This window comes from Bufo gargarizans, chromosome 9, assembly GCF_014858855.1.
Source record: "Bufo gargarizans isolate SCDJY-AF-19 chromosome 9, ASM1485885v1, whole genome shotgun sequence".
NCBI classification, from domain to species: Eukaryota; Metazoa; Chordata; class Amphibia; order Anura; family Bufonidae; genus Bufo; species Bufo gargarizans.
Window position 1 is genome coordinate 196,030,401 of NC_058088.1, and position 72,089 is coordinate 196,102,489.

Sequence of the window (72,089 nt, forward strand, 5' to 3'; positions counted from 1 at the left end):
CATGGACACTAACTTTGGCTACCGCCCGTCAATGTATGCCAGGAGGCATCCGGTAACCCAGAGACAATAGTAACCTGCCAGGTGCAAGTGGGAGATACCCTGGCAGTGGCTCTGCTGGACTCAGGGAGCCTGGTGTCCCTGGTAAGAGCTGCCCTGGTGCGGCCTGCCGAGTATATTTGCCGAAAAGTAGGCATAGTGTGCATCCATGGAGACTTAAAGGACTATCCCACCACCCTGGTGTCACTATCCATGGTGGCCAGCACGTGGACTCATGAGGTGGCCGTTGCCACAAGGTTGCACTACGAACTAAAGTTGGGAGAGACTTCCTCAGTTTCCCGGCACTATGGCCGGATACGACAGTTACCAATACCCGGTAGACAGATGTGACCCTTCCAGAGTGGCCCGGCTCAGGGGGGAGACCAGAACCCTGGGAACCTGAGTCCGAAGGGCCAGCAGTAGGGGTGACTGCCACTTCAGTGTGACAGTGGGAGATGTGGAGGACTTGCCGCCGGGTCCGCAGTTGGCATACCTCAACGTCTCTGGAGATAACTTTGGTTCAGCACGGCACCAGGACCCGAAGTAATCTGGAGCCTGGGAAAATGTGGTAGTAGTTGAGGGTGAGCCGCAATAACCGGGGCCAAGTCTATGTTCCCCCGTTTTGATGTTTCAACAGGAGATGCTGTACCGGGTAAATAAACTTCGGGGTGAGCATATTGAACAGGTGGTGGTGCCCAAGGCGTATCACAAGCTCCTGTTGGAGTAAGCCCACCAACATGTTCTTGGGGGACACCTGGGCCAGCAGAAAACACAGGACCGGATTCTACAGCGGTTCTACTGGCCCAGTGTGTTCAGAGAGGTGGAAGAGTATTGCAAGTCTTGCCCAACTTGCCAGATAACCAGCCCCAGCCACATTTCCATAGTCCCGTGGTCCCTCTCCCGATTATTGAGGTTCCATTCGAGCGGATCGCTATGGATCTCATAGGCCCAGTACCGAAGTTTGCTAAAGGGCACCAACACATCTTAGTCGTCCTCGACTACGCCACTCGGTACCCGGAGGCGGTGCCACTGCGTCATACATCAGCCAAACTCATAGCTAAGGAGTTAATGGAGATGTTTTCCCAAGTAGGACAGCCTAAGGAGGTTCTGAATGACTAAGGGACCCCGTTTATGTCCAAGGTCATGGGTGAACTCTGTAAGTTGCTCCACATAAAACAGCTATAGATGGCCTGGTAGAGAGGTTTAATCCAACACAAAAAAAATATGTTAAAAAGAGTGGTGTCTAAGGATGGAAGGGACTAGGACCTTCTTGTACCCTATCTCATTTTCGCAGTGCGAGAGGTGCCCCACTCTACTGGGTTCTCGCCCTTTGGACTGTTATACGGCAGACACCCTCGTGGTCTGTTAGACATCGCCAAAGAGGCGTGGGAACAACAACCCACACCGCACAAAAGTGTTGTTGAGTATGTCACCCAGATGCAAGGACGGATGGAAACAGTTTTAACTTTGGTTAGGGAGCATATGGAAGCAGTGCAGCGAGCCCAGAGTAGGATCTATAATCGGCAGGCTCGGGTCCGGAACTTTAACCCGGGTGATCGGGTGTTGGTTCTGGTACCTACCATAGACCGTAAGTTCCTAGCTAGGTGGAAGGGGCCCTACGAGGTACTTAAAATTGGAGAGGTAGATTAAAAGGTACACCAGCCAGGGAGGCGAAAGCCGGAGCAGGCGTAACATGTGATCGTGCTCAAACCCTGGTAAGATAGGGAAACCTGTACGGAAGACAGCCCACGACCAGGGTTCTTAGGGGAAGCGGTTTTGGCCCCTCTGTCTGAAGCAAGGGAAGCGGCTGCCAGGATGAAAATTGCTGACAGCCTTTCCTCTAAACAGGCTCAGGAATCCAGGGAGTTCATTAGTCAGAACACGGATGTGTTCTCGGACCTCCCTGAACGCACGTCCATAATCCAGCATGACATTGTCACTGAGCCTCAGGCAAAAGTCTGGTTAAAACCGTACCGGTTACCCGAGTCTCGGCGACAAGCCATCGCGGAGGAAGTGCAGCTAATGCTCCAGCTAAGTGTCAAAGAGGAGTCAAAAAATGAATGGGCCAGTCCCATAGTCTTAATACCCAAGCCGGACGGGACATTGCGTTTCTGTAACGATTTCCGCAAACTTAATAAGGTGTCCAGGTTTGACGCGTATCCCATCCCCCGAGTGGATGAGCTTATTGAGAAGTTAGGCCAAGCCCGATATTTTTCTGTGTTGGACCTCACCAAAGTGTACTGGCAGGTACTCTTGACGGAGGCTGCCAAGGAAAAAATGTCTTTCATCACGCCAGAGGGGCTGTATCAGTACAAGGTATTACCCTTTGGTCTACATGGTCTTCCCGCCACGTTTCAAATGTTTATGGACAGTGTACCCCATCCACATCGTCGGTACGCTTCGACGTACCTGGACGATATCGTTATCCACAGTGCCACCTACCTAAAGTACAGGCTGTAGTTGACACCCATAGAAAGGCTGGCTTAACCGCTAACCCAAAAAAGTGCACGATAGGGTTAGAAGAGACCAAGTACCTGGGGTATGTAATTGGGCGCAGAATAATCAAACCTCAGGTGAACAAAATTGAGGCAATTAGGAATTGGCCCCGACCTGTCACTACTCGGCAAGTAAAATCGTTCCTGGGAATGGTGGGGTACTATATGAGGTTTGTTCCCAATTTTGCTACAGTCGCCGCACCACTGACAGGTCTTTTGAAGGGATGCAAGTCAGTGTCGGTCCACTGGAATGAGCAGGCGGAAAAGGCTTTCTCTGCTTTTAAGTCAGCCCTGTGTGGGTCCCTGGTATTGGTGACGCCCGACTTCAAGAGGGAGTTTGTGATACAGACTGATGGGGAGGAAAATCCCATTGTTTTCTCTCTGCTATTATCTTTTGGGGAAAAAGTTCCGTCTGATGACCGACCACTCCCCTCTAAATGGGATGAGCCAAGCCAAAGAGAGGAATGCTCAGGTCACCAGGTGGTTCTTGTATTTACAAAACTTTAAGTTTTCCGTGAAACATAGGGCAGGCAGGTCCCGTGTACACTTTCTGGCAAGTGTTCACCCCCTCAGGGTTGAACAGAGGGGGGATGTATGTAGGAAGGTGCAAGGATCCATCATTGACGGAAGGTATGTGTCACCAAGATTCCTGGCCTCGGTGAGGTAAGAGCCGGTAGTTTTAGGTGTCAGCGGCAGTTAGTGCTGACTGACATTATTTGTTATTTAGTATGGCTGTAGAGCCGATCTGGGCCAGCTCTTACTGGGAGTAGCCAAAGTACAGGGTGGGTGGCTGCTGCCCACGTTCCAGGCCGGGTTTTGATTTGGGATAAAAAAACCCAGCCAGCAGTCTCAGCTGTGTGGATTATCCTCCACTTCACAGTAAAGCTATGGAGATACTGTGGTCTTGGGATCTGCATAAGGTGTGCCGTGCTAAAGACGCATTTCTGGAAAACAGGCCCCCTAAAGCCTACAGTGGATGGCTGATGAAAAACTGCTAACCAGGTGAACATGCGCGGATCACAGCGTCCTCTCAGAGGTCGGGTGCCTGGAATGCGAGTCACAGAATTCCTTCCCCCACGCCGAACTGCTGAGAGCGCCGCCGCATGCGGCCAGCAGGTATTGGTAAGATTTGCACGAGTACAAGTCCTCTGCAAATGTCCAGTATCGGTTCATGCTGGGGCGGGCGGACGCAGATTTAGAAGCAGTCAGCGTACATGACCGATTCTATGACGTCACAAAATACTGCGGTATTTAGCAAACAGCGATATCGCCATTTTTACCACGATATACCACCGCGGTATATCGTGATACTGGTATATCGCCCAACCCTATGCCCACCTGCTGCTGATTCATATGGAAAATAACTGTCAATCAGCAGCAGGTAGGTGGGAAGAGTCAGGAGCTGATGAATATTCAGGACTCATCATTATGAGCTGGAGCCTTTCAATACAAGAGGTTGGCAGATTGACTTGGTCAATTAAAGAAAGTGACCCAGTGGGGGGGGGGGGCGGAGCTATGCTGGGGGGAGGGTTTGTCAGCTATATAAGCACGGCAGACGCCAGATTCTCCCTCTCTGCCTGCAGTGAGTTGTTCATACTAAAGTACTCTCTCCAAGTTTTTTTCAGATGGCGTCTCCGAATGGCGACCAGCATGGGAAATCCTCCCATAAATAGAAGCACCAAATTTCTGCCAATTGTGAGATGCCAATGTCGGACTCCTATGAATATAATAGGTGTCCTTTATGCCGTCCTCCCCCGACGCAACCCACTATGGGTGACATGTTCGGTTGGATGAAAGAATTTATGGGAAATTCCATTATAGAGATCAAAAGTGCCCTTTCTTCTAAAAGGGCCAGAGTTTCATTGCCAGGTCCTTACCAATGGCAGAAGACATAATTTCTATAGAAGACCGTTCCTCCTCTAGGGATGAAGATGATTCCACGTACCTTTTTCCTGCTGAGAAGATGCAAAGACTTCTACACTCCATCCGATCAAGGGATCATGATTTTGAGCAATGGTAAGCTCCACCGTCCACCTCTAGGGGGCCAAGGGCCTTTAAAGTGGATGAAATTTTAAGGAAACTAATGCTAACCGAATGGAAGCATCCTGAAAAAGGTCCGGTTCTCACTAAGAGATATTTAAGCTGATGTTTCCTCTCCAGGAGTCGGAATCAGAACTTTGGGTACCGCCTCCGAAGGTCGATATGGCGATCTCCACATCATCTAAAAGGACCTTAGTTCCTTCTGATGATGGAAGCAACCTTCAGGTTTCATTAGATCGCAGGTCTAAATGTACTCTGAGGCGTAGCTATTCCGCAGCTGCAGCCCCTGCTTCGGTCGCAGTTGCTTCCTCAGAGGTTGCGGAGTTCGTTCGGTCCCGCATTCTCAGAATCCAGCCGGACCTAGAATCTGTGGTCTCCAGAACGGACGTACTAGATCAGTTCAAAACCTTACTCCTAGGAACTGATTTTTTTGTGTGACGCTTCCACACAGCACCTGAAGTTAGCCGACAAAGGCATGGCTGTCTCTTCCTCCAGTCGATGGCCCCTGTGGCTGCATCCCTGGGTTGCCAATAACGCCTTCAAATTTAATCTTTGTGGCTTACCATATGAACCAGGAAGACTCTTTGGTTCAGAGTTGGATAAATTAATGGAGAGCCTTGCGCATAAAAAGGGGAAGTCCCTCCCCCAACAATCCTTTTGGGGCCGGAGTAGGCCCAGAAGTTCAAGAACCCAGGGCCCCTCCAGGTCTCAGAGACGTTAAGAAGCGTCCAGGCGGGGTCGTGGAAAAGACCGTAAAGCGGATCTATGATTCTCCCGCTTATCCTCCCCTATCCCCTCCAGATCGTCTGTGCGATGCTCAAAGTTTCAGTTCCCCTCCGGTTGGAGGTCTTCTAAGTTTGTTTCAGCAGGCCTGGCTGCAGAACATTCTGGACCAGTGGGTCCTAGAAGTAATTATGTTTAGGTACAAAATAGATTTTCTGTCCTCTCCCCGAGCAAAGTTCGTTCTAACCAAAACTCTAAACTAGACCAAACAGTCCATCTTAGAGGATTTGGTCCTCCTTTATGTACAGAAAAGGGCCCTAGAGGAAGTCCCTCCTCACTAACAAGGGCTCGGAGTATACTCCCCCATTTTTCTATTCCCAAAGCCATCGGCGATTGGCGCATGATTATAGACCTGTGTTACCTAAATCGTTTTATAAGACCAAAGTGCTTCAGAATGTCGACCATTCGATCACTTATCAGTATCCTAAACCCTGGTGATCTAATGATCACCTTAGATCTGAAGGATGCTTACCTTCACATCCCCATTCACCCAGCTCACAGGAGGTTTTTAAGAGTTGCGGTCTCCATAAGAGACATGGTAAAACATCAGTTTTCTGTGCTGCCCTTTGGCATTTCTTCCGCTCCTCACACTTTCACAAAAGTTGTGGCTCCGGTTGTCGCCCAACTCGGGCTTCAAGGGCTAGAGATCGTGCCATACCTAGACGACTGGATTCTAACAGCCGCTACTCTAGACGTTCTTATATCTCATCTTCAGCTGGCTCTTCAGTCTCTCCAGCGCTTGGGCTGGCTCATAAATTGGGAAAAATCTGAGATCCTTCCATCTACCTCCATGATGTTCCTGGGTTTTATTGTGGGCTCCGAACGGATGACTCTTTCCCTTTCTCCAGAGAGGAAGGATCGAGTGATAAGAGCCGCGCAGTTCCTCATGGCACCTCGGTGAGTGTCCATCAGAACTCTTATGAAGATGTTAGGCCACATGTCAGCATCTGCGGAAGCAGTTCCTTGGGCCCTATGGCATCTACGTTCACTTCAGGAAGAAGTGTTAGCAGTCTCGAATCGCAACCCCAGGGGGTTGGACAAGACGCACTCCCTGTCTACCGAAGTCCTTTCCTCCCTAAGGTGGTGGAGGAACCTATCAGATGGGAGGTCCTTGATTCAACTTCGTTGGATCACGTTGACCAGACGGCTCCCTTCTGAGAGAAGTTCGTCTCACTCTCTACCACTTTGCTCATCTTATCCGCGGTAAGAGTCCGCTTGGACAATACGACATTAGTCGCTTACATCAACAGACAGGGAGGCACAAGATCTCAACCTCTCCTCCAGGAAGTTGGTCTAATTCTTGCTTGGGCAGAGACCAGTCTATCCCACCTTTCGGCTGTTCACATCAGAGGGAATCTCAACATAGTTGCAGATCGGCTGAGTCGGGTCTGCCAGTTCCAGGCGAATGGTCGTTGGAGAAAGACGTTTTTACCCAGATCACTCTCCGGTGGGGTACTCCAGAGATCGACTTGATGGCGACCTGCTTGAACGCCAAGGTGGACAGATTCTGCTCTCTCTACAAGGAGGACAATCCTCTGGCGATAGACGCTCTGTCCGTAACATGGAGGTTCAGGCTGGCTTACATATTCCCTCCAATTTCCATGATATCAAGGGTATTGACGAAAATCAAACAAGACCAGACCCCGGTCATTGCGATAATACGATTCTGGCCGAAGAGGTCTTGGTTCACCCAGCTCATGAAGATGAGTCGGGGCACATATTGTAGGACCTAGTGTAGAGGGCTTTCTGCGGAGGTCTTGAGAACCATTTCACACTCCAGGGCAGTCTACAAACAACGCCTAATCTAGGATATACAAGATCTTCCTCCAGTGGTGTGCTGTTAAAGAGGTTGTACCCTCAGATCCTCCTCTTTCAGCTAGTTTACAGTTTCTGCAGGTCGGCCTGGACAAGGGTCTAAGCCCGTCTATGATCATTGTTCATACCAGTGCTCTTTCTGCCTTTTTAGACCTTTTTGAACCCTTGGAAAATATCGACCTTAGATTTTTATCTTTGAAGGTCACATTCCTACTGGCCATAACTTCTTCCAAGAGGATTGGAGAACTTCAGGCCTTAGCGGCCGCTGAGCCTTATACCCTCTTCCTCCAGGACAGTTCTGTTGAGGTTTCTACTGACCTTTGTCCCCAAGGTACCATCATTTAGAAATACTAACCAGACCATCACCTTACCGGTTTTATGTCCCTCTCCCTCATCTCCAGAGGAAGAAGCTATCCATTCCTTGGGCATTTCAAGAAATCTCAGAATCTACCTGAACAGAACTGCGGACTTCAGAAGATCCGAACGCCTCCTGCTGTCCTTGTCGGGGAAAAACAAAGGTATAAAAGCCTCTAAACCCTCTTTGAGTAGATGGGTAAAAGAGGCAATCCATGAAGCTTTTCTAGCTCAGGGGTTGGCTCCTCCATCCTTTGTCACTGCCCACTCTATAAGGGCAGTATCTACTTCGTACGCGGAGAATAGTTTGGTTCCGCTAGAACAAATCTGTGCTGCAGCTTTTTGGAGCTCCCACAGCACCTTTATGAAGCATTACCGCCTAGATTCTAGGCACTCTGAGGGAGTGGCATTAGGACGTACAATTCTCAATGCTGCCCTCTCATAAAAAAAAAAAAAAAAAAATGTGGGACCCTCCCAATTTTTCTGTTGCTCCTTGCTAGGTCCCCACTTGTGCTGCTGGTGAGGACGCAAGGGAAGCGTTAATTTTAACATAAATTTGTTTCCCCTTAGTCCTAACAGCAGAACACAAATTTCCCACCCTATTTTTGTTTTGTGTACTTGCTGATAAAGCACTGGTAGAAAGGTGGGCGTCCCTTTATAAGGGGTGGGTTAATTGTTTAATTAGCTTGGTAGTAGTTTTTATCAATAAAAATTCCACCTGTCCTACCAGTTTCACAGGGGAGAACTTGCGCCCCCCCCCCACTTGTGCTGCTGGTTAGGACTAGGGGGAAAAAAATTACGTTAAAATTAACGCTTCTCTGTCCTAGAGGGGTAGAATGGTCACATATCCCTCTCCTAGCACTAGGTTATCATGATCTGGATGGTAGGGAGAAAATGAGAGAATTCTGCCTCCCTGGAGCCGCCACTAGGGGGAGGACTGTCTATAGCTGGCACTCGTGGTGGGAAGACGTCTGCAGCCACCACTGGGGTGGGCACCGGGATATAAGGCTCAGCCAGCTTTACTACACAATGTTCTGTTACAGATTTCTGAAACACTCTGTGCTGCGTGGGGACTCCTCCAACACATGCAGTAGAATCCCCCCCAAAAAAATCTACGCCCCTCTTCTGAAATACTTTAAGTAGCTGACAGCCCACTATATTACAGCTGCATCCAGAATATCCTGCTAGACAACCCACCAGACTAGGACAGGGAGGCCCATAGATCAGGGTGGTAGTGCAGAGCTCACATGTGCCACTGGAGGGCGCCAGAATACCATACATATGTGTCACTGCTCTCCTTCCAGTGACTTTACCCCCAGATTTCAGGGTAGGGTTTAACAATGCTCAACACCTCCTGGACTGACGACGACCCAAAATGTGCGTATTTCCGAGGCCATGTCATTCTCCACACTCATGGGATGTAGGACGAAGCAGATCTGTTCACATTGCCGTTTGCCCCCACATTATTCTGCACTGTCGTTTTTACGGGGGAACGTTCCCGTCTACATTGGTTTTGCTTGTGAAGGCAATTTCCTTCTGAATGAATCCGACTGGTCTAACCCCTGTCTGGCTCATGCACACAAACCTATTTTCTTTCCATGTTCGTTACGTTTTTTTGCAGACTGAATACGGAACCATTCATTTTTAATGGGTCCGCAAAAAAACTGAAGTTACTCCATGTGCATTCCGTTTCCATATGTCTGTTCCACAAAAAAATAGAACATGTCCTATTATTGTCCGCATTACGGAGAATAAGACTGTTTTATTAGGGGCCAACTGTTCTGTTCCGCAAAATACAGAATGCACACAGACAACATCCGTATTTTTTGCAGATCCGTGTTTTGTGGACTGCAAAATACATACGGTCGTGTGCATGAGCCCTTAGAAGGAATGCCAGCCATGTAATGCATAGCCATAATAGGTCCATCTGAGCGCGTTTTTGGGAGTAGGGACCATAAGAACATATCCCAAGTACCTGATTGGTAGGGGTGTGTCCTCTGGGCCCCGGATTGGTGGTCACACATGAGCACTGCCACTCCATTCAAGCTTCTTTTCAGCAGTCCTTGGCAGCAGACCACTGCTTCATTTACTCCAGCACCTCATTCTTGTGATTGTTGGGGGTCCCAGCGGTCAGGCCCCCTCTAATAAGGTATTTATTCCAGCAGATCAGCAGTCGACCCACTTTGTCACTGGGTAACAAAAGACAAAGTTAGGGCTCATGCACACTAATGTATTTTCTTTCCCTGTCCGTTCCGTTTTTTTTTTTTCAGAACTATTCATTTCAACGGGTCTACAAAAAAAAAACTGAAGTTACTCAGTGTGCATTCCATTTCCATTCCGCAAAAAAGAATAGAGCATGTCCTATTATTGTCCGCATTACGGAGAATGATAGTACTGTTAGGGGCCAGCTGTTCCGTGCCGCAAAATATGGAATGCACACGGACGGCATCCGTATTTTTTGCAGACCGCTAAATACATACAGTTGTGTGCATGAGGCCTTAGTCAGCATCTCCTGGAAATTGAAGTGAACGTGCCCGTCATCAATGGCTGAAATTACAAAATAGCAAACACAGTGCCACAGGACTCTGCACCATAGACTGTACAAGCTAATGCTATATTCACTCTATCAAGTCTGAGGTACTTAGCAATGTTATGGTGGCGCGCTGTGTTCTCTTCTGTCCTGGCCAGACGCCGCATCACTTAACCTTCTGATGCTGCTCGTCGGCCGGCACCTGTCAGCCCTCCTCCGGCAGAGTTGGTCGCCAGAGCCCTTGGTCCCCAGCTGGGGGCCGCATCCTTGGCCTCTTTTCCCTGGGGTGTAGGGAACACATGCCTTCTGGCTCTTAAAGGGCCAGTGCAACTCTTCTGTATTTTCACCAGCTAATGGCTGGACATCTGTGGGTGCGTAAGACCTAGTTCACACTTCAGTTATTTTCATCAGTGATTGTGAGCCAAAACCAGGTGCAGATCTTTCCATTATACCTGATCTCTGCTCACAATAAGGCCTCATGCACACGACAATAGTTTCAGTCCGCATCCGAGCCACATTTTTTGTGCAGATCAGATGTGGATACTTTTTTTTTCAATGGGGCCACATAAGATGCGGACGGCACACTGTGTGCTGTCTGTATCCGTATGTCCGGTCCGCAGCCTTGCAAAAAAAAAAGAAAAAAAAGTCAAACGTCTTATTCTTATCTGTTTTGCAGACAAGAATAGCGGAGTGGCGCGAGTTCACCTGACAGGCAGAGGACGAGTGAAGTGCGCAGAGAGCTGGTGCGATTCCCTTGGATGAGGCTGCTGCCAGGACACTGTGTGTATCAAGGGTGCATGTGGAAGATTGCAGCTCACTGGGGAAAAAAAAGCAGAGGAGAGGAGTGAATAATTAACAGTGGGGCGACGCTGGGCTCCAACGGCCGGAGGGACAGCCCCTTGGGCTCCTTATGAAGGTAATTAGCATATGAATAAAAGATTTTTAGCAAAAATGAAAAGATGGTGGGGGTAAGACTAATATATTTTTATCTAGATCAAGGAGACTGATATAATATGAAAAGCTCTGTAGCGAAAATCTCACTGACAGAATCCCTTTAATGTTGTTTTCATACAGCATTAGAATTTGTTGGATCCGTGGAGACAAAGTTTGTATCACCCGAAGTTGTGTGAGACCTCGGTGAATTCCTACTGTATTCATACCTGTGTAATTAAAAACAAATTTAAAATAGGACTCTAAAGTGGGCCTTGGTACCGCAGTACCAGCCAGTACCAAAGCCCACTTCGGATTGCTATTTTAAATACGCAGATATAAATAAAGTAAGAATCTACAGAGGTCTCGTGCAACTTTGGCTCCACTAAACCCATACATTTTAATTAGAGATGAGCGGACCATAACGCATATCTTTGATGGAATGCCTTTAGAGGACTCCTCTGCATAACGGAAACGGGACAGATCCGTTATGCCGGCCATAGACTTCTATTATGACAGAATGAATAACGGAACGCCTCTAAAGGCATTCAGTCAAAGAATTGCATTATGGTCCGTGGTATCGGAATCCATAACGCAATTCTGCTTTTACCACCAAACGAAGCGTGAATGAATTTCATAACATGATTCTCTCATCTCTAATTTTAATCAAAGTATTTGAACAAATTGACTTCGGATCTATGATTGGAAGGTTAATTTGCTCAAGCCTAGTTGGCGCAGTGGTTCCACACCCACTGCCTGTTGCAGCAAATATATTTTGATCAAAATGGTTTATGCCCATCCACCACTGCAAGGTGACCTCTTACTGGATGGGAGAGCAGGCTCCTTATGTACACAGTGTCTGCTCTGCTTGTTCAGACTACAGCTGTATACTGCACAAAGTAAAAACAGCCTGTGGAGAAGACTCAGACTCTGCTCGGGTGATTCACTTCCCCAGGAGGATGTTTAACATTCCAGTGGGAAGCATCAGAGCTGCGCTCGATACTGTTAGTATGTTCCCCTCCAGACCAACCCATAAACTGCTGTCGTATACTGACCAGCATGCGCTAATAATGGACAAGCTGCAGGACGGAGTGAGAGGCCTGGATTTTCCAATCTTAGTCAAGAGGAACAAATATAGATCCCACTTACGACCAACTCTGTATAGAAAGCTTATGACTGCCGAGTAAAGAGGAACCCAAGTGTCTCACTCAGCTCTGCGGCCAAAGAGCAGGAAGTGGGGAGAGCAGCAGGCGGCCATCAAAACAGAACTAAAAGATGTGCCTCATACAGCGTGGCTGCACTTCCCCTAAAAGCCGCCGTAAAGAAGTTCCTGCGTTGTCCAGTTCTGCCAGGTGACTGGTCGTGACACATTGCGCTGTAGCATCAGAAATAGAAAAAGTGAACATGGTCGGGCTGCATCCTTTCAGTGGCCACTGCCACGATCAGACACAAGAAATCCAGCAGGTTCGGGACTGGGTGGTCTTGGTAACTTCTAAGCCATTCCATTGTGATGTACAGGACAGTAGCGTCAACATGCTGAGGTCTTTCACCACGTAGCCCCAATCCCAGTAACATCTGCTTCTGGGAAAGCTGGTCAACAACCAGTGTGGTCGCCATTACAACGCCTTTTAGGCTTAGCACCTCATTTTCCTCAAATGAGATATATAATGCTACCATCCCATCTCAGGAATCTAGAAATGCTGGACCTCCTAGGGAGCGTATGGGGATGTATCATCCTTCTGGGGAGAGAATGAGCGCTGCAGTTCATGTTGAAAGTGAGGGCAAACAAGGGTTACGGCACTGCAAGTGGGCGAAGCAAAGGCACTCGCCTCAAGCCTCACTCTGTAAGTGCATTATACTGATCCATAGTTTGACGCTGTGCTATAGGATCTCACAGTTCTCCTGGTTGTTATTGGAAACAGTCAGCAAGCCTGTCACCTTAGCTGAGCGCATATAACGTGAGGGAGGGGGGTGGCTGGTGTGAAGGCAACACTTGGCGGAATCACAATGCAGAAACTGAAGCGGGGGGGGGGGGGGATTTCAGCTCTGTATATCACCCCTCTCCCAAGCAGATTTACAAAATTTCAACTAATTTAAACTTTTTTTTTTTAAATATGATTTATTATGACAAAAGATGTTGTTTACAAAGCCATAAAAAAAAAAAAAATTCCATCATTATTTGCAATCTACAACTTTGCAGGTAACCGATGCGATCCCCGTCACTACATCTAGTCAGCTTTTTTCCATTTCGCTTCACAAGATGACGTCAGGTAGGTGTCCACATGTTAGAGGTGCATATGAAGGGACTACAGCTCTCCTCCTAAGTTAGTAGTAATACGCTTTTTACATCTTATCGTAAACTCTTCAGCGGGGACGTCCCCGCTCCTCACCGGTCTCCTGACGTCTGAGCGTCCATTGCTGAAATGTCTTCGTGAGATTACAGTTCGCGGCGGACGCTTAACCTGTAGTAGGATACAGGTCAGGCGGATATTCACGTAGACTTTTTAAACAAAATCCACAGTATAGGAATACTCTCTATATACAAAGCTTAGAAATGCCACAGGCTTGTACCAAAAAATCACTTCTTTGTGTTTGTTTCGGCAAGGCGCCGAACCGAGGGCTCCAGGGAAAGATGTCGACGGGAAACCATTATAACATACAGCTATGGAGGGAAGCTGGGGAACATGAATATCACAACATATTTCTACAAATATAAAAAAGTAAAAAATAAAATGTTCTGGGCACTAATCAGTTCATGAGTTCACAAGCTGCTGTTTCTTGACATTTCCAATCGGACCGTGTCTCGTGCAGTCGTGACCATAATACTGGAGGAGGTCTCGATGAGGGATGCACAGCCTGGCCTGACTACAGTATATATAGAATTTTTACACCTTACACAATGTACAGTATATGTTTGCCAGGCAGCAGGTGAATGGTATTGTTCTTTGCCGTTGATATTTGGGGGGATGGGGACTGCAGAATAAATACAATTTTTAATACAAAGAATCTGTCATTTGCACAATAAAAATATCTTTTTATACTTTGAGGCAGGAATATAAAAAAAAAAAACACATAAAATTAGAGACATTACCATGTGTGAGACATAAATAACAAGGGGCAGTGTTTTAAGGTCCTCACTAAAAGTACTTCAATAAATAAAAAAAATAAAAAAGTTCATGTCTCTGAAATATAAAATTGTAGAAAAATGTTCTGGTTTCATTTCTTTGTGACGGTGCCTCGCATCAGCCCAACAACAAGGCTGCACTTTACGGCTGTAGTCTGTACAAGAGTTCATTTGAAAGCCTCAGGAATGTGGTTGTGTTGGGGCTGTATGTTCGTTGGAGGGCTTGATATACCCTCTGACCAGTCAGACATATTGGAATGAGGGGATGAGCTTGACCATTGGTCTGGTGACTCTGGGGATGGGGTCAGGAAAGGGTGGTCCGGAACTTGTAACTGGTGGCTTGGGGTATTGTCTATGGGAGAAGAGTAACTGTGCTGGGAGGGTGGCGTTAGGAATTGGGTGGTTGACATGGATTGTGTAAGGGTGGTAGGCATGGAACCCGATAGGATCTGAGTATCCTGGGGCATGATGGAACGAAGACCATTGCTCGTCAATTGCTGCATGTCTGATTGGGCCATGTCATTTCCACAGAAGGATGCACCAATACGGGCACTAGATGCAGAAGTTGCATTGTGCTGTTGCTGCAGCTGTAAGTTTTGTTGCTGAATTTGCTGAGCCTGCAGAAGATGAGGCTGGCTGGACATCCGTGTGTTGGGAATAGCCTGATAGGACATCATGGGTGAAATAGTTGTGTTGGGCAGACCACTATGTAAAGAGGTAATCAAACTATGCTGGAGAGCTGCCGCAGTTTGCTGATGTCCACCCTGCTGGAGGTTAGTTCTCATGGGATTGTACGGGTTCAGGACCATCCCATTCTGCAGCCTCAGCCAATCGCACTGACCATTCATTGCCGATCCACCCACTGTAAAGTGCATGGAGCCTCCATTCAGTACAGTGCTGGGGCTAGATACAGAAAGGTGAGAGAGACGAGGTGTCATGGACTCAAATGCCATCCGGTTACTGCCACCAACCATTTCTTGCTTGGCAGACATATTCATGTGATTCATACTGATATGGGTGTCAGGCATATTGCTGAGGTGGTTGAGAGGCATCGATGGAGACTGCTGGAATGGAGAGGTCATCAGAGGTGGAGAGGACACATCCGACAAGTATCCATGGGGAGACTCCAACGAGTCGACAGGAGAGAGGACACCAGAGCTGCTGTTATCCAACATCCCACCCTTGCCATCTTGAGACTTTTTCCTTCTGGCTTTAAGATCTTTGCACCCAGAAGCCTTGGCACTTGGCTTTCGGGCCTTCTTCCCTTGCACTGCTGGCTTCATGTTTCCAATATACCCATTAGGGGAGCAGATGGGAGATAAGGTTGGAGCACCCATGGGCCCGTTGTGCAGTTGTGGACTCCTCACAAGGTTATAGTCGTCTAATAATCGAACAATATCTTGGTGCATGCGCTCTTGGGCAATGTCACGTGGAAGCCGGTCCATGTGGTCGGTGATGTCTCGGTTCGCGTAGTGATCTAGAAGAACTTTGGCCGTTTCGTAGCTTCCTTCTCTTGCAGCAAGGAAGAGAGGCGTTTCCTCCTGTAAAGAGAGAGCAGGTCAGAAAATTAGCAGCAGCACATTTCCCGTTCATACAGTCATTTCTAGAGAAAAACATTTTATTACATTTAGGGGAGGCCACAGATTTGAAAACAAAATAAATTGTTCTTACTTTATTATTTTGCATGTCTTTATTGGCGCCATTTTTCAAGAGAACCATTGCTGCGTCAACATTATTCACAGCAGCTGCCCAGTGTAAAGCAGATTTTCCTGGTGGAAATAAAAATACAATGAAAGATTTTAGAAAAACCCAGAATGCACAAGAACAACATGTGATGGATGAAATTGTGTCCATGTCTTTACCAAGATCATCCACTGCATTCACATCTGCATGGGAGTTGATCAGTTCCTCCACCATGCCCTCCACAGCCAGACGAGCCGCTAAGATCAGCGGAGTTGTGCCATCATACATGCGGGCATCCAACTCTGTTGCTCTGTTCCGAATGAGAATCTGTTCAAGAACAAAACCAATGGTGATTAATCTCAATTCCCAGGACACCAAATCTTCAGACTTCCTATTCAGATAAGTGACTTTGCTACATCTGGAGATTGTAGACATATTAAAAAGTACTGCTCTGAGCAAGAGTGTGGACTACGAATCCACAGAAGGTACAGCCGAGCAGAGGCGATAAAAGCCAAAAGGTGTAGAGCACTTTTTATTAAAGTCTAGGTACCCTTTAATGACTGGACATCACATAGATCCTATAGGTCCTTACAGAAACAGCAATATAACACTTGTGTCACAGAATCTGTGCAATTTCATTAGTAAAATAAATAACACACGCACCTGGAAAACACCTTGAGCATCAGCAGCAACTGCAGCATGAAGAGGAGTCCGCCCCATGTTGTCCTGTACGTTGGCATCTGCACTAGACTCCAGCAGCCGTTTGGCAGCGTCTGCACGGGCATATCTGGCAGCCAGATGAAGGGCAGTCTCTCCGGTGCGATCGGTGTGGTTGTGCAGATTTGCACCTTGACCAATAAAGTCAGAGATTGTGTTGGCTGATGCATCCTCCTCTTCCTCACTGTTCCCAGTCTCTAGTCCTCCTCCACTGCATGCTGCAATCATTAGTGGGGTGTAGCCATCTGCAGGGACACAACAGACGGTCAGATGACACCTTCAACTAGTACCCGGGAGGCAGCTGATATTTCTACAAGATTATTTTCTCCCCATCAGAGGGAAAAATATAAAAAAAAAGCTTACCAGGTCCTCGCACGTTAACATCCATGCAGTCAGTATCAATCTCTCCTTGGGGTGGAGTGGGAGCCATAGATGGAGCTCTGAGATCAGCTGCGTCCAGATGTTGCTGTGTCCACTGTCTGTGGTCCGTCTGATCATCAAGGTCGGGAAGTATGGCGTGATCATCCAACTACGAGAGAAGACAACCTTCAGCAAAAGGGCAACCCCAGACCTGAACTTCTGGAGTTATCTCATCTATAAATGCAGCACAGATCCTTATGAAGACCCAAATATGTAAAAGCACCACACAAGAAGATCTCATCTTACCCGGAATCTCTTGCTCTCTGAGGTTTCTTCATCTCCCCACTCATTTTGATTATCATCCATCAAAGAACCATCTGCACCATTTTTTAGGGGCCTTTTCCAGAGGGGGAAAAAAAACAAAGCATTAAAATTAATAAAACATTAAAATCCAACAAACAAAACAAACTAACAAAACAAAAAAAAGCATAATGAAAAACAGGACATTGTGATAGTGGAGACGTAACACAAAGCATAACATAAAAACCATAGAAACACAAACTGCTGATATCAATACATAAAATGTGACGTCTGCTCGCACTCAGCGGCAGGTTCAGCTATTCAATACTCACTTTAACCCCACAGAATCCTCCCCAAGGGGCTCTCGCCTCTTCTTTTTGGTTGACTCCTTTGGACTGAACCCTTCTGGGAACCAGAGGTGGCCGTGCTCTCGGCGTCTCTTCTTGTTGAGAATGATGACTCCAACAACAGCAAAGATGACTAAGAGGACACACAGGCTGACACCCAGGCTGGGATAGAGCGGTGAGCTGGGCGGTGGAGTTGCCGTTTCACCTGCAGATAACCAGGAGACAGACATTAAAGCTGCATTTCAAAGCACCAGCACAAAGAAAATGAACTGAATTTTCTTTTAAGAAAAAAATAAAATAAAAAATGATCATAAGCTTAGGGGAAAAAAAATAAAAAAATCACTTCAAAAATAAGATTATTTCCCGTTACTCATCAGAATTGCAAATTACCATTAAAAATCTCTCCTGCCCCAAATGGCAGTATCAAGAGACAGGTTTTCTTTACTCCTTTAAGAAAACGGATTAATCAACTTCACATCACTGCGCTCTTATTGAGCTGTTAAGACACAGGATTTACATGGGATTTTCGAGATAACGGTTCTACCACCTCGTGCGCACTATTGATCAGTTTCTCTCCCTCTCTTTCCCCTTCTTAAAGAATTAATGATCCTGATGTAAATCCAGTCAAAGGGAAAAAAAAAAACTAAAAGACCTTTTATTTACGAAGCTTGTTGGAAGGATGTGGAAATTCCTTACTGTACGGACTAGTGAAGTTTGAGAACTTACTTCGAACAGCTTCTATCTTGTATGGGAGGTCTAAATTGCCAAGAGAGGCCAGAGCCCCAAGGAATGCGGCAACGTCCGTGGCACTGTTGAAGCACTGGGAATTGGTCTGTAAACACTGACGGTTATCGATCTCCAGGAAGACGATTGACCTGTGTGGGAGGGTTAGAGTTCAATCACTATCCAGTCATGAGAAGCTTTATCACTTACTGCTAGAAGGAAATGCTGTACCTACCCCTTCACCTCCAGCTGGTCCAGTTCTCTCCGATATCTGGCAGGAATCAGGGAATCCTTCACGCTACTGAAGATGGGGGCATCGGACCATTCCTTTGTGGACCTTTTGATGTGATGCTTCTTCAGCTCCTCCTTATTACCGTAGTATGGGAAAATCATGTACTCTCCATGCTCGTTCTTCTTGAACACAACATTGGTATGGAGGATCCTGCTCAGTTCACGGAGGAAGTCCACGGAAATATTCTTTAGTTTTTCTGGTGGCACCAGGACTACTACAACAAGGGTGCCATCAGCCAATTTCTCAGGCATATTGTAAGCACAGTCCAAACCATCCCATTCACACTCGGCATTGTTGCAGCCTTGGTCACAGTGACCGTCCTGGAAGTGGTCCTTGCAATACTGGTCATAAAGGGGACTGGAAAAGGTGGAAAATAGAGTCAGTCATAGTAGCTTGAAATACAGCTGTACTGAGATAGACAGGTCAAATTTGATGAATGGCTACTGATCCCTCATCAGATACTATGTTTACGGACATGACTTCCAATTAATATAGTAACAATTTCCATTGAAGCCTTGGTAGCACGACCTCCCCTGCTCGGCGCATGGCCCTCGGCCTCCTCCCCTGCTCGGCGCATGGCCCTCGGCCTCCTCCCCTGCTCGGCGCATGGCCCTCGGCCTCCTCCCCTGCTCGGCGCATGGCCCTCGGCCTCCTCCCCTGCTCGGCGCATCACCATAAACCCCTCCCACGCTTGGTGCAATATCACCCCCTTCTCTGCTCAGTGCATGACCATCAAACCCTCCCAAGCTTGGTGCAATATCACCCCCTTCCGTAAAGCAACCTTCCATTATGTTTTTATAACTTACTTGCATTGGATGTCAATGTTCTGGCAGTCAAAACCATCATAGAGGCATCCTGCATTATTGCACTGGGAGTCGCATTTGCCATCGTTAAAATATTTCCAGCACTGCAGAGCATTGGTGCAGTTCTTCCAAGGATCATAGAAATCAAGGGAGCAATCGCCTCCATCCCATCCACAGGCATGAGTATTGCAGTTGGTGTTGCAGATCTTATTCCCAGCCTGACCAGCACACTGGTCAATCTTACAATCTTCTTCAAAATCAGAAGGCTCAATGTCCTGTCCTGGACCACCTTTAAAGCCATAGTCTAAGAAGTGGCAAAAGAGACCATTAAAGTTCCGGGGGCAGATGCACTGGTAGAAAGGCTCCTCTGTCACAAACTTGCACGTGCCGCCATTGTAGCAAGGGTTTGAATTACAGGGGCTGCTGACTGGAAACTGACACATGGGTCCAGTGAAATCATCCGGACAGACACATTTAGGGGTCTTGAGGGTAGATATACAGGTCCCGCCATTGTGACAAAGAAGGTTCCCGCACAGACGTGTGTCATATTCGCAAGTGGCGCCATCGAATCCCTTTAATGAAAAAAGAAATTACTCAGATTTCTATGAAATGTAACGTAAATCTCAACTAGACCGACCACATCAGGCCCCGATATACCTAAACCTTAATCTCAGTGTCATGCCAAGCTCCATGATTTCCCAATATACACTAACAAGCTTCAATTCCTCACCAGATCTTGCCGACTCTGAAAAGGAGCCATTGTGTTTACATCCAGAGGCTGAAGATGTGTCCCAATTATGTGTGAGCAGGACTAGTGCTGGGACTCGGCCTCTGATTGTGAACAGATATTTCTATTCCATCATCTTTTTGTGATTTGGCATCATAGACCTCACGCCTTCTGCCCATATTCTACTCCATTATGTGCTCCTTACCGGCGGACACTTGCAGATGAATCCTCGCTCAGTATTACTCGCGATAGCACAAGATCCACCGTTTCTACATGGTTTTCCTTTGCATCCATCAAGCAGTGAATCACAGTGCCTCCCTGGGAAAGTCATGAAAATACCAATTACATCTACAGGAATCCACTTCACAAATACCAGGGAAGGATCGGGCCTGGTCTTATTACCTGTAAATCCTTGTCTGCATTCGCAGCGGTAGTCATTCACAAGCTGGACACAGTTCTGGGTTCCACGGGAGTCACAAGGGTTTGAAAGGCATTCGTTTACATCCCCCTCACAGCGCTCTCCAACAAACCCTGGCAGACAGTTGCAGTGGTATCCACCCACGCGGTCTACACATTTTCCGCCGTTGAAGCATTTAGGTTCCTGGTTGGGTCCCTCGTACAGCGGGTTGCAGTCATCTATGTTAATTTCACAGTGAACGCCTAGAGGTAAAAGAAGAAAATGCTGAATATAGATGAAACAGAAATGATAAAGAGTAGATGCACAGTTCCTATGACACCTGAATTCTATTCATATATACAATAGTGTAAGTGCACCATGGTGTTTGCGTTACCTTGAGTGCCTCTAGGACAGGAGCATTTGTAGGTGTTGATCAGATCAATGCAGGTTCCCCCATTTTGGCAGGGGTGAGAGTGGCACTCATTAATTTCCTCTGAGCAGTTAACCCCATGGTAGCCAGCAACACACTGCAGAAGATTTACAATACATCAATGATCTGGTCTCAGGACCCAGCCTTCTAATTCAGCAGCAGGGTGCATGGGCTGCTCACCTCACAGGAGTAGCCCCCCAGGTAGTCTGTACAGGTGGCTCCGTTCTGACATGGATTGGGAGTACATTCATCCACCTGCTCCTCGCAGTAGCTTCCTGTATACCCGGGCTGACACAGACAGTGGTGGGTGTTTCCAGTGTCACGACAAGATCCGGAATTACGGCAGAGATTATTAACGTCCACCCCTGGCGACAGAAGCGTCACAGTGAGACAAGGGAAGCAGTACCGTGATCACAGAACGCAGTGCTCTCCAAGAGGGCCTCACCTCGCTGTAAAGCTGCAACCTCGCACGAGACATTGGGCACGTCACAGTACAGTCCGGTCCAGCCGCTATTACACTCACACCGATACAAGTTGTTGGTCTGCCAGCATTTTCCACCATTTTTACATGGAGACGAGTCGCACCACCGCACTAAGTTCTGCAGAAATAAAGCAATATTGTTACACTGGGTCGATTCCTTTATTTGAAATATAAATTCCATGGCCAGGAATAGCCATCGCCTACCTGGCAGTTCAGTCCGGTGTAGCCCTGGGGACAGGTGCACTTATAGGTCCCATAGCTGTCCTGACACGTCCCACCGTTCAGACAAGGCTTGGAGTCACACTCATTGATGTCATGCTGACAGTAGCTCCCAGTGAACCCGGGTGGACACAGACAGGTAAAGGTGTTTATTCCGTCCACACAGGTGCCGCCATTGAAGCAAGAGCTGCGAGAGAGAAGAACAATCAACAGGGAGAATATTCACCTGTACAAAAAGTGGGACTCATCATGGTCCTCGAGAGAACAAAGCAAAGTGTGAGCTCCCGTGGTACCTTTCTGTACAGTCCGGAGTGTTAACTTCACAGTGGATGCCACTAAACCCTGAGGGGCAGGTGCAGGTGTAGCTGTTCACACAGTCTGTGCAGTTAGCCCCGTTCCTGCAGGGGTTGCTGGCGCATTCATTAATGTCCTCTTCACACTTTGGTCCCCGGAATCCAGGTAAACAGTTGCAGTAGAATGCATTGATACCGTCTGTGCAGGAACCTCCATTGTGGCAAGGGTCTACGAAAGAAAATGACAGGAAGAGAAATCAACTTCTCATTCTCCCCCACAAAATTCCATGACCTAGAAGTGGAAAGAGGCGGCCGGAGGCTGGCACCCTGCACTCACTTGGTTGGCAGTCGTTAATATCGGTCTCGCAGTTCCTGCCAGTGTATCCGGGCTTACAGACACACTTGTAGCTGCCATTCATGTTCTGACACAAGGCGCCGTTTCGGCAGGGGTTCTTCACGCACTCATTGATATCGATCTCACATGTTTGCCCTTTATGAAGAAGAAAAATACAACCACATGATGAGATCGTACGCTGGAAAATATCTGCAAGTTACTCAGCTGAATGATCACACATTTGTACGGCTGCCGTAGGAGTTTCAATAGCAAAGGATTAATAAATATCAGGTTACTGCAGCTTTATTACTGAAAGAGCAAACACTGCAGCCAGGAGCCTTTTCATGCTACAGAACAGTATCCATTACTAAAACGCCACTGTGATTGCAGTACATCGATACGGAGAAAGAAAACGCACCACATTCTGCCACCTCGCATTACAGAAAATGTACGGTTTCTTTACCAGGCTTCAATTCCAAGATTAAGGAGTGGTCCTGGATTTACTGTTGGTGGACAATGCTCAGGATAAGCCATCTGATTGTTGTGGGTCTGAGACCCCCAACGATCAGGTGATCTGCAGTAGTCCCATCTCAGGAACTACACAGCTCTGTCCATTGCATAGTCCACAGCGCTGCAGTTATCTCCATCCAATGGAAGAAGCTGAACTACAGGTTAACAGCAGAATGACAGGGGTGTGGGGTGTCAGACCGCTACCGATCCTGAGGATAAGCCATCAATATAAATATCCTGGAGAATCCCTTTAAGAATCAAAACAAAGATTTGAGGTCTAAATGTACCTTGCCAACCAGTAGGACAGACACAGGAGAAACTTTCATAGTTTTCGGATTCTTGACACCTCCCATCATTTTTACACGGGTTATTTGCGCAGGGAGCTAAAACATCCTCACATGTGGCCCCTGGAAACAAGAGGCCAACGGCATTAATAAAACAGTGTAGAGACCGCCTTTATTACACAAAGCCCCGCCCCATTTACAGCTTTTATCCAGCAGCTATGAATGCGAAATCTACAATGAAGGCACAGCAGGCGGATTTATTTCTAGCGACTCATAGGAAAAAACAAAGCGTAGGAAACTTATTTTCTGCGTGAACTGCTATCTCCTAGATAGGCCGTGGCCTTTTTCCAAAGCCTTCACTATCCCCATCGTGTTACTGTGGCGACCGGGGCCAGGCAGGAAATTCAATAGGGTTTCCTGCAATTGTGCACATTGCCATTTTAATGGAAGGGGAAGCAGGAAGCCGGTAAGCAGGATTTGACTCGGACAGCAATTCCCATCTACTGCAAATCTATCAAAATAATCCCTCACCCGCCCACTGGGGCTAGAGCTGCATACTGTGGGCCAGTCGCCCAAGAACTGTCAAAAATAAAAATAAAAAATACACCAGCAATGAGGATTTTTCCACCCAGAAGCTCTGACAGAATCACAGAGACTCATTGCATAGTCTTGACTTGTTTTCGGGAAAACTATGTTGATTTTGGAGAAGGGGTTGATGGGGTTATGGACAATTTTTTCCAAGCAAAATATTTTTCTCCCTTTACTTGGAAAAGAACAATGAACATATGCCGACCACCCCAGACACCAGCACTGCTTGTATGAGGGGCCTTGCAGTAACTCGTTGTATGGATGACTTACCCGTGTATGGTAGCATGCAGATACACTTGTACCCAGCCACGCCATCAATGCACGTCCCCTCATTGAGACACGGGTTAGATGCACATTCGTTGATATTTGTCTGACAGTTCAGTCCTATAAGAGGGCAAAACGTTCATCAGACATCGGTTTAATAATCCATTAACATTGTGTTTGCATTGTGCAGGGGGATGGAGATGCTCACCACTGAAGCCCTCTTTACAGGTGCAGATGTAGCCGCTGGTCATATCCTTACAGGTTCCCCCATTCATACATGGATTGGAGTCACACTCGTTGTTATTAATGTCACAGTTGGTTCCACTCCAGCCCAAATCACAGTCACATTTGTATCTAGAAAACAGATGTGAAATTGGATCTTTAAGTAGAATTACATGGTCATCCAATATGGCTGCTCCAGAGGACCGGTCAGCAACCTTCCAAGATGCCGACTAGCAAACCCACCTAGTTATGAACCAAAACATCCACTGCTGCAGGCAATAGGAGCTGTAATGGGGCAATATTGTTTCTCACCCAGTTTCAATGAGGCTCATGGCTGTACCCTACTATGTTTGCCTTTTGTGGACACTTACCCGTTTATTCCATCACGGCAGAATCCGTGGATACAAGGGTTGCTCCTGCACTCATCCACTTCAGAAAGACACATGGGTCCTTGGAAACCGTCAGGACACGTGCACCTAAAGCCATTAATGAGGTCTTCGCAGGTTCCCCCGTTGTGGCAGGGATTGCTGGCGCACTCGTCAATGTTAATGTTACACATCTTTCCTGGATATAAAAGTAAGAGATAAAAGCTGAAAATGGCAGATCACATTCCTACAAAGACTCCTCTAAATGCAATGAAACGGAAGAAGGAGCCTCCTGACAGTGCCTCACAGCTCACCTTTCTCCAGTTACCTCGTCCTGTTTCTCATGGGAGAGAGGCCCTTAATGGGGCACACACTGGCTATTTACTGGAAGAAAGGCTCTTTTGATCACAGGACAGATGAGGAATTGGGGGGGGGGGGGGGGGAAGAAAAGTCCCTGAAAATTAGGCTTTGCCAGGTGGGCAGTGGGATGTACAGAGGGGTGGACTCTTAATCAAAGGATCTTATTAACCTTCCCATATCAAACACAGCAGTCAGACAAACTCAGAAACCCGATCCCTCCACTGAACTGAATGGAATCCCTAATCTCCATCCTCCGGTGCCTCTTCTATCCCAGCATAAGACGGCAAGCAGCCGACACTGCTGGAATCTCGCTGATGGTGCCGCACGGAGAACTAATCTGTGGTGCAAACTCAATCATTTCATATGTGGCTGTCTTACCGGCATAGCCCGGCTCGCAGGCACACTCGTAACTGTCGATCTTATCAATGCACTTCCCAGAGTCACAGGGATTGCTGGCGCAGTCATCTACATTTGTTTCACAGTTGATCCCTTTAAAAAGAATAAAATAAGCATGGGGTTAAGGAAACATCTTCACAAATTGGCAAGTCCCATGTATCGCAGTTCTCGGCAGCCTCTTCACATTCATAAACAGGCCTATAGTGGAGAAACTCCTAGAACCAGACACCACAGAAGAGTGGACACGAGATGGACGCCTCCTACCTGAGGTTCCTTTCAGGCACTGGCACATGTAGCCGTTTATTTTGTCCACACACATGCCTCCATTTTGACATGGCATGCTCAGGCACTCGTTAATGTTAGTGTCACAAAGCCTCCCAGTGTAGCCAGGTTTGCATTCACAGGTAAAGGTGGCAATGCCATCGATGCAGGTTCCAAAGTGGCAAGGGTCTGGCTGGCAGTCGTCTATATCCATTTCACAATGGGGACCAGTAAATCCTGCAAAAAGAATAATATTAAGTGCACTGTGTGGAGGACATGGAGCCGACACATACATGTGCTGGGTCTCCACAACCTACTTGGTCACCAGTCTTTCAGGACTGTGCCATTTTTCTACATATCCTGACTTTTCAGCTGACAAACATAATGACATATCATGCGATTGGCGTGACCACTGGAGTTGGATTCCTGCAGGTGTAAGGGGAGCAGGAACCATTGTCGCTCTCCGATTTCTCCGTCTGGAGGTGCTGTACGCTGCCCTACGCTTACGGAAGGAATGGAGAGCAAAATCATCTTCCTACCTGTACTGAATGTTTAAATAAAACTCACCTGAAGAGCTGAAATCTGACTCTGTGATACATCATCTGCCACTAAGATAACATGGGGGGGGGGGCATTATCTATACAAAGGTGAAGTGCCTCCGTCTTCTCCATTCGCTCGCACAGAGAAGAATTCAGAGCACAACACTGACCGCACTTGGTGGAAATAACAGCTTTTCATCGCTGGCTGCCATTCACAGGACCTGATTAGAAGTTATTCATCTGCAAGCTCTCTCTGCCCTTACAATAGTGCCATTGTGTCCCCTCAGGGCTCATGTCATCGTCCCATCGAGGCCACTCCTCGCAGGCTGCCGCTCAATGCAAAAGGGGGGGGGGGGGAGAGGGGGGAGAACTCTTTCTGTAAAGCTGCCTCCAACTTTTCCCGCGTCTTTTCCCCCTTCTCCACAGAAAAAAAAAGTGGCTTCAGAGAGGATAAAAGCACAAAAGGAAAAAGAGAAAAGGGCCCCTGTGTGCTGACAACACCTCTGCCCTGCGCTCCACACGGGGAGTGCTCCACTTTCACTCTAATTGCGACACCAAAGCTGCAGACATCTGCTGCTCCACAGATCACTTTCCAGCTCTTTCATCATTAATCCATTGGCTTCCGCAGCTCTGAGACAAGATTTTCTAATCCTCTGGACAAATAAAGCGTTTTTCCCTTTGGTCAGAGTACAAGACCACAAATCCCAGCATTTCTTTCAGGGTGGCTGCCAGACAAGTCAGGGACAAGGAAGCTGACGCAGATGTTGGGTTACCTTCTGTGCACTGACAGGTGTACGTGTTGGGTCCATCCACACATCTGGCACCATTTTTGCAGGGGGTACTGGCGCACTCATCAATGTCATACTGACACAAGTGCCCATTAAAACCTAAGGAGGAGAAAGAAAACATTTTTTTGCAAGAACGTAAAGCAGGAATCAGCATCAGTGACTGGAAAGTTGTGGGGTTGACCTGGGCCTGGAATCTGTATGGACTATAAAGGTATGACCAGAAATATATGCATTGCACGTCCATTCAGTGCAGCAGACACTGAAGGCTGATGACACTTTACTAACATTAGAACATTTCCCTAAGTATCAGGGACTTCCAATTGTTTCCTACCTAACCTTAAGTGACCCAATATGGCAACCAGGCAAGGTACCGGCAGAAGACTTCTCACGGCATGGAACCAGACTACAGCCCTTACAACTCCCACAGCTCAGATGAGCCTCCTTTGTGCAGCTTCCCACATAATCTTCTGGTCCAGGCCCCGGGTCACATGAGACCAAAAGGAGTTGCCTTAAAGAATGCCTAAGGGCAAGAAAGCACGTGCTTCCCTCGGGCACCAATAGAGCTTCCCACAAGTTTCCATGGAATCCTCCACATTCACATCCCAGGACTGCAGAATCTTTTCAGGGATTAGATCTTGCCTTCTGCTTGTGGTCCAACGCTGACCCCCCACCTTTGCCGCACATGAGCGTTGTACCAGTCAGCACTGCTACATATGGAGCAGCAGAATCTGCTGACTGACTACAAAGGAACTAATGCCTATTATGTGAAATATTCTTGGTAATTATGTCTTATATTAGACTGAGCCCACTGTCTGGAGAAAACTCCTCCTGTCATTCATTCCTATGCAGAATTACAATATATCATCACCCTGATTGTAAAACCTTATTGACTCATCGCCAAGCCCTACGTCAGCTGATGAGCGGACGCAATGAAGATGCCTGCAGGTGCAGATTAGCTGTAACCTTGCCAGAAAGCGCTGTCCTATCGATCCGTTTTCTCACCTGTGGGGCATTCGCAGTGAAACTCGTTGATTTTATCGATGCATCGGCCATTGTGTTGACAGGGGCTGCTGGCACATTCGTCTGTATTGATTTCACAGAACTTCCCTTCATAACCTAACAAATTAAAGGGTAAGAGTTCACATAACGAGACCAGAACAAGGGGGTGCATGCTGCCAATCGTCCTATAAACCCAGATGGGCGCACCTGGCATACAGATACACTGGAACCCTCCAATCTGGTCCAGACAAGTGGCGTCGTTCTGACAGGGGTTGGACAGACACTCATTAACGTCAATCTCGCAGCGAGGTCCTGTGTAGCCCGGGAGGCAGTTGCACTGGAAAGAGCCCTGGGTGTTGATGCATTTTCCACCGTGCTCACAGGGGTTGGCACCTGTATATTGGAACAAAGGGTTAATGTGACTTTCCATTAATGTTCAACTTTATGTTATTCATTAATTAAAAAGCTCCTTACCAAGAGAACATTCGTCCACATCATGGTTGCAGGCAGGCCCGGTGTAGCCAGAGGGGCAGGTGCAGATGGCCTTGCCGTTCACTGGGTTGGTGTCACAGTTGGAGCCTTCGTTGCAGGGGTTGCTAATACAAGCGTCATCCAGGTGACAAAGCAGACCTGTAACGCAAGATAGGACGCACACAAAAAAGATAAAATGGATGTGAAGAAACAAGCTACAAACGAGAAATCTTCCCGGAATCCTCTTCAGACGATCTGTCCTCACCTGTGCGGCCATGTGGACACTCGCAGTAGAAGGACGCCACGCGATCATGGCAGGTGGCTCCACTGTTACAAGCAGCGTTGGCACAGTCATCAATGTTCTCGCTGCAGTCCTCTCCGGTCCAGCCGTTGACACAGACACAGTTGTACCCTCCGTGGGTATTGTGGCAGGTGCCTCCATTCTGACAGGCGTTTGGCATCAGCTGGCACTCATCAACATCTTCAGTGCAGTACTGGCCTGTGAGAGGAGAACGATGGGGTTACCATGTGGCAGCACTCAGACATGAGATGCTGTCACCGTGTACACACACACATAGCCGTACCTGTCCAGTCCGGAGAACATCGGCAGTTGTAGGTGTTCACTCCATCCACACAGGTGCCTCCATTCTTGCACTGGTTTCCCGGACAGTCATCAATATTTTCCTCGCAGTTTTGACCAGAAAATCCTACAAAAGGCATAAAATGTATAAAATAATTCAAAGATTAGCCAAACAGGAAGAACGATTTATATGGGGAGGGAGTTCCTCGTGTTACAAGGTTTTCATTGATTTACAAAAAATGTGTGTCCTTAAGGAAATGGTTTCATGATGTGAAGGACCAAGATGGTGTCCTCAGCCGTGTGTAGGCGAGACGTTCTGAGTACATTATGGCACCAGTCCCTGTAGACCCCCGACAAGGGGTCCATCCTCTGGGGTTTGCAGTAGATGGAGGGCAGTCACTCTCAGTTACATGCAATCTGTTGTTTTGTTTGCAGAGTGCAAGAGACATTGAGCAACGAGTGAGATTAGAGGAGGCAGCCATCAACGGGCAGGGCCGGTTGACAAGTCGTAAAACTTGTGATAGCGGACTTCTATTGCTGCCGCCAGCTTGATTGTTGGAAGCTGGAACACAAGACCGACATGTGGCGAGTTACTCATTAGACAGGCTACTGCCGGCTCCTATCAGGGCTTACCACACACTAATCCTGGGCCATAACGCTCACAATTCCTCAGCTATTCCTCCTGTAAGCTCTGCCGACAACTCTGTCCCCCCCGACCTATCTGGCATGTTGTAATACAGTACAGCCGATCCTTCATTCCTCTAATATGTACTGACAGCTTAACTCTTAAAGCCTGGTTTGGGAATCTTCTCTGCAGAACGCTTGCCCCTGACGTAAAGATTCTGCACCTATTTACTTGAGGTTCTGAAACGTCCTCACGTCACCATTTTCATTATCTTATTTACATCCAGAAGCTGAGGGTCTGTCACAATGTAGCAGTCTAGACCATCTTGGCTGAAACAGGTTACCTGTGTTGATACAGTGTAACAAACTATCAAGGCAAGAGAGAGTTTTGTATCCAGTTTAGATAGTTCTCCACTGTAACAAACCCTCAGCTGTAGGTCAATACATTTTATGTCTACATTCCATTTAAATGTTTGAAAATGTTACAAAAAGTCTTGCTGTGAGAAAAACAAACTTTTCCGATTAACTGTACGTTTACTGTAGACACAGTGAGGTAAGTGCGGGAGCGATAAATCAGCGGGCAGGTCGGTGAGAATATATGACCGGTGTGAACCAGGGCCGCGCCATAAATCACTGCGCTCACAATGCATCTGATAACAGCAGGATTTCTACTGCAAACAGCAGCTACCACACAAATGCTTTAGTTCAGCAGCGGGGCCCGGGAGGGGCCCCATGCTGGAATTCAGTGTGAACAATGAAGAAACAATCCCAGCCTGTGTTTACAGTGACAACATTGCCGTTAGGCCGGCCGCGCTCTGCCGGGACGTCAGCCGTAATCTGATCCACACGTGTTTACCCAACAACAAGAAACAAGTTTTTCCAAAAGTGTTTCTAAATCCGCCGTCTTCAGAACTGGTTGTAACGAGGCTGCCGGAAAATCAGCCAGAATATATGAGCAATAATAATCCAGGTGTGATGGCGGCGCGTTGCGCGCACCCAGGGTCACGTGCTCTGCTCTTTGATCTCTTTTTTGTGATAAAATGTCCCGAGCCACATGTGCTGCTGAGGACACCTGCTCCACAAGCCCATAAAATCTGGGCGGCTATTGTGCGGCTTCAAAGTACCACGCAGGTTAATGTTTGCCCAGTTTGAACATGTCTGGGAGCAGAACTAAGAGGAAGGAGGAAATGCCTGATGATTCACAGCGGCTCACGGGATACATGCTGTCTACATACAGCTTGGGAACCACAACTCCCAGCATGTCCACACAGACCCACTACTGTGTATCCAGGGATGCAGACTTCTTCATGCCGTGTGTTTATGAGAGTCTATAGGCACCCCGCCGCCTGATCTACTGCCCCGATTAACAGATTCCTATGGGTCCTAAAGGGACAAATCTCCCTACACCTCACACATTACTATGTCATCTATTATTCACTGTAGGGATCAGTCATCAATTCACCGTAGGGATCAGTCCTCCCATCAATTCACCGTAGGGATCAGTCCTCCCATCAATTCACCGTAGGGATCAGTCCTCCCATCAATTCACCGTAGGGATCAGTCCTCCCATCAATTCACCGTAGGGATCAGTCCTCCCATCAATTCACCGTAGGGATCAGTCCTCCCATCAATTCACCGTAGGGATCAGTCCTCCCATCAATTCACCGTAGGGATCAGTCCTCCCATTTATTCACTGTAGGGATCAGTCCTCCAGCGTCCTTCTCTGTAGGGATTAGTCCTCCCATTAATTCACTGTAGGGATCAGTCCTCCCATTAATTCACTGTAGGGATCTACGCTGTGAATGACTCCTTTGCAGTCGGTCATAGTCTTTTACAGCTTCATTCTGACTGCAGTGGAACAGGCTGAAGCGGTTTCTGCAGGATGCGCTGGTCGCGGTCACATCTTTGCTCTCTTTTACAGCGCATCAGCAAGGTTACATGCGATTTTGGGGATAACGCAGATCTTTCTATTTGTCTCGGTCTAAACAGAAGGACATTTTTTATTTTTACTACTTATTTTGAGTTGAGGAGGAAGAAATCACTTCCGCTTTGTGAGGTTGACGTTTCCTGTTCTAGAACTGTGCGCTCCTCGTGGGGTCAGCATCCGTCTTCTTAGAATCAAACCATCAACTGTGACGCAAGCAAAAGGTTCCTTAGAAAAGTGCAACCAGAACTCACAAGACTGTGAATGTGCAGCTGCAGCCAAACCCGTCACCTCCACGGCTGCATCCTCAGGTTCCTCGTTAGCTCTTGGGCTGCACAACTTCACATCATCTTTGGGCTCCTGTGTCCTTAGGGAGCATGCATCATTGTGCTGCAGTGTTTGACAACTGTATATGCAGCTTCAGATGTGACTGGAGTATAGAAAGTGAATGCAATCACAGCGCCAGATGTTCACCTCAAAGCCTTATCACAACTAGAACATTCCTGCCAACTGCTTCCTAACTTCACCTTTAAGACTATGACCAATACACGCTAACCCTGAAAACTGGTCAATTTTCTAAAAATTCATTGTTACAGGGCAAAAGTTCATAGTGAATGGCCATATCCTTGTATTGTGGAGGGAAGCGGCAAGTGATTGTCAGTGCGACAAACAAACTCTTCCTGCCGCAAAACACAAGAAATCACAAGGCCAATGCCCACACGTAGTACAGGGGTCTCATGTCATCATCCAGCACTCTGCATATAGCCACGATTTACAGCAAGCTAGAGAATGGACATACCTGGCAGACACGTGCATTCATAGGAGGTGTCATCTGTCTGACGGCAGGTTCCACCGTTTTGGCATGGAGACGGGTTGCAGGGCACATAGGGGATTTCGCAGTAGTTCCCGGTAAATCTGCTCTTGCACTTGCAGTAAAAGGATCCAAACTCGTTCACACACATTCCTCCGTTCCTGCAGGGGCTCTGTTTGCATTCGTTAATGTCCAACTTGCAGGTTTCTCCATGAAATCCTTCGGGACACTTACAGACATACTGGGAATCGAAGGGGACGCAGCTTCCACCATTGGCGCATGGGTTGGAGGCACAAGGGTCTGCTTTCTGGCACGTGTCACCTGTGGAAATGTTACAACACATCAGACAAAGACACTGAGAACATCAGAGTTAATGAATCATAAATCACATGTGTTCCAGCCGTTCTGGACCCGCCATTACTGAGGGTAGAACGGCAGAGGCAGCAGAAACATTTCCAGAAGATGTATGTACCTGTCCATCCCGGGGGACATCTGCATTTATAGCTCCACTCATCTGTGGTCAGGTCGCAGGTTCCACCATTACGACATGGGTTGCTGAGACACACGTTGTCCTTCCGGGTGATGCACCGCAAGTCTTGGTACCCCAGCGGGCAGCTGCAGGTGAAATAAACGCTGTTTCCTCTGATGTCATATTGGCACGATCCACCATTTAAACATGGATTACTGTTGCAGGGATTGGTAAACTGGCACCGCTCACCAATATATGGACTTTGGCATCTAAAAGAAAAAGATCAGGTTCAGGCATGGATGCAGCTTTTGACACAAGGCATCTTCATGTATCAGCCGTTTCAGGCTAGGCACAGTATTTCCCAATGAGATGAAGTGTCCCTGACCCCCATGACAGCTACTTCATGTCATATCTCCAGTGCAGAGACATTTACCTCCACATGTGTGACTGTTATTTAAGGCACAATGTAGATCCAAGGATGGAGCTTTGCTAGCAGGACCCCCCCTGTGCATCACAGCCACGGGATTGACTCAGTGGTTGCGTGTTCTGAGCTCCCACCCCAGGATTAGTTTAGGAACTTGTGCAATACAGAAAGCTGACTAGATCTGTCCTGCAGTGAAGTTCAGCCTCCAGCATAAGTGCGCCCGACCCCTGGAGAGTTGCCCACCTCCAGGCGATAAGCCTTTAATGACTTTAGTGTCTCACGTAAGGGGCATGAAATGGGCATGCAGTGCTGCAGCCCGACGATCAGAGGGGTGCAGCAGATGTGCGACCCCGACATCACCACCTGTTACCAGCCCCATGAACTAAACAGATTAAAGGGAGATTTGTGGGAGTGTGCGGCCCCTGCAGTCAGGGATCATCGCTTCCAAAGCTTCCCAAAAATCAACAGAGCAAGAACTAGATAAACATCAGAGGGGGCTCCATGTGACCTGGAGGAGGTGGGAAAGGAGCAGTGGAGTATTACCAGACCATCTATATACAGGTCAGTTACCCAGCTAATGGCTAGGTGACCCACTGAACACAGGGTGGACATATGCGGACCTTCATGTACAACGCAACAGGTCAACTCAACCTACTGGGATCTACTTCACCTACAGTCATGGGACGGATCGTCTACAGCAGTTCTGTATTTCTTGTCCAACATCTGGAGCTTTATGGATATAAACCAAGTCATTAACAGTGCCTGGACTAAATATACAATGTGTGAGGTGAACCACCCTAAGCATAGGACTTCCCAGAAATGGCCAGCTGGCCAGCATCTCCTGCTGCCATGATGAGCCAAGTCATCCATAGACCTCAATGAACTGCAGACACCAAGCAAATGGGCCACATCAGGAAACTATGTGCTGCTGTAAACCAAAAGGTCCGACCATCTGTGTCTGCTGGTGACGACACCTGCCCATCTGTGCCTGGGCCTAGAGGTCGGCCCGCCCCATGTATAGATGCCAGCAGGGTTTCTATCTCTGTTATAGCTGGGTAAAACCAATATGGCTGCCGGTCTGTGGTTCACACAGGGATTGTTACTCAGCTTTCCTGGAGTGAAAGACAAGTTAAAAGCTATCAAAGGATACAGCGTTACCGCGTGTGATGGGACTGAGCGAAATTATAGCAATTAGATAGTAAGCTCTGGACACTACGTACAGCTCAGTGGAACAATACAGAGATAAATCAAAAATTTCAGTAAAAGAGAAAATAAAAGAAAAAAATAAATAGAACTAAAAAGTAACAAAAATAAAACTTTAGGAAAAGTCTGGATTCTTTCCTTAATTCCATGCCAGGGACTGCCCTCGCCCGTTTTCCCCGCTCACACATTCTCTTTGTTGGGGAATTGTGAGAGAATTTGTTAGAAATCGGAGACATTTCGAGTTAATGAGAAAGCATTATCCCGGCCAAAAGAGGTGCAGAGAATAGGAGCAAAATTAATTAGGGCATCTGCCGGCTGCACAAAAGCTGCAAAGAACAGGTGTGCATATTAATGAGAAGCGGCAGCTGCCGATGGCGAGTGCTGCCCAATCAACGTGAAGAATGAGCCGGGATTGTGTGTGGCTGCGCTCCCTGCTTCCAGCCGGGGAATGTGGCAGGCCGGAGCAGCGCTCATGAGAGAGGCCATTGTCCTGCAGCCACCAAGGCCAGTGAAGGCATGTGGCCTGTATGATGCGTGCACTCAGCTGGAAAGTCCGCCTCACTCCACGCTTTTCCAAGACATTCACAGATGCGTGCTAATATTAATACCCTGCGGCTCTCTCGTGGGTTTGTTCCTCCACGTGTCGGCCGGACGCACCTGCAGGGGATGACATTCCAGAAACTGCGCCAGACGCTCGCGGTCAGTAATGACTGGTAGGAACCATGAAACCGGTGATCCTGATGGCAGGATGAAAACCAGCGTGAGAACCGCGTAACTCCACAGGAGTGCGGCCACCACATGACTGGGCCGCTGACGCTTTATGGACGGGCAGTGGATACGCCGCAGGGAGATTCCTAGCCAATATTGAATACAATCTGGAGAAAGGAGCGCATAAAGCGCTCGTGTCCATGTCATGAGGGCTGGCCGGGCCCCAGGTGATGGGAGGGTGCGTTTACTTACAGTGGCCCCAACACAAGGGACTGGCTTTCCTGAGTAGATGGATTTCCAACACTACACACATTTCTACTGTTGAAGGGACAAGTCCATAAAAGACGTCACCACCCACTACAAATACAAAGTACAAACGAGGATGAGAATCCTGAAGCTTTCCAGGACTAAAGGCCTGAGGCATAAAGACCGCAGGGCTATGGAAATGGCGTGGAGTGTATAAAGCTGCATGTAACATATGAATCAATGCAGACTCCGCCATGTTTGGCTGAAAGGTCGGTGCATGGGAGATAAAGCCTGAATTCCAAGCTGATGGTCCTATCCTACATGGATACACTGTAACAAACCCTCTGTTCAGAGTGGGGTTTCAGACTCTAGATTTTCTTCGTCAGCAGAAGAGCAAAATAATTGCTGACTTCATATAATACTGGATCGTTCCTATACCCCCCCCACATTGTTGCCACCAGTAGCGGGGAGGCTGGAGCCACATTACATGGGAAACTAAAGCCCAAAGCATCAGCGCCGTCATTTTCAGGATGTCAGAGCTTCTCCTTCAGGTCATTTACAAGAAGCACATGACCAATCTCTTGAAGCCTCTGATCTGAGGATATTCATGACAGGATCTACGGAGGACGCGCAGTCACCTGCATGCGACCAGACCGATATATACGGAAAGTGATCTGGTCCTGGGCGGCTCGTGTGAAATATGGAGACGTCTCACCTAATGTATCACAGAGATGCTAAATACATAGTCAGGAGATCTCGTGTGTGCCCGGCAGTCAGGCAGCAAACCATCGCCGGCGGCTGTGAAATTCTTCCAGTTATTAAAATGAGTTAACAGAAGAAAAACCCGAATGAACCCTAATGGTGTCCGGAGGACGGTGGTTCTATATTATACCCACGCAATAAAGCTTTCATCTGCACTTCCAACCAATGGAAATCTGTGATTTGGGTGTAACCCATAGCAACAAAGTAGACGGCTCTGCAGGATGTGCTGCATACCGAGGCGACAGGAGGCAGTCCGCCATTCTGCAAAACAGAAGAGGAAGCAGCAATTCTACTTTACTGTAATAAACCAAAAAAGGGTCATTTCTGTTATTAGATCAGCCACATTACCGCCATCTGCCGCACATTTACTGCACTTTAGAACTTCAATAAAGCTTGGTATTTGTGCCTCGTGCTGATTGCCCTGCTGCCAAGACTCTCAAGATGGCAGATGTTTCCCCCTGACCTTTCACCCCAGCCTTATTCCAGAGTTCAGGGATTGCAGCCATTGTGTGTGCAGCCATCTGCCGCCTCCTCAATGACAATGGAGCCAGAACAAGGGGAGAAGCCCCAGGCCGGGCCGCGGGGCAGCGTGGGAAACTGACGTAAGAGTGCACGCAGAAAATGTCATTAAGGCTGGGGCTCGCTGGTCAGTGGAGTCGACATGCTGCCACTGCGTCAGTTGCAAAAAATTCTGCCCTGATGGATTTCACATGAAGTTTTTGGGACTAGTGGGCAAAATCTCCATCGACTGCGATAGAAGCGCCATTTATCAGGCCATGGCCATATTGTCCGCATTTGGCCGTCTTCAGTGGTAGCTGCAGATTTGTGGCCTTATTTTTCCCGGCATCGTCTCTGCCGCCACTAGAAATAAAATTACCGTGGGAAAGAAGTCTTAAAATGTGAAGGGGTCATGACTTTAATCAGCTCTATCCCCTCCCCCCGCCCCAGAGTAATCAAAAGTTTCTGAGCGCTCCGAGAAGCTCTAAATGTTTCCAGGTGCAGGGAAGTGACGGAGCGGGACGCGGTCAGACAGCGCCCCTCATCGAGGGCAGATTCCCAATCTTTCGGATGGACGCCTGTCAGTGATCAGAGGCTGTAACGTTGCAGGAAGGTCAATTCTGTTTCTCACAGTTTTTGTCAACGAACGGTCAATTTTCTATTCCCAAATGTGATATCCGTCTGATGGCCATGAAATTAAGAGAAAAGCTGGTGGGAAACCAGAGCGCCAAACACAAAATCAGCTAAAAAATTATAATAATCTCTTCGATCAAGTCCTGACTAAAGAAAAATGACCCGAAAATTGTTCATAAACTAAGATGCTCCTTAAGGAAACAATTATTCCTGACAACCCAAAAACAACAAATCAGTTCCTGACAACCTTCGTTACTCAGACAAGATGCACAATTAAGTGAAGGAGCACCTGGCAAAACTCAATTGTAGTGGTAAGGACTTGTGCACACGACCGTTCGTAAAACACGGATACAGGCCGCGTGTATTCCGCATTTTGCTGAACGTAACGGCCAGCCCCTAATAGAACAGTCCTATCCTTGTCCGTAGGTTCTATTTTTTTTTGCGAAACTGCCATGTGGACATGGAATGCACACGGGGTCATTTCCGACCCATTGAAGTAAATGGTTTTTCATACGGAACGGACATGGAAAAAATATGCGTTCGTGTGCATGAGCCCTAATATTTAGCTACACAAGCATCAAGACAGAGACGGAAAAGCAGACCAGTCCGGCCCGGTATCATCAATAGATGGAGCCTCCTCAGCAGATGCCTCCAGCTCCCTGCAATTCTCAGAACACCTGCCCCCAAAACCCACAAATGATCAGTTTAACCCTCGGAGCTGCCCGTGTCCTGCCCCTTCGCAGCTGACGGGTCTCCACCTGGATAGGAGTCTCATGTGGTTTTCCTACATCTGTTCCAGGAATCTGTAGCTCGTTGCTAAACAGACGTCGCTGCAAATTTGGGTAAAACGATCAGATTATTAACCCTGAAAAGAAGTAATAACCGACCCCAGAGACTGAAGATTAGAGATAATAACCGGTAGTACAGAACCTCACAGGGGACGCCTCTCCGCGGCAGAGCCCGCACAGCAAGAGACCTAGTCATTGTAAACCACAACTCCCAACATCTACAAAAAGGCACATTGGGGGTTATCTACAGAATATAACTGATTTCACTTCTTCATCAAATCTCCACAAGCCATGGGCCCTGCAGGGAGCATCCGGCATCACCCCCCCAGTGACATTCCTCAGGCTCCCTGACCCCAGTGATGAAGATGATGGATGAAGTCTTTGGGATTCCAGGCCCCTGAGCCGTGTCTGCATCAACAACCTCCCAGTGGCCGAGACAATAGGAGGGAATTTACCCTTAAATGATGAGATCTTTAGCAGCGAGGCTCCACCAATGGGACCAGACTAGTCTACAAGCTTTTTGCTGCCTTGTCCCAGATTTTTTCTTTTTAGACAATTTGCATATTGCGACCCTAGAATCCACTTCATCCGCCATCATGCATGTTATATGTCACGCTCTGGACTTGCGGGTTTATAGCAATGTCCTGTGCACCTGTTGAACGTGAAGTATAAGCGCCCTGCACCTATTAATCTCCACACTTTAAATGCATGAGGCGGCGGAATAATCGTTGTGTGACCTCTGCCGCACTCCTTCTAACCTCCGCACAGCCTTGGGGTGTACTGGCATCCAGTGAGCTGTGAATCTCCCACCTCTGTATGGACGTTACCCCCACCAGGTGGGAAATGCAAGGAGTATTAACACGCTGGGCATGGGAACCCCAGGGCAGGGGACGTACCATTAAACTCCAGGAATGGCAGCAAGTCAGGCATGGCAGAACGCCTGTGCGTACACCTCCTGGCAGGGCAGCCTATACACTCAGGTACACAGCGGTCAGCCGTCTGAATGAGCCCTTAAAGTGAGCGATGGAAGCAGGAGTCCATCTACAAGACGTGGACGACGCTCTGTGCCTTCATATATGGCAGGAGGCTGTAGTATGGAGGCTCATGGGCTGCAAAGATGGGAGAGGGGGGGCGAGAGCTGAGGCGTCTTTGGCAGGTGGACGGGAAGTAAACACTCAAATAAAGGCTGTATAGATGGAGCCCCCCATCCTTATTACACATGGGATTCACTTCACATCCTCCTGGGTGACAACCACCATCATTACAGCTCCCATAGGAGTTGTCACCCGGCTTTCCTAGAATCGAATGCGAGTGCAGGGATTCACGAGCCTGGGAAAGCTGTGCCCACCACTGTGAGGAGCCAATGCCGACACCGGGAGGTTTATATTTGGGAAGGGGGGGGGGGGGGTTAAAGAACTGGTGTCAAGACCTGGGAAATTTATTGTGAATAAAAATAAAAAGTAACTTTTACCAGTTATAATTAAAATATACTGAGAAGTGCGGCGAAGTATAATATATGAAAAAGGGGTCCAACATTACTGTACGCAATGGTCTTACCAGATCTAGGGGCGACCTGTCCCCGAGTGGGGGCTAAAATCCCAATTCTGTCCGAATATCACAAAGGACGGCATCACACAGACACCAGTTACAGTCGGGGTTCCTAGATCTGGTCAGACCATTCCACTGGGGACATATATAGGTGCGTACGGTAAGGTTTTACCCCTCTGTCACTTTTCAGTATATTTTTGTTTTCAGATTTGGATGTTTTTGGAGACAGACCATACACCCGTTAAGCAGGGAGATATAGTTTTTGTTAGTGCCCAGAATAGGGGGCGCCCCCCATAGAATCCAGACGCTGGCTTTACATCTCAGCCGCAGAGACGCGCGACTCCCCCTCCCGACAAGGTTTTTATTTCACTTGACTTTCTAATTGGATTTGGGGGAAACATAAAGGAACCTTTGTGGGCAAACTGATAAGTGACAGGTGAGACGGAGAGGTGGCTGCCAGCCAGTGCGCCATATTGTATCCCCGGCTCAGATGCCACGCTATCAGCCCGGACGCTTATCTGGACCTGGCGCTGCGATGACAGAGGCACCAAAAATCAGAGGGGAGCGGGGGAGGGGCAGGAGACTGCGAATACCAGAAATTTCCCACTAAACAGTTCACCAAGAACTTATTAGAAGCCGAATGCTGATAGAAGCAGGAGTTTAATTGGTGCAATTAATGTCCCCGGGTCCTTGGGGGGGGGGTATGAACATCGGGGGATAATTGCACTTTTCTTTAAAGAGGTCGCCCCTTTGGGAAAATTATTTAAGGAGATGATCGGGCTTAAAATGACTGCGCTACTTAGCATTACACAGCCGAGTAGACGGGGAGCACTGGCTGGAGCACAGTTGTGTTATTCAGAATGCCCCTGGGAGCGGGCAGCCATCTGCCTGCAGATTACCCGCACCACGCTCATTTAAGATCGCTGTTTTCGCAGCTTGCCACCTCGGCTTCGCTTTATCTGGCGCCTAGTGACAAATTACACACAGAAGCATAAAAAAATATATATATATCAGGACTCATTTGGGTACAGCTGCCGGGAAACTCCTGGAGAGAGCCTGCGCTCACGCATTTCAGTCAGTGGATTCACGAGCGCCACACTGCTCTGAAGAAGCGGAATTTCCATCCAATTAAGATGAAATCACAGGTGAAGAAATATTAGGTTTGAGAAGTGGTTTTGCACAGACCCCCCCCCGGACGCCGCCGTGCTGCGGCCGCCATTTCCGGGAGAATCTTCCGTTGTGGATTTCCCTGGATACAAGTTCTCGTTCAGTCTCCTCTAAAAGTTTAATCTATATTTTTTTTCCCCTTTGCAAAACTTCCTTTATTGTCCTTCGGGATGGGGGTGGGGAACGGTACCAACCCCCAAGAATAAAAGTGGCAGCAGTGCATTCTGGGCCAGCGCATGATTAGTCACACAATGATAATCTGCATCTTGGAATAATGGAGACCGAAATTTCGACCGAAGCCCAGCTGTCGCTTTTTTCAATGAAAAGAAAACAAGATTTACAGCGTCAAGCGTCCGTGTGGCTTCAGTGCCGAGGGAGGGAGGTGGTCTGTATTCATGAGGGGCTCGCAGCGGAGGGGCCGCCTGACTGCCTGCCTATTGTTCAGCAGGATCGGTCCTGGGAGCGAGCTGCCAACATTGCCAGGAAATGTCCAAATCCTCAGTGCTGCTCCCGACTACCTGGGCGAGTGAATGTAGGGTGTAGCCCCCTGTAACAGTGACCCCAATATCATCTCGTATGGGTCACATCTAGTAATGGTTTTCACACTTCACCTCACTGCCTATTACCGAGGGTCCGGGATAACCCGCTGCGGACACTTACCTGCACTCTGTCCCGCCATTCTCACATCTTCCGTTATTCAGGCACGTTTCCCCCGGATGCATACACCGTAAACCTGCAATAAGTGACACCACCATTAACCTTCCCGCAATGAAGAGGACAGACTGACAGATACACTGAAACATTGGCCACCCGTTATACCATTTATTGGGAATGATACCGGGGTGGTCCGAGCTCCCCCAGCCGCTCCGGAGCAGTAACTTTATCGTCATGTGTCCTGGACAACAACTGATGGCAGCAATGAGACATCACACTAAGCCGGAGTGGATTGGGGAGGGGGCAATGGCCACCGGTGGTTTACAGACTCTGTGACCACAACTCTCAGCAAGCTTAGCCATTTGAAGCAAGCTGGGAGTTGTAGTGGCAACTACTCACTCTTTACTCCCCCCCCCCCCCCCAAGCCCTGGGGAGCTAAGAGGAAAAGTTTCAGAAGTTGAAGCAGACATCTCCAGGGTCATTCCTCTGCTTCATTACTGATGGAGTAACACCCCCAACTGTCCTGAAGTGCCCAGCGTGGGGGAGGGGACGTGCGCCATTCAAACAACACCCCCGCCACCCCTCCGAGCTGCTCCTGGGAAAACACAACAGCTGCAGAGCAGGGTCTATTCTTCCTTCCCAACAAAGAGGGAAATCAGAGCCGGCCATTGTGCGCGGCTTCACACACCTCTCCCATATTGTTACAGGGCAGGAGTCCACGTCCCGCTCCCCCGTCACTTAATACCTGCAGCCCCGAGTGGGGGGCTATAATAACCCCCTGCCGGAGAGCAGCATCACAGGCCAAGTACCTCCTCAGAACAGGACCCTCCATGTGCCTCGACCCCAGCAAGGTACCCATTCATGGTGACAGCCCTGCCATATTGGACGTCACCCAGCTTTCCCCCACTCGGAGAGAGGACCCTGCCTTACATTTCCTGGGCTTATAGTCAGGCGCTTGGAAACTCTGCATTTTAATAGCCAGACGCCCTCATTCTGCTAAAGGAAATGATCTGAGCTCTGAAACTAGACGGGGAAAGTCAAATCCTGCTCCGAAACATGTTCAGAGACTTGTCCACCGCTCTACTCCACCCTAATGGGGCGTGCGAGGAGGTGAGACACCTGACATACTGGGGGCACCCTGGGGACCCCCACCCAGCAGAGCCACCCCATTAACCACTGCAGCCAGGCAAGGTATACAAGGCCGAGGGCGTCCTGAGCTGATTAACCCCCACAGCACTGGAGACCAGGCACTATACACCGGTCATGATGAGGCCACTGGGGGCGCCGCCGCCTCACGTCCCACACTATAGTAATAAAGTATCAGAAATAGTTTCTGGAATTAACCCTTTCGGCAACAGCAACCACCTGTCAAGCCCATGGGGTTTTACCTAAGCAGGTGGAGGGGCCGGGCCCTTGTACCCTGCGGGGCCGGGGTTTCCACCACTAAACAGAAAGCAGAAGACTGAATGTCCCCAGTCTGAGAGACCGGAAACCCTCAAGATGGAGCAGACAGTGAAACCACTGACAATGAATTGCAAGCTCATGCGACAAGGTGTCTAGTAACAGCCACTCAGGGACAGATCCATTGCTTCACCATTCATATGACCATCAGCCCAGGGGCCCGAGTCCTCCTGCTGTGGCCCCACAACAAGAACGTCCATCCTCATCAATGCCAGGTGTAATGATACACAAGATATTGGGAGAGGACCCCAAATGTCAACACTCCCCCAATTACCCATCGTATTTCCCATACGCAGAACACATTAACCCCCTAGAGTCAAAATCACCTGAGGGACCAGCGCCATCAGCATTATGTACACACTGACTGATCTGTGTATGGAGATGGCGCCGCCATAGCCTGCCGCGCCGTACACAGGCTTCAGTCACGGCCCAAGACAACAGGGGCCACAATCTCCAGACACCGAGAAAGTCAGGAGAAGACGGTGAATCCCCCACGCCAGGCTTACACCCTGGAACTACAAGGCCCAGCCGGCTCAGGGGAACTTACTAGGAGTTGTAGTACCCAGGCTGCCTAGGTCAACTCAGGGATCAGGACATAACACCGGCAAATGATCATAGACTGGAGGGACATGTCAGAGCCAGCGCCCCGATAACGTACGGAGGGCACACAACACGTCAGCTCTGCAGGACAGACAGCATGGTGGAGAGGCCCGGAAACTGACATCAGCCCGTACCGGGGGGACACGTTACAATGCGTCAGCCCGTACCGGGGGGACACGTTACAATGCATCAGCCCGTACCGGGGGGCACGTTACAATGCATCAGCCCGTACCGGGGGGGACACGTTACAATGCGTCAGCCCGTACCGGGGGACACGTTACAATGCGTCAGCCCGTACCGGGGGCACACGTTACAATGCGTCAGCCCGTACCGGGGGCACACGTTACAATGCGTCAGCCCGTACCGGGGGGACACGTTACAATGCGTCAGCCCGTACCGGGGGGACACGTTACAATGCGTCAGCCCGTACCGGGGGGACACGTTACAATGCGTCAGCCCGTACCGGGGGGACACGTTACAATGCGCCAGCCCGTACCGGGGGGACACGTTACAATGCGTCAGCCCGTACCGGGGGGACACGTTACAATGCGTCAGCCCGTACCGGGGGGACACGTTACAATGCGTCAGCCCGTACCGGGGGGACACGTTACAATGCGTCAGCCCGTACACAGGAAACGTTATATCAGTCTGTACACGGGACAAGTTACAATGTATCCGTCTATACACGGGACAAGTTACAATGTGTCCGTCTATACACGGGACAAGTTACAATGTGTCCGTCTATACACGGGACAAGTTACAATGTGTCCGTCTATACACGGGACAAGTTACAATGTGTCCGTCTATACACGGGACAAGTTACAATGTGTCCGTCTATACACGGGACAAGTTACAATGTGTCCGTCTATACACGGGACAAGTTACAATGTGTCCGTCTATACACGGGACAAGTTACAATGTATCCGTCTATACACGGGACAAGTTACAATGTATCAGTCTATACACAGGACAAGTTACAATGTATCAGTCTATACACAGGACAAGTTACAATGTATCCGTCTATACACAGGACAAGTTACAATGTATCAGTCTATTCACAGGACAAGTTACAATGTATCAGTCTATACACAGGACAAGTTACAATGTATCAGTCTATACACAGGACAAGTTACAATGTATCAGTCTATACACAGGACAAGTTACAATGTATCAGTCTATACACAGGACAAGTTACAATGTATCAGTCTATACACAGGACAAGTTACAATGTATCCGTCTATACACAGGACAAGTTACAATGTATCAGTCTATACACAGGACAAGTTACAATGTATCCGTCTATACACAGGACAAGTTACAATGTATCCGTCTATACACAGGACAAGTTACAATGTATCAGTCTATACACAGGACAAGTTACAATGTATCCGTCTATACACAGGACACGTTATATCAGTCTGTACCGGGGACACATTACAATGTATCAGTCTATACACATGAAACGTTACAATGTATCAGTCTGTACACGGGACAAGTTACAATGTATCAGTCTGTACACGGGACAAGTCACAATGTATCAGTCTGTACACGGGACAAGTTACAATGTATCAGTCTGTACACGGGACAAGTTACAATGTATCAGTCTGTACACGGGACAAGTTACAATGTATCAGTCTGTACACGGGACAAGTCACAATGTATCAGTCTGTACACGTTACAATGTGTTAGTCTGTACACGTTACAATGTATCCGTCTGTACACGGGACAATGTATCCGTCCAGGGGTACATGCAGCAGCTCTACCTTGTGCAGTGGCCGTCAGCGCCAGGAGCAGTACCGCAGCGGCTGCTGCCCGCTCCATTCCTCCTGTCTGCGGCTGCAGCTCTCACATAAGTCCCGGCTCCGCTGCTCCAAGTACAGTGTGGCACAGCTCGGGCGGCTCACCGGACACCCGCTCAGCACAGGCCGGATCCCTCCGCGCAGCTCTCACCTCCTCCGAGTCTCAGGAGGGAAATGACTGGGCGTCAGAGCAGCTCGGTGCAGCACGTGTCTCCCTCCGCGCACACCAGGGACTACTTCACAATAACTTCAAAAGTTATGTTCGCGGAGGGATCCGGGGGAGGATGATTACCATGTGAATGGAAGCGTGGAGGGAGCAAAGCAGGAGGAGGGGGGCTCTGCAGCATCCTACTGGGAGGAGGGGGGCTCTGCTGGATCCTACTGGGAGGAGGGGGGCCCTGCTGGGAGGAGGGGGGGCCCTGCAGGATCCTGCTGGGAGGAGGGGGGCCCTGCAGGATCCTAGTGGGAGGAGGGGGGCCCTGCAGGATCCTAGTGGGAGGAGGAGGGGGGGGGCCCTGCAGGATCCTAGTGGGAGGAGGGGGGCCCTGCAGGATCCTAGTGGGAGGAGGAGGGGGCCCTGCAGGATCCTAGTGGGAGGAGGGGGGCCCTGCAGGATCCTAGTGGGAGGAGGGGGGCCCTGCAGGATCCTAGTGGGAGGAGGGGGCCCTGCAGGATCCTGCTAGGAGGAGGGGGGCCCTGCAGGATCCTAGTGGGAGGAGGGGGGCCTGCAGGATCCTAGTGGAGGAGGGGGGCCCTGCAGGATCCTAGTGGGAGGAGGGGGCCCTGCAGGATCCTAGTGGGAGGAGGGGGGCCCTGCAGGATCCTAGTGGGAGGAGGGGGGACCTGCAGGATCCTAGTGGGAGGAGGGGAGCCCTGCAGGATCTTACTGGGAGGAGGGGGGCCCCGCAAGATCTTACTGGGAGGAGGGGGGGCCCCGCAGGATCCTACTGGGAGGAGGGGGGCCCAGCAGGATCCTAGTGGGAGGAGGGGGGCCCTGCAGGATCCTAGTGGGAGGAGGGGGGCCCTGCAGGATCCTAGTGGGAGGAGGGGGGCCCTACAGGATCTTACTGGGAGGAGGGGGCCACGCAGGATCCTACTGGGAGGAGGGGGGCCCTGCAAGATCCTACTGGGAGGAGGGGGGCCACGCAGGATCATACTGGGAGGAAGGGTGCCCTGCAGGATCTTACTGGGAGGAGGGGTTTTGTTGGTTTTGGCCGCAATAGTAACAATAATTTTCCTACTTTAAGGGGAACTCCACATTCTAGGGAAACATCCCAGATCTCTGATTCCTATAACGTGGAGGCTGTGGCAATACCCTGACCCTCTAACATCACACCACAGCCATGAAGGGGTTACCCAGGGCCACACTCTGGCCCTGTCCATGTGGTGCAGGCACAGTATGGATTTCCGCCTGTGAATGGAGGACTCGGTACAACCATCTGTCAATGCTGCCCTCCATCCCCCTCCTCAGCGTCACTGGGGCTCATTCGGATGAATCCATCCCAGTCAGGACAATATGACGAGGCGCTGCCGTGGCCCCGGGATCGGTAAACTCACCATTCACTTCTATAAGTCGTGATAAGTCCTCCGCAGCTTATCTCCATTCATGACAACAAAGAACCTTCTGTACAGTTTTCATAGACCTTATCTTTTTAATTTATCACCATTTTCAAGATATTTGCTTACTGTCAGTGAATGAGAACATTAGGGAGACTGGGTGACAACCCCGCACAAGCCTTAATGGCGGCCATTCTGGTTGTCGCTCTGCATTCAGAGGAACTGGAGGAAGAGCAGAAAGGAAACTCTCAATCTTTAGAATCTTGACAGTAGATGCAAGGAGAGAAAGGAAGATCTGTAAGGACTTGGAGGAGAGACTGCGGAGGGCGCTATACACAGCATGAGAGAAATAATCACCTGTATAGTGCCAGCATATTCTGCAGCGCTGTACAAACTAGAGGAGCGAGGACCTGATCACAAGAGCTTACAATCTATGAGGAGATAGAGAAGACATAGGAGGAGTGAGGGCCTGATCACAAGAGCTTACAATCTATGAGGAGATGGAGGAGACACAAGAGGAGCGAAGACCTGATCACAAGAGCTTACAATCTATGAGGAGATGGAGGAGACACAAGAGGAGTAAGGACCTGATCACAAGAGCTTACAATCTATGAGGAGATAGAGAAGACATAGAAGGAGTGAGGACCTGATCACAAGAGCTTACAATCTATGAGGAGATAGAGAAGACATAGGAGGAGTGAGGACCTGATCACAAGAGCTTACAATCTATAAGGAGATGGAGAAGACATAGGAGGAGTGAAGACCTGATCACAAGAGCTTACAATCTATAAGGAGATGGAGAAGACATAGGAGGAGTGAGGACCTGATCACAAGAGCTTACAATCTATAAGGAGATGGAGGAGACACAAGAGGAGTGAGGACCTGATCACAAGAACTTACAATCTATGAGGAGATGGAGGAGACACAAGAGGAGTGAGGACCTGAGCACAAGAACTTACAATCTATGAGGAGATGAGCTCCAGCCATCTTTTATACAGATTAGGAGAGTAAACATGGTTCGGTCACCAGCCAGTGTCTGTGTATGTACGGGTATGACGAGTATTAGGGTGCAGGGAGTGTGGGGACACTGCCGGATCTAGGGATCAGTTAGTCTTAGATCATTGGCAGAAGGAAGGCGCACTTGTATGGTGGACAATGGAGATGAGGAGGAGACATAGGGGTGAGCACTGAAGAGAGAATGGTACAGTATTTTAAAGTGGATGAACGACCAGTGCAGTGACTGGCACAGGGTGAAGGTATCGTTGTAGTCACTGGCACAGGGTGAAGGTATCGTTGTAGTCGCTGGCACAGGGTGAAGGTATCGTTGTAGTCACTGGCACAGGGTGAATTCATAGAAAGCCTTATGGGGATGTAGCGCTTACACCAGGTACTGAATGGTAAAGTATCGATAATGAAACTTCCTATAATGAAGGGTATTGTGGAGACTTATCCTCACAGAGCTGACATGATCCCATGGGACAGCCAGCAGAATTGTGAATGCAGCTCTGGATGTGACTGGAGTATAGTATTTGATACTGCATTAGGCATGGATGCTGGGGGTGGCATTTTGTACCTCTCTACTGGGGACACTGCACAACCCTCTGTCTAATTTAGGCCATGTATCCATATAGACGATGGGAATGGACCAGACTGGGCGAGTTGGGCATCAGGAGTCTGTCTCCAGGTATTGTGGCATTCATTGTTCCAGCTGCGGTACCACCCTGGCTCTATGGCACCCAGGTGCAGGGTGATACCAGAGTGATAATGGGTGTGTTCATCCACAGGATGCAGCGAGGTCTGAGGGGAATTCTCAGTTATGAAGCAGAAATGTAAGGATTGTTCATTAGGTGGAAATCCCCTGCACAGACTGTGGGTGGCATCACCCCGACCGGAGAAAGTAATTAAAAATACCTGGCACCGAAGTATGAAAAGTATTATAAAAAAACATCCCCCGGGCTATGCCAGTATCAGGTGCCCGCCACCACAGGAAGCGACATTTCACAGTGTGAGATCCGTTTATACTGCGCCCGGGGCAGCAAGTGAAGGTCTGAACTTGAGTTTAGTGCCATCAGGTTGGCAGTTTTTCTAAATCCCAAAACTTTGGGGAAATAATCAGGGCAGACCTGAGCTTTTTTGTTGTGCACTTTATTGAATTTTTGTACAACATACAAATCCCAGATATTACATAACATCACCCAGCGGTGAAAACAGAGCGGGAAAGTGACAAGGGATGTTAACCATGGTACTAAAGTACTGCATATTACCCAGAACCACAGCTCTTCCACCGCACCCAACCTGTGATCTCTACCAACCCGACAGGTCTAGGCATTGCTCCCTGATTTCCACTCCCCCCATCCACCCTGAACTGCCAACTGATCGAGGGCCCCCTTCAAGTTCTTTGCTGCGTACCACTACGTAAATTGAAATTAACTCATTGTTCGAGCTCATTCCTTGACCAACGTGTAAGTAAGAGCGGCTGCCACCGATGAAAGAACTTCTTAGAATGGGATTCCTTGTGCCTCTCAACCTCAATTCTCTCCAGGCTCATTGGCTTGTATAAGTGATCAACCACCTCCTTAACAGATGGGATCCGGGGGATCGAGGCAATGAAGAAAAAGAAGCCACAAGGTGGTCATGAGTACTGCAGGGGACAGTAAGGGGACAGCCCTAATCTCCGAGTCCTGGAAATCCTCTGGAATAACAGAAGAAGTGGGTCTTTAGGTAGAGTAATGCTCCAGAGGGAAGATATATATTGTATGACTGCGTCCCAATTTCTGCCAGCCTGCAGGCACTGCTAAATCCCATGCCACAGATCTGTAGAGGGGGTTATATATTTTGGACGAGCATTGAGCCTATCCAGCAATGGAGGAAAATTGAAACCACAAACCGTCCTATGAGTCAGTGTAAAATGTGTTTCCCTCCATCGCTCGCCAATCACACTTCCCTTTACCTGTTCCCATCCTTCTAATATCCTCTGATTTTGTATTATCTGTTCCCAACTTCTGAAGATCTTTTTTTGGGTTAATTGATAAGAAACAGATTCGCAGAGTTCTTTACAAGGAGCAACTTGCACATCTAGGGTTCCTTGGACCCACCAAAACATTAAACGTACTTGTCTGTGCTTCATGTTCGGCATTTTCCAAAAGTGCGATATGCAGAAAGACCTTAGTTGATAAAACTGCAAGAAGTGCCAGCTAGGAACCCCATACCGCTCCGAGAGTTCCTGGAAAGTATGCTGGGCATAGAAGCTGTAGCGGGGTATGTATCCCTCTACTTTACCACTGTCTTAGGAATTAGCCCAACCTCCCTCCAAAGACTCCAGGTGTCTCCTAGATCGAACAATGGAACACTTCACATACAGAGTATCAAACATGCAGCAAGGCATGAAGATCCCATGGTCCCACTAATTCCTGCAGTAGTGGGAGAGCCGAATTGCGGGAAAAGTATTTCTAGGGCTATTCTGACTGTCCAGATACATTTCTTCACTAAGGTTCCAGACCTTTGTGTTTTTGTTACAAAGGTAAGGTCTGCAATGATCGGCGCAGATCTCAGCTTTTTACTAATGATCAGCGCAGATCTGAGCTTTCTATTAATGATCGGTGCAGATCTGAGCTTTCTATTAATGATCGGTGCTGATCTGAGCTTTCTATTAATAATCAGCGCAGATCTGAGCTTTCTATTAATAATCAGCGCAGATCTGAGCTTTCTATTAATGATCGGTGCGGATCTGGGCTTTCTATTAATGATCGGTGCGGATCTGAGCTTTCTATTAATGATCGGCGTGGATCTGAGCTTTCTATTAATGATCGGCGCGGATCTGAGCTTTCTATTAATGATCGGTGCGGATCTGAGCTTTCTATTAATGATCGGCGTGGATCTGAGCTTTCTATTAATGATCGGCGCGGATCTGAGCTTTCTATTAATGATCGGCGTGGATCTGAGCTTTCTATTAATGATCGGCGCGGATCTGAGCTTTCTATTAATGATCGGCGCGGATCTGAGCGTTCTATTAATGATCGGCGCAGATCTGAGTTTTCTATTAATGATCAGTGCAGATCTGAGCTTTTTACTAATGATCGGTGCGGATCTGGGCTTTCTATTAATGATCGGTGCCGATCTGAGTGTTTTACTAACGATCGGTGCAGATCTGAGCTTTCTATTAATAATCAGCGCAGATTTGGGCTTTTTACTAATGATCGGTGGAGATTTGGGCTTTTTACTAACGATCGGTGCAGATCTGAGCTTTCTATTAATGATCGGTGCGGATCTGAGCTTTCTATTAATGATCAGTGCGGATCTGAGCTTTCTATTAATGATCGGTGCAGATCTCGGCTTTCTATTAATGATCGGTGCAGATCTGAGCTTTCTATTAATGATCGGTGCAGATCTGAGCTGTCTATTAAAGGGGTTGTCCGGGTTCAGAGCTGAACCCGGACATACCCTTATTTTCACCCCGGCAGCCCCCCTGAGCCTAGCATCGGAGCATCTCATGCTCCGATGCGCTCCAGTGCCCTGCGCTAGATCACGCAGGGCACGGGGCTCTTTTGTTTTCAATAACACACTGCCGGGCGGTAACTTCCGCCCAGTGGTGTGTTCGGTGATGTCACCGGCTCTGAGGGGCGGGCTTTAGCTCTGCCCTAGCCATTTTACTGGCTAGGGCAGAGCCAAATCCCGCCCATCAGTGCCGGTGACGTCACCGGGGTTCCTGTCAGCCCCATGGAGAGCCCCGGCTCTGAACCTGGACAACCCCTTTAATGATCGGTGCAGATCTGAGCTTTCTATTAATGATCGGTGCAGATCTGAGCTTTCTATTAATGATCAGTGCAGATCTGAGCTTTCTATTAATGATCGGTGCAGATCTGGGCGTTCTATCAATGATCGGTGCAGATCTGAGCTTTCTATTAATGATCGGCGCGGAGCTGAGCTTTCTATTAATGATCGGTGCAGATCTGAGCTTTCTATTAATGATCGGTGCAGATCTCGGCTTTCTATTAATGATCGGTGCAGATCTGAGCTTTCTATTAATGATCGGTGCAGATCTGGGCTTTCTATTAATGATCGGTGCAGATCTGAGCTTTCTTCTATTAATGATCGGTGCAGATCTGAGCTTTCTATTAATGATCGGTGCAGATCTGAGCTGTCTATTAATGATCGGTGCAGATCTGAGCTTTCTTCTATTAATGATCGGTGCAGATCTGAGCTTTCTATTAATGATCGGTGCAGATCTGAGCTGTCTATTAATGATCGGTGCAGATCTGAGCTTTCTATTAATGATCGTGGGGATCTGAGCTTTCTATTAATGATCGGTGCGGATCTGAGCTTTCTATTAATGATCGGTGGGGATCTGAGCTTTCTATTAATGATCGGTGCAGATCTGGGCTTTCTATTAATGATCGGTGCAGATCTGGGCTTTCTATTAATGATCGGTGCAGATCTGAGCTTTCTTCTATTAATGATGGGTGCAGATCTGAGCTTTCTTCTATTAATGATGGGTGCAGATCTGAGCTTTCTATTAATGATCGGTGCAGATCTGAGCTTTCTATTAATGATCGGTGCAGATCTGAGCTTTCTTCTATTAATGATCGGTGCAGATCTGAGCTTTCTATTAATGATCGGTGGGGATCTGAGCTTTCTATTAATGATCGGTGCAGATCTGGGCTTTCTATTAATGATCGGTGCAGATCTGGGCTTTCTATTAATGATCGGTGCAGATCTGAGCTTTCTTCTATTAATGATCGGTGCAGATCTGAGCTTTCTTCTATTAATGATGGGTGCAGATCTGAGCTTTCTATTAATGATCGGTGCAGATCTGAGCTTTCTTCTATTAATGATGGGTGCAGATCTGAGCTTTCTATTAATGATCGGTGCAGATCTGAGCTTTCTATTAATGATCGGTGCAGATCTGAGCTTTCTTCTATTAATGATGGGTGCAGATCTGAGCTTTCTATTAATGATCGGTGCAGATCTGAGCTTTCTATTAATGATCGGTGCAGATCTGGGCTTTCTATTAATGATCGGTGCAGATCTGAGCTTTCTATTAATGATCGGTGCAGATCTGAGCTTTCTATTAATGATCGGTGCGGATCTGAGCTTTCTATTAATGATCGGCGCGGATCTGAGCTTTCTATTAATGATCGGTGCAGATCTGAGCTTTCTTCTATTAATGATCGGTGCAGATCTGGGCTTTCTATTAATGATCGGTGCAGATCTCGGCTTTCTATTAATGATCGGTGCAGATCTGAGCTTTCTATTAATGATCGGTGCAGATCTGGGCTTTCTATTAATGATCGGTGCAGATCTGGGCTTTCTATTAATGATCGGTGGGGATCTGAGCTTTCTATTAATGATCGGTGCAGATCTGAGCTTTCTTCTATTAATGATCGGTGCAGATCTGAGCTTTCTATTAATGATCGGTGCAGATCTGAGCTTTCTTCTATTAATGATCGGTGCAGATCTGAGCTTTCTATTAATGATCGGTGCAGATCTGAGCTTTCTACTAATGATCGGTGCAGATCTGAGCTTTCTATTAATGATCGGTGCAGATCTGGGCTTTCTATTAATGATCGGTGCAGATCTGGGCTTTCTATTAATGATCGGTGCAGATCTGAGCTTTCTTCTATTAATGATCGGTGCAGATCTGAGCTTTCTATTAATGATCGGTGCAGATCTGAGCTTTCTATTAATGATCGGTGCAGATCTGAGCTTTCTTCTATTAATGATCGGTGCAGATCTGAGCTTTCTATTAATGATCGGTGCAGATCTGAGCTTTCTTCTATTAATGATCGGTGCAGATCTGGGCTTTCTATTAATGATCGGTGCAGATCTGAGCTTTCTATTAATGATCGGTGCAGATCTGAGCTTTCTATTAATGATCGGTGCAGATCTGAGCTTTCTATTAATGATCGGTGCAGATCTGAGCTTTCTATTAATGATCGGTGCAGATCTGAGCTTTCTATTAATGATCGGTGCAGATCTGAGCTTTCTATTAATGATGGGTGCAGATCTAAGGTTTTCTATTAATGATCGGTGCAGATCTGAGCTTTCTTCTATTAATGATCGGTGCAGATCTCGGCTTTCTATTAATGATCGGTGCAGATCTGAGCTTTCTATTAATGATCGGTGCAGATCTGGGCTTTTTCCTAATGGTTGGTGATTTGAAGTATAATAGTTGAGTCCGATTCTCTTTTGAGCGTTCATGGCCCACAGCACATGTGAGGTCACTGGTTATTTTGCTCAGTCACGTTGGTCTCTTCCCATGAGATCGGGGCAGGTTTGTATACAGAGTCACAGCCAATGACAGGAGCTGCAGGAAGATATGTGAGACGACTTCAGTCTGGAATGATCTGCATCTTTCTACCTGGAACTTTTAAAAGAAAACATCCCGCCGAAATCATAACAGGCCAATGAGCCAGGCTCCTGGAGATGCGCTGCCCGGACATGTCCCCGCCACTCTGCACATGGAGACAGCAGCTGCCGATACCCTGACATTCTCCTACAGAAACTGCATAAATAACAACTCCTCATATACAGCCATCACCAGAGGCCTCTCCAGACATACACTATGGCAATATAGTGGCATCTGTACATCGCCGATTGTTCTCCTGTATGGCAGGACTGTGCCAGGGACCGGGGCCCCACAGACACTGATGTGTGTGGGCCCCTGGGTGTGTACAGGACTCCTGAGGAATGCTCCTGGTTCCACACTCCACCCTTATCATCAGGGAGTAATCCCCCAACATCCTGAGGACATGACGAGACCCTGTTTAACCCCCACTATGCTGCAGTATACGGGTTGTGGTTGGTGGTGAGGCTGTGGGGTGTCTGGCACCCTGGGTGGCCATGGCTTTGTCATCCACCCAGGGTGCTCCTCCGGGCCCGAGCGGTATAGAGTGGACCCCAGCCTGAGAAATACATCCACCCCACACATTGTACACCGCATTTTTCTAGCAATAGCAAAAACAAAAGATAAGCGCGGCATTGTTTTCTCAGGCGCAGACGGGACGATGCGGTAACGCTGTGTAAACATTACACACATACGAGCAGACTGTGCACATCTGCCAAGTGCTGTTCTTTCGCCTCCAGAGATCAGAGGGGAAGGACCAGCGCTCGGCTCTGCTGCATATTCCCCTCCACACAGAGCACAGGGATTTTTGGCGCAATCCCGGCCATGTATTGAGAGTTGGCGTGGGAATGTTGACTTAACCGATCAGTTGCCTTCGGCAGAGTCTAAGCCGGGGTTTGTCTTAGGGAGGAGAATTGGAATAAGCCCCCACTGCCCTGTGTGCAGAGAATACATTACATTTAGGCCTCATGCACACTGCCCGGAGCCTCGCGGGGACCACATTACGGGCCGTACAGGACAGCGTGTTATGTGCAGCGCTATGCTAGCTATGGAGCATGCTATCTGCCAGATGCACGAGGGATATGGCGGTGCAGTACATTCCCCATGCACTTCTATAGGTGCCCTATAACGGTCCTGTACAGAGCCATGACCCAGCCAGGACTAGAAAGCAGGACCTTACCCCAAAATAGCACCACTTTAGTCCAGAGGCTGTTTGTGGTATTGCAGCTCAGACCAATTCATATGAATGGGGTAAGCAGGAACAACACACAGAACCCATGGACATTTCGTACCCTATCTGTGTCAGTTCTCACTGTCTTGCCTGCATTCTATTCTTCCAGCAGGAGCCATCAGTCTGACACAGGGCTCTGTGGGAAGAAAGTCATTAAAAATGAATATAAGCAAGTTGACTTGATATAAAATCCAGGCAGTAACAGGCTGCATATGTGATCTATGGGGCTCCTGGGAGAGACCATTCAAAATGCAAGTGGAAGGAAACCCATTGAAGGCGATTTATTTAGAAGAGCGCAGATCTGCAGGGAAGATGCACTTGGGCTTCATGTAAACAGAGGGATGGAGCCGCAGGGCGGAGGGGGCTGCCATTTCTGCAGACATCATCACTCACAGCACAGGGTCATCAGGTAGCACCAAACATGGACAAAACCGTCCAGGAAACCACAGGAACCGCCGAGATTAGCAGGAGCAGAGACACCGAGGGATCAGCCCCAGCCATCCACCAGGGTGGCTGATCCGGGCCCGTGGTTCCCATGGGAAAGTAATGTCACTGCAGGGTATACTGGTGACTGTACGAGATAAAGCCTGGAAGATATCTACGCAAATACAAGTCATCTGTATTATTAATGTAGCCAGAAGACGTCTTATCTGTGACACTGTGCCTTTAAGACAAGCAAGGAATGTCTCATACATGTACCACATGTGTCACCTCTGATCACAGAATACATCCAGAATGAACCTCCATAAACAGGGCAGTCACTGCAAACACACATTACTTATACTGATCCTGAGTTACATCCTGTATTATACTCCAGAGCTGTACTCACTATTCTGCTGGTGCGGTCACTGTGTAGATACATTACTTATACTGATCCTGAGTTACATCCTGTATTATACTCCAGAGCTGCACTCACTATTCTGCTGGTGCAGTCACTGTGTACATACATTACTTATCCTGTACTGATCCTGAGTTACATCCTGTATTATACTCCAGAGCTGCACTCACTATTCTGCTGGTGCAGTCACTGTGTAGATACATTACTTATACTGATCCTGAGTTACATCCTGTATTATACTCCAGAGCTGCACTCACTATTCTGCTGGTGCAGTCACTGTGTACATACATTACTTATCCTGTACTGATCCTGAGTTACATCCTGTATTATACTCCAGAGCTGCACTCACTATTCTGCTGGTGCAGTCACTGTGTACATACATTACTTATCCTGTACTGATCCCGAGTTACATCCTGTATTATACTCCAGAGCAGCACTCACTATTCTGCTGCTGCAGTCACTGTGTACATACATTACTTATCATGTACTGATCCTGAGTTACATCCTGTATTATACTCCAGAGCTGCACTCACTATTCTGCTGGTGCAGTCACTGTGTAGATACATTACTTATCCTGTACTGATCCTGAGTTACATCCTGTATTATACTCCAGAGCTGCACTTGCTATTCTGCTGGTGCGGTCACTGTGTACATACATTACTTATCCTGTACTGATCCTGAGTTACATCCTGTATTATACTCCAGAGCTGCACTCACTATTCTGCTGGTGCAGTCACTGTGTAGATACATTACTTATCCTGTACTGATCCTGAGTTACATCCTGTATTATACTCCAGAGCTGCACTCGCTATTCTGCTGGTGCAGTCACTGTTTACATACATTACTTATCCTGTACTGATCCCCAGTTACATCCTGTATTATACTCCAGAGCTGCACTCACTATTCTGCTGGTGCAGTCACTGTGTACATACATTACTTATCCTGTACTGATCCTGAGTTACATCCTGTATTATACTCCAGAGCTGCACTCACTATTCTGCTCGCGCAGTCACTGTGTACATACATTACTTATCCTGTACTGATCCTGAGTTACATCCTGTATTATACTCCAGAGCTGCACTCACTATTCTGCTGGTGCAGTCACTGTGTACATACATTACTTATCCTGTACTGATCCTGAGTTACATCCTGTATTATACTCCAGAGCTGCACTCACTATTCTGCTCGCGCAGTCACTGTGTACATACATTACTTATCCTGTACTGATCCTGAGTTACATCCTGTATTATACTCCAGAGCTGCACTCACTATTCTGCTGGCGCAGTCACTGTGTACATACATTACTTATCCTGTACTGATCCTGAGTTACATCCTGTATTATACTCCAGAGCTGCACTCACTATTCTGCTGGTGCAGTCACTGTGTACATACATTACTTATCCTGTACTGATCCTGAGTTACATCCTGTATTATGCTCCAGAGCTGCACTCGCTATTCTGCTGGTGCAGTCACTGTGTACATACATTACTTATCCTGTACTGATCCTGAGTTACATCCTGTATTATACTCCAGAGCTGCATTCACTATTCTGCTGGTGCAGTCACTGTGTACACACATTACTTATCCTGTACTGATCCTGAGTTACATCCTGTATTATACTCCAGAGCTGCACTCTCTATTCTGCTGGTGCAGTCACTGTGTACATACATTACTTATCCTGTACTGATCCTGAGTTACATCCTGTATTATACTCCAGAGCTGCACTCACTATTCTGCTGGTGCAGTCACTGTGTACATACATTACTTATCCTGTACTGATCCTGAGTTACATCCTGTATTATACTCCACAGCTGCACTCACTATTCTGCTGGTGCAGTCACTGTGTACATACATTACTTATCCTGTACTGATCCTGAGTTATATCCTGTATTATACTCCAGAGCTGCACTCACTATTCTGCTGGTGCAGTCACTGTGTACATACATTACTTATCCTGTACTGATCCTGAGTTACATCCTGTATTATACTCCACAGCTGCACTCACTATTCTGCTGGTGCAGTCACTGTGTACATACATTACTTATCCTGTACTGATCCTGAGTTACATCCTGTATTATACTCCAGAGCTGCACTCACTATTCTGCTGGTGCAGTCACTGTGTACATACATTACTTATCCTGTACTGATCCTGAGTTACATCCTGTATTATACTCCACAGCTGCACTCACTATTCTGCTGGTGCAGTCACTGTGTACATACATTACTTATCCTGTACTGATCCTGAGTTACATCCTGTATTATACTCCAGAGCTGCACTCAGTATTCTGCTGGTGCAGTCACTGTGTACACACATTACTTATCCTGTACTGATCCTGAGTTACATCCTGTATTATACTCCACAGCTGCACTCACTATTCTGCTGGTGCAGTCACTGTGTACATACATTACTTATCCTGTACTGATCCTGAGTTACATCCTGTATTATACTCCAGAGCTGCACTCACTATTCTGCTGGTGCAGTCACTGTGTACACACATTACTTATCCTGTACTGATCCTGAGTTACATCCTGTATTATACTCCAGAGCTGCACTCTCTATTCTGCTGGTGCAGTCACTGTGTACATACATTACTTATCCTGTACTGATCCTGAGTTACATCCTGTATTATACTCCAGAGCTGCACTCACTATTCTGCTCGCGCAGTCACTGTGTACATACATTACTTATCCTGTACTGATCCTGAGTTACATCCTGTATTATACTCCAGAGCTGCACTCACTATTCTGCTGGTGCAGTCACTGTGTACATACATTACTTATCCTGTACTGATCCTGAGTTACATCCTGTATTATACTCCAGAGCTGCACTCACTATTCTGCTGGTGCAGTCACTGTGTACATACATTACTTATCCTGTACTGATCCTGAGTTACATCCTGTATTATGCTCCAGAGCTGCACTCGCTATTCTGCTGGTGCAGTCACTGTGTACATACATTACTTATCCTGTACTGATCCTGAGTTACATCCTGTATTATACTCCAGAGCTGCACTCACTATTCTGCTGGTGCAGTCACTGTGTACATACATTACTTATCCTGTACTGATCCTGAGTTACATCCTGTATTATACTCCAGAGCTGCACTCACGATTCTGCTGGTGCAGTCACTGTGTACATACATTACTTGTACTGATCCTGAGTTACTATTCTGCAGCTTTCAGAGGTTCTCCTGCTTGTTCAGTGTCTGCACAGACCCTGCTCTGGAGACTTGCAGCCTGGTAAGCGTACATGTGAGAATGATTCAGGTTGCTGGTTATGATAAAGTTGCAGCACTGCCCTGTGTGAAATCTGTCCTATCGGGGTCGGCTGTTTGGTATCACATACAGCAGAGGGGACTGTGGGGGTGTTGGATCCAGTGACAACCAATGTTACTCAGTCACAGCTGCAGGAAAAGACGTACGCAGTCACTCAGAGACTTCTGCGGCTCTTGTCCCAGATCACGACTCTCGGCAGTGGCAGCAGGAAGCATCCAATTCTGAAGAGAAAGCGGCCGCCCATATTCAGAGAGGAGTTCGGGACCTGTCCTATCAGGGACCAAACTGAAAATCTAACAATATCACACAGATGTGACATCACTACCGTACAGATATATTACACAGGTGACATCACTACCATACAGATATAATATAACACAGATGTGACATCACTACCGTACAGATATAATATTACACAGGTGACATCACTACCGTACAGATATATTACACAGGTGACATCACTACCATACAGATATAATATTACACAGAAGTTACATCACTACCGTACAGATACAATATTACACAGAAGTTACATCACTACCGTACAGATATATTACACAGGTGACATCACTACCGTACAGATATAATATTACACAGGTGACATCACTACCGTACAGATATAATATTACACAGGTGACATCACTACCGTACAGATATAATATTACTCAGGTGACATCACTACCGTACAGATATAATATTACACAGAAGTCACATCACTACCGTACAGATATAATATTACACAGGAGTGACATCACTACTGTACAGATATAATATAACACAGATGTTACATCGCTACCGTATAGATATATTACACAGGTGACATCGCTACCGTATAGATATATCACACAGGTGACATCACTACCGTACAGATATAATATTACACAGGTGACATCACTACCGTACAGATATATTACACAGGTGACATTACTACCATACAGATATAATATAACACAGATGTGACATCTCTACCGTACAGATATAATATTACACAGGTGACATCACTACCGTACAGATATATTACACAGGTGACATCACTACCATACAGATATAATATAACACAGATGTGACATCACTACCGTACAGATATAATATTACACAGGTGACATCACTACCGTACAGATATAATATTACACAGATGTTACATCACTACCGTACAGATACAATATTACACAGAAGTTACATCACTACTGTACAGATATATTACACAGGTGACATCACTACCGTACAGATATAATATTACACAGATGTTACATCACTACCGTACAGATACAATATTACACAGAAGTTACATCACTACTGTACAGATATATTACACAGGTGACATCACTACCGTACAGATATAATATTACACAGGTGACATCACTACCATACAGATATAATATTACACAGAAGTCACATCACTACTGTACAGATATAATATTACACAGGTGACATCACTACCGTACAGATATAATATTACACAGGTGACATCACTACCGTACAGATATAATATTACACAGGTGACATCGCTACCGTACAGATATAATATTACACAGGTGACATCACTACCGTACAGATATAATATTACACAGATGTTACATCACTACCGTACAGATACAATATTACACAGAAGTTACATCACTACCGTACAGATATATTACACAGGTGACATCACTACCGTACAGATATAATATTACACAGAAGTCACATCACTACTGTACAGATATAATATTACACAGGTGACATCACTACCGTACAGATATAATATTACACAGGTGACATCGCTACCATACAGATATAATATTACACAGATGTTACATCACTACCGTACAGATACAATATTACACAGAAGTTACATCACTACCGTACAGATATATTACACAGGTGACATCACTACCGTACAGATATAATATTACACAGAAGTCACATCACTACTGTACAGATATAATATTACACAGGTGACATCACTACCGTACAGATATAATATTACACAGGTGACATCGCTACCGTATAGATATATTACACAGGTGACATCACTACCGTACAGATATAATATTACACAGGTGACATCGCTACTGTACAGATATAATATTACACAGATGTTACATCACTACCGTACAGATACAATATTACACAGAAGTTACATCACTACCGTACAGATATAATATTACACAGGTGACATCGCTACTGTACAGATATAATATTACACAGATGTTACATCACTACCGTATAGATATATTACACAGGTGACATCACTACTGTACAGATATAATATTACACAGGTGACATCACTACCGTACAGATATAATATTACACAGGTGACATCACTACTGTACAGATATAATATTACACAGGTGACATCGCTACTGTACAGATATAATATTACACAGATGTTACATCACTACCGTATAGATATATTACACAGGTGACATCACTACCGTACAGATATAATATTACACAGGTGACATCGCTACTGTACAGATATAATATTACACAGATGTTACATCACTACCGTATAGATATATTACACAGGTGACATCACTACTGTACAGATATAATATTACACAGGTGACATCACTACCGTACAGATATAATATTACACAGGTGACATCACTACTGTACAGATATAATATTACACACATGTTACATCACTACCGTATAGATATATTACACAGGTGACATCACTACCGTACAGATATAATATTACACAGGTGACATCACTACTGTAGGGAAAGGATAGGGAGGAATCACTTCACAGCGTCTTAGTGCAGGGACGTCAGAAGGCGCTAGGGACAGTGCTAGGAAAGTGATTTACACGTGCAGGGACCATTCTACAGCTCTGTCCCTCCAGCTCTATGTTATCGGGCTGCTAGTGCTCTGCTGGAAAGCCTTTAGTGGCTTCTATCTGTGGAAAAAGAGAAATATATTCTCAGTTCACTTCTGCAGCTATACGTGGTGAAGGCGTTTAGTGGCCTATTTTAGTCCAGTGCGAGAAAAATATATTTGTCGCTTTTAGGGGTGTTTTAATTTCCTTTTTATTTATTTGATCTAACAGTATGTCAGGCAGAGAAGGGCCCGGCCCTGCACAGAGGCCTAAATGTTTCAGGCGCAGGCAGAGGTCGCAGCAGAGTAAGGGGCCGTGGCAGCAGGGGTCGCAGCGAGAGGCCTGAGCTCCCGCTGTCACCTAGCGGTCGTGTCTTGACCAGCAACCCAGAGGTTCTTGATTGGTTGACTTAATCTTCAACTTCGTCGCAAGCGCTAGCAGCCAAACTGGATTTGTGGCCGCAACTGGCCGAGTTTGCCCTGGAAAAGCTGTCCTACCCTGCCAGTAGTGTGGCATCAGAGCGGGTGTTTAGTATGGCGGGGGGCATAGTTACCCCAAGAATGTGGAGAGACTGAATCAGGCATGGATCAGCCAGGATTTCCACCCGCCAATTCCTGATGCATCAGACTAGATCATCCATGGACCAATCTCAGGGATATGATCCTATTTGAGGACTCAGCGGGGGTCCCTGCGCGCCGCATGCCTGCTTGGATTCTAACTCCACTAACTGGAGGAGAGGTGAACATGTTGGGCTGCTGTTCTATTCACCTTGCGGTTTGCAAGGAGTCAAGTTATGGTTTCTGTGCTACTAATCCCCCATAACTCATCCTTTCCCCTCCCCCCCTACTAAAAACCAACTGATGTCGGAAGGTTGACGTAATAGCTTCTATCTACTACTCTGATTGTCTGTGTTGGGACTTTTACCAAAGACTTGCTGTAAACGATGCTGTAAAGTACTACTTATCACATCACACTGTATGCACTTTTTTATTATGTCAACCTGAAATAAAAACATTTGAAAATAGATGATCCATGGTGCCACACCAACACGGAGTTCAGTTTATTCTGGCTACCTGCCTCAGCTGCTATTCTGATGCTGTCACCTGCCTGATGCCACACATCTCATGCCAAGTGCTCCTTCTTTCACCCACCTTCGTCAGCGGGTACTGGTAGTGCCACCCACCTCCCCATTCTGTCATTGTGCCACTCTGTGGTCTCCTCATGCTGCCGCCACCTCCAGACTCTGTTATTGTGCCACTCTGTGCCCTCCTCATGCTGACACCACCTTCAGACTCTGTCATTGTGCTACTCTGTGGCCTCCTCATGCTGCCGCCACCTCCAGACTCTGTCATTGTGTCACTCTGTGGCCTCCTCATGCTGCCACCACCTCCAGACTCTGTCATTGTGCCACTCTGTGGCCTCCTGATGCTACTGCCACCTTCACACTGTCATTGTTCCACTTGGTGGCCTCATCTTAATGTTGCTGCCACCTCCGGACACGGTCATTGTGCCACTCTGTGGTCTCCTCATGCTGCCACCACCTCCAGACTCTGTCATTAAGCCACTCTGTGGTCTCCTCATGCTGCTTCCACCTCACCACTATGTCATAGGTCCACTCTGTGGACTTCTCATGCTGTTCACCCCCTCCCCACTTCATGACTGGTCCACTATTTTGCCTTTTGGCCTGGCTGACATCATTATTTATTTGACCCTTCTACTGATTTGTCAGAAAGAAGAAAAAAATGAGACTCACAACGGATCCTGTCTGTAGCAGCTGTAAGGCCTGTTTGGTCCCATCAGAATTGGCTTGTGATTTGGTAGCCAAAAGCAGGAATGGGTACAAAACACAGAAGACATGGAAATATTCCATTCACGTGTCATCTCCGTTTTGGATCCACTGCGCAGATACAATAACACAGATCAGTGACATCACTACTATACACATAATATTACAGAGAAGTGACATCACTACTGTACACAATATTTCACAGGTGACATCACTATTAAATATATATGAAATGGTACTTCATTTTTCTACTATTATGGCAGCGGGGGCAGAGTGAACAGCAGACCATACAGACCCCATAGCTAAGACATTGCTGGACCTCCAGGCAGATGCAGGGGATGGTTTTCAGAAATCAGGTGTACATGGTGTTATAATAGGCCGGTCTGTACTGCAGGCACCTACAGCAGCCTGTCCGTTACCCCCCTGCCCATATTACTGGTAGGTCAGTCAGTGAGGTGGAGGCCACAGCAGGCCTCAGTCACAAGGAGTAGGGACCCAAGGGCGGATGTGGCCTCCAGAACCAATCCTTCAACAGTTCTCCACTGCGCTCCCCTCCCGATAGATCAATGGGTCATTATATATCATTTTCACAGTCCCCAGCTCATCCTGTACCTCCTGATTCACAAACAGAATGCCAGATCTACAGTGAATACTGACACAATGTAGTGTAACACTTAATATGTGAGGACGGCAGGGTGACAACCTCTCAGTACTGTAATGGTGGCCATTAGTGGAGTCGGGATCAATATAAACACTAGTTTGATTTAGTTTTTTTTCACATTTTGGTAAAGTCTGTATAAATGAAGTGATGCCGCCATAAAGTGAATGTGTTGTGTCAGGACCTGGACAGTAATCCCCTCCATGATGGCGGCTGCGCTGCTGACGCAGTAACGTGGACATTATTGCTGGAGAGGAGGCCGGAGATTTGTAAAAACACAAAGCGACAGAAAAAGCAGAAATGTCCAATAAAAAGGTTTCCTCAGATCTACATGGAAACTGTCTAGACGCCTGCAGCTCCTGGACGTCCCGGACCCTGCGCCTCCCATGGCTGGGACAAGTGGTGGCACCTGACAGATAGGAAGTGGAGAGGCCGCCGGAGGCCATGGGACTGGGGGATGGGCACAAGGAGGAAACGAGGCAACAACTCCAGATTAATGACATCCGAAGAAAAACAACAGCAAATTAGGAAAGTAACTGACAAAAAAAACAAATCGAAATTCCTCGGGGGGAGGGGAAAAGCCGAAACCAATGACAAGAGAGATTATACAGACGAGAATTACACTGACACTCGGGGTACAGGGTAATGACACTGACGCTCAGGGTACAGGATAATGACACTGACACTCGGGGTAGAGGATAATGACACTGACACTCGGGTACAGGATAATGACACTGACACTCGGGTACAGGATAATGACACTGACACTCGGGGTACAGGATAATGACGCTGACACTCGGTACATTATAATGACACTGACACTCGGGGTACAGGATAATGACGCTGACACTCGGGGTACAGGATAATGACACTGACACTCGGGGTACAGGATAATGACGCTGACACTCGGGGTACAGGATAATGACGCTGACACTCGGGGTACAGGATGATGACGCTGACACTCGGGGTACAGGATGATGACGCTGACACTCGGGGTACAGGATAATGACGCTGACACTCGGTACATTATAATGACACTGACACTCGGGGTACAGGATAATGACACTGACACTCGGGGTACAGGATAATGACGCTGACACTCGGTACATTATAATGACACTGACACTTGGGGTACAGGATAATGACACTGACACTCGGGGTACAGGATAATGACGCTGACACTCGGTACATTATAATGACACTGACACTTGGGGTACAGGATAATGACGCTGACACTCGGGGTACGGGATAATGACGCTGACACTCGGGGTACGGGATAATGACGCTGACACTCGGGGTACAGGATAATGACGCTGACACTCGGGGTACAGGATAATGACGCTGACACTCGGGGTACAGGATAATGACGCTGACACTCGGGGTACAGGATACTGACGCTGACACTCGGGGTACAGGATACTGACGCTGACACTCGGGGTACAGGATAATGACGCTGACACTCGGGGTACAGGATAATGACGCTGACACTCGGGGTACAGGATAATGACACTGACACTCGGGGTACAGGATAATGACGCTGACACTCGGTACATTATAATGACACTGACACTTGGGGTACAGGATAATGACACTGACACTCGGGGTACGGGATAATGACGCTGACACTCGGGGTACAGGATAATGACACGCTGACACTCGGGGTACAGGATAATGACGCTGACACTCGGTACATTATAATGACACTGACACTCGGGGTACAGGATAATGACACTGACACTCGGGGTACAGGATAATGACGCTGACACTCGGTACATTATAATGACACTGACACTCGGGGTACAGGATAATGACGCTGACACTCGGGGTACGGGATAATGACGCTGACACTCGGGGTACGGGATAATGACGCTGACACTCGGGGTACAGGATAATGACGCTGACACTCGGGGTACAGGATAATGACGCTGACACTCGGGGTACAGGATAATGACGCTGACACTCGGGGTACAGGATAATGACGCTGACACTCGGGGTACAGGATAATGACGCTGACACTCGGGGTACAGGATAATGACGCTGACACTCGGGGTACAGGATAATGACGCTGACACTCGGGGTACAGGATACTGACGCTGACACTCGGGGTACAGGATACTGACGCTGACACTCGGGGTACAGGATAATGACGCTGACACTCGGGGTACAGGATAATGACGCTGACACTCGGGGTACAGGATAATGACGCTGACACTCGGGGTACAGGATAATGACACTGACACTCGGGGTACAGGATAATGACACTGACACTCGGGGTACAGGATAATGACACTGACACTCGGGGTACAGGATAATGACGCAGACACTGGGGTACTCCTTTATAATATGTACCAGTACAGAAATGGCCTTTTATAATGTGTGCCAGTAAAACAATATAGTTAAAGTACCCCCTTTTCGTGCTCCCAGTAGAATGTCCCCATAGTGTCCCCCTTAAAATTTGTCCCACCAGTACAAAAATACCCACTGATAATGTCCCAGAACAAAAAAATTACCCACTTTTAGTGCCCCCAGTAGAATTTGTGCGAGTACAAAAATTTTCCTTTTTAGAGACCCCAATGTCCCCTTAATGCCCCCCCCCCCATTGTTTTCCAGCACCATGCTGCCAAATAAAAAGAATTAACTCAATTACTTACCTCCTTTCTGCTGTCAGAAACGTGGTGCAGGACACGGACCTCTTCTAGTCTGTGCCCGGAGCTGTATGCAGCCCGATAATGATGACCCCGGCCTCTGATAGGCTACAGGAACTAGGCCCAAAGCCTATTAGAGGGACTGGTGGCGTAGGGAGACATCGCTCCCGTGCCCCATCACAGCATTTATCTGTATTGCTGTCCTGAGTACAGAGAACATGTAGAGATGAGCGTCTCCACTATGAAAGCGCTCACTGCCCACAGCTATTCTGCTGCCCCCCTTTTGCCCCTACCTCGCCTCACCTCATGGGACGTTCACCCCTGCTTGTGGGGTGTCTCCGGTATGGAGTGGTCAGTACCTACCAGTGCTCCAAGGAAGGACAGCCAGGGTCAGGGTCACTGGTGCTTGGGGGGTGAAGATCAGCCTGTCCAGTCCGACCCCACAGAAGAGCTGGTGTAGAGCTCTGACAACATTCGACACATGGCTGAGCAGACAGTATCACACATGATAGTCTTAGATACATGGCTGAGCAGACAGTATCACACATGATAGTCTTGGATACATGGCTGAGCGGACAGTATCACACATGATAGTCTTAGATACATGGCTGAGCAGACAGTATCACACATGATAGTCTTAGATACATGGCTGAGCGGACAGTATCGCACATGATAGTCTTAGATACATGGCTGAGCGGACAGTATCACACATGATAGTCTTAGATACATGGCTGAGCAGACAGTATCACACATGATAGTCTTAGATACATGGCTCAGCGGACAGTATCACACGATAGTCTTAGCTACATGGCTGAGCAGACAGTATCACACATGATAGTCTTAGATACATGGCTGAGCGGACAGTATCACACATGATAGTCTTGGATACATGGCTGAGCGGACAGTATCACACATGATAGTCTTAGATACATGGCTGAGCAGACAGTATCACACATGATAGTCTTAGATACATGGCTGAGCGGACAGTATCGCACATGATAGTCTTAGATACATGGCTGAGCGGACAGTATCACACATGATAGTCTTAGATACATGGCTGAGCGGACAGTATCACACATGATAGTCTTAGATACATGGCTGAGCAGACAGTATCACACATGATAGTCTTAGCTACATGGCTGAGCAGACAGTATCACACATGATAGTCTTAGATACATGGCTGAGCAGACAGTATCGCACATGATAGTCTTAGATACATGGCTGAGCAGACAGTATCACACATGATAGTCTTGGATACATGGCTGAGCAGACAGTATCACACATGATAGTCTTAGATACATGGCTCAGCGGACAGTATCACACGATAGTCTTAGATACATGGCTGAGCATACAGTATCACACATGATAGTCTTCGATACATGGCTGAGCGGACAGTATCGCACATGATAGTCTTAGATACATGGCTGAGCGGACAGTATCACACATGATAGTCTTAGATACATGGCTGAGCAGACAGTATCACACATGATAGTCTTAGCTACATGGCTGAGCAGACAGTATCGCACATGATAGTCTTAGATACATGGCTGAGCAGACAGTATCACACATGATAGTCTTGGATACATGGCTGAGCAGACAGTATCACACATGATAGTCTTAGATACATGGCTGAGCAGACAGTATCACACATGATAGTCTTCGATACATGGCTGAGCAGACAGTATCACACATGATAGTCTTCGATACATGGCTGAGCAGACAGTATCACACATGATAGTCTTAGCTACATGGCTGAGCAGACAGTATCACACATGATAGTCTTGGATACATGGCTGAGCAGACAGTATCACACATGATAGTCTTAGATACATGGCTGAGCGGACAGTATCACACATGATAGTCTTGGATACATGGCTGAGCAGACAGTATCACACATGATAGTCTTAGATACATGGCTGAGCAGACAGTATCACACATGATAGTCTTACATACATGGCTGAGCGGACAGTATCACACATGATAGTCTTAGATACATGGCTGAGCAGCCAGTATCACACATGATAGTCTTGGATACATGGCTGAGCAGACAGTATCACACATGATAGTCTGAGATACATGGCTGAGCGGACAGTATCACACATGATAGTCTTAGATACATGGCTGAGCGGACAGTATCACACATGATAGTCTTGGATACATGGCTGAGCAGACAGTATCACACATGATAGTCTTAGATACATGGCTGAGCAGACAGTATCACACATGATAGTCTTGGATACATGGCTGAGCAGACAGTATCACACATGATAGTCTGAGATACATGGCTGAGCGGACAGTATCACACATGATAGTCTTAGATACATGGCTGAGCAGACAGTATCACACATGATAGTCTTCGATACATGGCTGAGCAGACAGTATCACACATGATAGTCTTAGATACATGGCTGAGCAGACAGTATCACACATGATAGTCTTCGATACATGGCTGAGCAGACAGTATCACACATGATAGTCTTAGATACATGGCTGAGCAGCCAGTATCACACATGATAGGATTAGATACATGGCTGAGCAGACAGTATCACACATGATAGTCTTCGATACATGGCTGAGCAGACAGTATCACACATGATAGTCTTAGATACATGGCTGAGCAGACAGTATCACACATGATAGTCTTAGCTACATGGCTGAGCAGACAGTATCACACATGATAGTCTTGGATACATGGCTGAGCGGACAGTATCACACATGATAGTCTTAGATACATGGCTGAGCAGACAGTATCGCACATGATAGTCTTGGATACAAGGCTGAGCGGACAGTATCACACATGATAGTCTTAGCTACATGGCTGAGCAGACAGTATCACACATGATAGGATTAGATACAGCACGATTTCATAATTCTGGTATCCATGTATATTTATTGCTTGCAATTCATCGTCTGGGAAAGTTTTTCACTTGAATCAAACTTTTTAATCCAAAGAACAGGATTTCCCGGCGGTGGTCGGCGCAGGATGTGTGCTCTCAGACCTTTCGCACTAAAGAATAATATGGCCGCTGCGATTGGCCGCTCATTGGACTCTGAGGCTAAGGTTAGACTGGGGCAGAGGTTTGTCGTAGCCGCCATGTCCGCCCCTCCCCCGGCAGGTGCTCTGTCAGCACCCAGAGCTTGAGCTGATTTATTGTCCACCATGATGTTTATGGTGGGGAGTTCCCTGGGACGATGGCAGATGCTGAGGTATTTACAGTGCACCTGCGGGACGGACAATGGAGGCGGCCATCTTGAAATGCGTCACCTTGTGGCATCATGTGCACAAAATTATCTGGGAGGCAACTGAGGAATTCTGGAGCTAAAAATGGAAGTAAGACTGCACAGCGGTGCCGGGTCCATGGGGCGCCGCTGTTCTCAGGGGAGCTGGTCGGCTAGAATTCTGGGGTATAGGAGGTAAATTTATCATTGCTGTAGTAGGATGATGGGAGTAGGTGCGACCATGCTCCTCCTCCCCTATTTCCACTAATTGGCCGCTCTGGCTCGCCTCCTTGATCCTCCATTCCAGAGCAGATGAAAGGTTTAATCTGGTGACTCTGGGGCCTGGGAACAGCAACTAATGCAGATCAGAGGCGGCCACACCATCACTACCGGTGACATCACCGCGCCAAACCTCCCCACTGAGGGCAGCCATCCAGACAGCGGTAATACTACATCAAGGTTAAACAGTCATCACTATCACACATTGTCAGATCACTTACCACATTATTACACCTTATGACATCACTATCACACAGTATGACATCACTATTACACATTATGACATCACTATCACACATTATTCTGTGGCTGGTGATGTTGGGGACACATGGATTTGGCCCCAGAGGTGTCTTCTCGTCAGTCCGGGTGTGCCCAATGACTGCGCCCGGTGAACCTGCGTTCTCTCCCATCACCTCTAATGAGTCAGAAGAGATGAGCGCGGAGTAAATGTGGAGGCCGCGGATCATCCGTGATACACATCCTGCTCCAAAAATAGGACAGGAAGAGGGGAGGAAAAACCTCCCGTCCTGAGTGTTCCTAGGACACCCACCTCTCGGCATCCTACACTCATCGTCCTAAAGCACCATCTTATTTGCTGCCTCCTTCTGTCTCTCTGAGGAATGGCAGCCATATTGCTTGTCACCCAGCTTTTCCACAATCAGATCTGGTAAATGATTCTGTCTACTGGGGCCCAGGGTATGGCGGTGTGCTGGGGCGCGCTGTCCTCGTGTCACCGCCTATGGCTGCTCCGGGCGGCTCTTATGGTCTGTGGTTAGCTGCTGATCACAAGACGCGGGCGGTCTGCAGCATGGATATTAGATACATGGCTGCAAGCAGAGGAGGCGTCAGGAGATCCGGTCACATTTCTGTCCTGAGACCCCACAAATCCCACGCTGAAGCTGCAGGGCCACTGGATGCAAATAATGCTTCCATTTGCAGACAGCAAGCAGAGTTGCTGACAAAGGTGAGAAATCCACAGGATGCTCATCATACAGAGAATGATTATATAAATCCCCTTTAGGTTCCTGACCGGTATCTTCTTCAAGCCCGATGATGAGCGGCTGATGAAACGGGACCCCCGGGCGCCGTCGTATTCACCGTCCTCTGCAGACTTTGATCTTTCAGTGAGTGGGCACCTGAGCCGGCGGCGAGACCCCGCTGGACTGGAGCCACAGTCACATAGGCTCCGGGAGAAGTGATCTGTCCTGGCCTCGTCTCAGGGATCCTGCCCGCTGTGATCCGCCACCTGAACCATGTCTCTGCCCACGGGTGGTGGCGTACACATCCATTCCAACCG

At 47.7% G+C, this 72,089-nt stretch overlaps 1 protein-coding gene across 2 annotated transcripts; it reads right to left on the bottom strand.

Moving 5' to 3' along the window:
* Positions 1 to 13,082: 13,082 nt before the first annotated feature.
* On the bottom strand, positions 13,083 to 45,345 carry NOTCH1 (notch receptor 1). 2 transcript variants are annotated; one of them, XM_044268692.1, is made up of 34 exons: positions 45,124 to 45,345; positions 41,306 to 41,378; positions 32,672 to 32,937; positions 32,188 to 32,520; positions 28,845 to 28,967; positions 28,526 to 28,759; positions 28,264 to 28,419; positions 27,997 to 28,182; positions 27,793 to 27,906; positions 26,776 to 26,889; positions 25,467 to 25,700; positions 25,185 to 25,295; positions 24,453 to 24,645; positions 24,068 to 24,213; positions 23,866 to 23,979; positions 23,011 to 23,130; positions 22,217 to 22,369; positions 21,880 to 22,108; positions 21,572 to 21,773; positions 21,332 to 21,485; positions 21,067 to 21,251; positions 20,851 to 20,983; positions 20,462 to 20,719; positions 20,265 to 20,377; positions 19,336 to 19,904; positions 18,473 to 18,886; positions 18,241 to 18,389; positions 17,500 to 17,719; positions 17,174 to 17,264; positions 16,871 to 17,036; positions 16,454 to 16,752; positions 15,970 to 16,117; positions 15,779 to 15,876; positions 13,083 to 15,648 (listed from the first exon to the last, which is right to left on the bottom strand). In XM_044268692.1, exons 1-34 carry the CDS (start codon positions 45,179 to 45,181, stop codon positions 14,275 to 14,277), a joined length of 7,530 nt encoding a protein of 2,509 aa, XP_044124627.1. In that variant the 5' UTR covers positions 45,182 to 45,345; the 3' UTR covers positions 13,083 to 14,274. The 2 variants fall into 2 exon arrangements, with proteins under 2 accessions (XP_044124627.1, XP_044124628.1); XM_044268693.1 differs by lacking the exon at positions 45,124 to 45,345 and adding an exon at positions 41,465 to 41,646.
* Positions 45,346 to 72,089: the final 26,744 nt, after the last annotated feature.

Coding starts and splice junctions, on each gene's coding strand:
- NOTCH1 (XM_044268692.1), bottom strand. CDS start 45,181: ATGGAGCGGGCAGCAGCCGCTGCGGTACTGCTCCTGGCGCTGACGGCC. Junction 41,379..45,123: donor GCTGACGGCCACTGCACAAG/GTAGAGCTGCTG, acceptor CACTTATTGCAG/GTTTACGGTGTATGCATCCG. Junction 15,649..15,778: donor AAGACATGCAAAATAATAAA/GTAAGAACAATT, acceptor CTCTCTTTACAG/GAGGAAACGCCTCTCTTCCT.